This window comes from Anopheles cruzii, chromosome 3 (genome assembly GCF_943734635.1).
Source record: "Anopheles cruzii chromosome 3, idAnoCruzAS_RS32_06, whole genome shotgun sequence".
NCBI lineage: Eukaryota > Metazoa > Arthropoda > Insecta > Diptera > Culicidae > Anopheles > Anopheles cruzii.
This window is the reverse complement of record NC_069145.1, coordinates 70957920-71028833: the sequence shown is the minus strand read 5'-3', so window position 1 is coordinate 71028833 and position 70914 is coordinate 70957920. Positions and strand designations below refer to the sequence as shown.

Here is a 70914-nt window from a genome sequence, read left to right as displayed (position 1 = left end):
CACCGCGGATGATTTACTCTGGGCCCATTCATCACGCACCGGTCGGTTAGTGGGGAAAATAGTTTGCGGTTTTACGGCACTTTGTGGCCGCCGGACCGTGGCTTGGTCGTTCGCCGGCTGCCACTTAATTTTATTTTCCCGTGCATAATCATTTCATCAGATCCGCAGCTCCATAAATTAAATGTAACTTATGGGCGTGACATGACCCGGCGGGCTACTAATCGCCTGTCCGCTGTCGGCAATACGGTGCTCGATGTTCATCCATACTGACAGAGAGGTTAACCGACGAAACTGTCCCCGGCCGTGGCTGTGGTGCGACGCGGGTACCATTCGCGAAAACATAGATCAATCCGGTCCGGCCCGTCCCTAGCAATTGAATTTTACGATTTTTATGATTTTATGCAATATTTCGCTATCTATTGCGCCCTGCGTCTCTCTGTCTGTCACTCTCGTTTTTATGCACAAACCCACAGTGAATCAGTGTCAGGCTCCGGTGGCCGGTGGTGGCCACTTAAAACTCCATTCAAAATTTATGTGCGATGACGGGACGGCAGAAACGCAGGATCCGACCGTCCGATCGAAGTACGCAAAAAGCGGAAACTGGCGTGCCGGTACGTCAAAGCAATTTTCGGTGCGATGTAATCCGGATTATCGGTTTGTTTGTCATCCGGTGTGTGCAACAGTCGCGTGAAGAATCGGTTTTTTACACTTCAGCACCACTTAAAATCCGTTCGCCTCAACTGTTTTCAATCAATTCCTCAAATCGTACCGTGCGGTTCGGTGGCTCGCCGGCGAGTTACGGATAACAATGTTGCCCCGTTGGGTGCCCGCGGTGGGTTGTTTAACTGACGGAAACGGTACCGCGGGCCGAATACCTCCGCTTCACGTGGGCGATGAATTTAAAGCCTCCATCAATCATGGCGGGCTTTAAGAGTGGCTTTCGAGGTAAGTTTACGGCAGTAGGCAGTTTAATACGGCCCACTACCTATAGGTGATCCGCTTAGTACACGATCGTTCCCGTTCACTTCTGCCGATAGTTGCATATCGAGCCATTGTCGCGTCGTTTTAATTGCATCGTAAGCATATCAAATATTTAAGCTCGGCAACCAGGCGCCTCCACTGCAAGGCTTCGGGCAATTGCGCGGCCACAACAAATATTTGTGCATTGACCAATTAAAAATCATTTGTCTTTGCGATTGCTTTACAAAACAATGCAACGGAATGGTTTGCGTACGATTCGTAATTACCACGAAAACGGACCTTGTTCGGTTTGGATTCGGCCTGTGGACTGTGCTGACGTTGCTGCCAGCAGTAGCAGAAACGGAAACCACAAACACCACGCCGCAGTTAATGAATTGTTAATCAATCTGTGAAAGCCATTATTTTTCATTTAGTAAAACCACCCTTCAAAGCACGGCCGTGGTGGAAGGCTTTTCCGGGATGTGAAAATGAATATTTGTTGGAACGATGGTTCACTGCCTCACCGCTGGTGTGAGTGGGCTTTGTGAGAAGGGATTGGGCCCGGGCATTTGCCCGCTTTAATGGTAGTCTTGTGTGGTGACGGGCATTTCACCAACGATTTACCGGCGGCCTCACTTTGAACAAAGTCAATTAAACAATAAATTGCACCGTGACCACGGCCGTCGCCTTCGAAACGCTCGTTGCCAACCGCAACCGGGTTGGTATTTCTCTGATCACTGATCAAATACGGGGAAGATTAAGTGCGGCCATTTTAATACTCTGCTTTGGAGGGCAATTAAGCAAGTATTAATATTTTGTGCACTCACGGGCTGGATTTTGAACTCAAATACTAGGTGTGTGCGTTGAGAAGTGAAATATTTTAACACACAAAAAATGTTTCTAAAATTTTTATGCAAATTTCTTTTTTATTCGAAGTATGTGCCATCGTTAGCTATACATTTCTCCTATCTCTCTGCTTAATCATGGATTCCCAGACGAAAGAATGTTTCGACTTTTTAAGTAAACTAATTAGTCATCCAATTTCGACTTCCTCGTAGAAAAACGAAGGGCTGCTCAGCCAATACGTGTCCCATCGATGAAAATGAATGATATTCGGAAAGAACCAAGTCTAGTGAATAACGCGGGGAGGGATAGCAGCTCCATCCAAGTGATTTGATAGTATCCTGAAACAGTTTTGTTTTTTGGGGACATGGAAGCCTCAGGCCACGGGCGACCAGGCGCCTCCATTTCAGAAAACAGGAACGGCTTTTTGGTCGTTTTCGATCAATGCATGGTTCAAATTGATCATTTGTTATCAGTAGCGATCGGAATTAACGTTTTCATCAGGTTTTAGGAACTTGTGAAACACCACACCTTTCTGTCCCATCAGAAAGTCCGTTTTTTGGAGTCCTTCGACGCTTTTTTTTGTTAAGTCAAAATCGCCATTTTGAAGTTTTTTAAACCACTCAAAGCACAGCGATCTTCCAAAACCAAGTCCCGACAAGCATTTGGTGCAATTCCGAAGCAGTTTTCTTCAACAGGGGCAGAAAAATTATAATCCCCGCAAAACGTCATTTTCAGGCACAAAAGTTGGCATGGTCTAACCCTTTCAACGGTCGTTTGATAACTGATTAATTTCTTTTGCGACCTGGACTGATTTACCTGATGTCAAAATGAGGTAATGATGAATGAACCGCAAAACTGGGAAGTCCCAATCGGCAGGTACAGCCATCATTCTAAAATTTCACTTCTCAACGCACACACCTAGTACGCATACCGAAGTTTGAATGGAATTATTTATTAATTTACCTTTATTTACATTCAGCTGCACTATCAGAAGTCAGACATTGAACTACACAGAAGACAGAACAGTAACGTTTCGGTCGATAGGCGTGATCGGAATTTAATTCGAAAAGTCACAGCCCACCAATGGCGAGCCTTGCTTGCTCCCCGCGCGAGCGTCCCGGTCGTTGCGTGCGCTGCTTGGATGAACATTTTTCAAATTACAAATAAATTATATCCGGCACGTGGTTCCTTCGCGCCGAACGTTGCCGAAGGAACGCAACGATTCGATGTCAGTGTTTGTCGGGCCTGTCCGATGCAATCCATAGCGAATGGTAATGTTCGAAAGCTTGAAAGGCGTGAAATTCGTTTGCCCCGATCGGCACGATGGCCAGGCCGGCCTGTGAGGTTCGCAGAGTGAGAGAGAGAGAGAGAAGGCACAGAAAGTTTGCAAATTAACATTATGATAAGGAAAGTTTTCCTGACCGATGCAGTGACGCTGTTTGTAAAAGCCTCGCTAGGGCCCTTCCACCAGGGCATTGTCGGACGTTTGTTGATACTCGTCCGGTCCGGTGCGTTTCCCGGTCCAGATGGTGAGCGTATTGCCATTGCCCAGGTGCACACATTCTACGGACCACTAATATCGGTCATAGGTCCGATAACATATCGATATTAATTCCTGCCGTCGGCATGCTGACTTCGGAGGACTCGACGCCGGTCACCAGCTCCCAGGTGGCGAACTTATTGCAAACTCGTCCCGTTTGTATGCAAACACCGAGCGGCCCAGTTGGGGGCTCTCGAGCAAGTGGCCAACCATCCAGCGATCGGTCTCGATCTACGGCAGTGGGTTTTGCGCTGCTGCCGCATGCATGCTGCAGCATAAATTAGCTGCCATTTCCGCCATAGTGGTCCGGTCCGTCCGGGTTCGGGCGCTTGTTCAAATAAAATGTCACACACACACACGCACGCAGTGAACGAAAATAAAAGAACGGTTGGCATTCGTGACAGACGGGCAGATGAGTTGACTTCAAATACTAAACTCACCGGTGAACGAGTCGGTGGACGCCACCGTTAACGGTGCTCACCTAGTTCAGCAATCGGCTCGACATCGGAATACCCCGCAGGGAACGGATCGACGTTGCTCCGGGCCGGATTTAGTCGCACCGTTTGTGAAGTAACACGGACACCGTCGGTGCAATTATGTGCAGTTGCACCTTCACGGCTATTGATGGGATCGGGTCGACTGCGAGTCCTCCTACCGAGTTTTCCACGAACGGCAGTGGCATTAGTGAAATGTGCTTATTAGCATTTTGATGTGCCGGCACTGGCCAGCCAGCGGCGTGGCTTGGCAGCTTGCTGATTGTGCAGCAGCCAGCCGAGCCGGACCATTGTTGCTCACCGTCACCAGCTTCGGCACATTATCATTATGTTTGCCAGCAGGCGATGGGTGCCAGCCGGCGATGATAGTGGCCACCGATTGGGGCCCCCCACCTAATGAGGGATTAGCGGGTGGAAAATGTTTGTGTGAGTGGGCAAAGTGAATTTCCACATTCAATTACGCGATCGTGCGGTGATTCATAATAAAGGACGGTCGGTTGAATTGTTTTGCGTTTTTTTGTGTTGTTGTTGGTCCTTTACGGCCAGCGCAGTCGATGAGGGGCACTGTTTTGGAGTTATGCTTTCGCGCGATAGGAAGCACACATAAATGGGAGCCGGAAAACGTGTGGCCTAATTACTCGAGCTCCGCAAAATGTGGGAAAATAATTCCGCGTGAGCGCTACAAACTAATTATTGTAATAGCAAAATGGAAGGATTTTGAGGAATATACCATAGCGATGTGTTTGATATAATCGCGAACGGCTATACACAGAACCATCGATCGATGTTGCTTAGCAAGGCACGCTTTTATGTTTTTCATATAATAATTCCCGTTTCAACGTACCCTTTTTATGTTCGCACTGTGCGATGGCCCCATCAATGGTGGCCCATTCAATCCCAAGTCAAAGAGAAGCGTGATGATCAATCATGCCGCTGCCGGCGTAATCCGCACCATTATACGCACAAAATATGGAAGAATATAATCCATAACCGAGCACCTGCACCTGAGTGCATAAAGCGGTCTCACTGGGCGCCCGTTAATGCACTTGCCGTTGCCGGGCAGCGTTCGCATAATTAATCCGAGGCACGAGTTCGTTACGCAAAATTTCATTAATTAGGTGCCCGGATGCCTTTTTGGGTGGCAATCGCCATGAGTTGTGCGTCCCGACTCGTCAGTCTCAGTCGGTCAGATTGACAAAATAGAACCGAAAAGTGCGAGGAGATCCGAAAAAACAAATGGAAACTGTTTCGTCACTGCACTGCGTTGCACTTAAGGCCGGAAGGTTGCGTGCAGCTTCTCCGTTCTACTTTGCACCTTCAATCATCCAATCACTCGCTGGGGAACAGCGATGAAGATGTTGTGTGGTGGAAAGGAGCAAAAAAGAATGATGAATAAATAGCAAACGTAACATAAAAAAAATAAAAAAAAGCGTAAATAGTGTTGTAAAACAAAGGCGGAACCCAATCGAAGCGAAAGTACTTTAGTAAATTAAAAGAAAGGGAACCCAAAAACAGTGGAGCCAACCAATACGGAAATACGAACTGAACGCAGCGTAAAAGCACTCTCTCTCCCTCTATCTCTCTCACTCTCTCGCTTCGCCGCTGTGTATTTGCATTAATTTATTCTCGAAAGCCTGTGTTAATTATTGAAAATAATTCCGAAAGGACCGACCGACCGGCCCACGGGCGGTGACCTGGTGGGCCGAAGTTTCACTCCAAAGTCTGTGCTTCGGCGCGAGCACGGGCGTCTCGCGTGAATTGGCCGCTTCCGGTCCGGTGGCGCTGCCGGTGGTCGGTGGTGCAGTGGTTTTGCATCCATTTCGACAACATGGCACTGGGTGGACCGCGCGATTCCTGTTGCGCCAGCGGCACCAAAGAAGGAAGGCAGCTGTGAAATGTGGCGGCAGGACACGCTGGGTGGCATAATTAATGTTGGGAAAGTTATACCCACCAGCGCCAGCGGGGGTCACAACTTGCCATGCACTGTGGCCGCGTGTGGCGCACCAAAGGAAGGAGTGCGTGGAACGCACATAATGTTGTCATGTGCAGGTCCGCTCGCTGCGTGCGCCCGCTGAGAGGCCAGAACCACTTCATCGACGAGTGACGAAATGGGAAAAACAACGAAAATATCATCGAAAGAGCCGAGCAGCAAAAAAAAAGGGAACACCAAAAGTGTCCCCCAACAGATAGAGAAAGGGCGAGCACATCACAGCAGGCGCGCCAACGCCGACGTTCGTTAATGCTGGCCGTGTGGCTCGGCACGGCCTGGCGTGTGCTTTATTGCATTTAATTAATGAAACGAGCAATCTGTCAGGTTCGGTGGAGATTATCGTTATTTTTCATCATAATTCTGCATTATTAATTGCTTCATTTTCGTGTAAACACGGCAGACGCGCCTTTATGCGGTGCCACCAGCAAGTCAGCTCGATCGGAACGCACGCCACGCCCGAACAGCTGGCTGGCGTGATCGGAAAAGCGTTTTGGCGGACGAAGTGCTCACACGCAGAGGTGAAAAAAAACGAAAACCGAGTTTACAGAGTGCAGTGCAGGACGAAAGTACCCCCCACACGGAAAAAAACGGAAAACGATAAAGTAAATGAAACATAAGCAAACAAACAACATTATTATCGGACACCTATCGGTAGCCATGCACTGCCGACACGCACGCACGCACGCACGCACGGTTTAAAACAACTAACGAGCTTGAAAATGATCGAAAATGACTTGACGTTGGCGCGTTAATTATGCAGCGGAGGGCTTTTGGGTGGAAAATCGAATCCGGCGTCCGTGGCCCAGGCCCGAGGGTGCTGAAATTGAGTGACACTGGCCCCCTGGGAAGGTTTACGATGCGATTGGTTAAAAGCGATGCCAGCCCACGGTGGGTCTGTGTAATGTTGCTGCGTGGCTGCGTGGAAAAATCTCATCTTCATTTACGCTGATGGCCCGCGAGGTTTTGCGCCGGTATTCAGAGTGACGTGCCTCGGAGGAGGTATTGATGAATATTAATCGCTTATTTTAGCACTCGACGGGAAGGTGAGTTTCTCCGAAGCCCACAGGGTGGCCTCGGTGTGTGGGGCCACTACTACTTCCAGTTTGTTGCTATTAATAAACATTATTGTTGCTGTGCTCGTTTCCATCGCTTGCATTTTGTATTCATTTGCTGCGTCGATTAGTTATGTTACTGGGAATTTGAAAACGAACGTTTGGTGATATTCCGGATAGTGCTGATTCGGCTAGTGGAACTAACATTTCACCCTATGCTGGGTGCGGTTGACTCCGGAGAACATGATGACGCTGTGATACGGTGTGTAAAATTGTGCACATTAACATTCATCGTCCATCGGCTTAACGTTCATCGGCACTGGCAGCCGAGATTAGAGCGAACACGTACGGAAGGATTAAATTGGAGCGCATTAGTGCTGCTCACGGCCACGCAGCCGTTAATGAATCGGGGGCAAGGGACATCTTTGATCTCGTCAAATCGCCAAAACAGCGCCACCCTTAAAGCGCCTGCCCGTGATGTGGTTCATTATCGTGCCCTTTGTTCGCGCGTATGGCAAGTTTTTAAAATTATTTTAAATTCCTTCCAGCCCAGCGCGAGCGCATTGCGTGCATTTGCATAAGCGCCATTGTGGCTGGAAAACTTGATTTTAAAATTAGAACTCATAAATATTTCATGAAACGAGCCCCCGGCCCCCGAAACCGAGCCACTGTTTGCGTCGCCGACAGCCGTGATCGTCACATTTGAGACGTTCGACGGGGCATTTTCGGTTTCCGGTTCCATTCACTTCCGGCCATTCGGTGGAACGGTGCGACTGGTGCGGCTCCGGTGACCGCACCGCCGTGCGATGTCGAGTTTAAAAATCTATGCAAAGAATGATAACTAGCCCCAGGCATCGGGCCGTCCAGCTGACACCACGTAAGGACACCGGACCGGAGTGCGCTGTGTTCCCATTCCGTGCCATCCGTGCCTGTGACGACGGAAAGCGTTAGCGCGGTATGGTCCACACGGTCCACACGGGGCTGCACCGAAAGTGAACTCATCGCCATCGCCATAATTGGCCCCGGTCGGTCGGTCGGGGGGTGTGTGTTCGGTTTTTAGATTTTTATGTTTCCATTCGTGATTTTTTTGCCCATCCGGCTGCCATGTCAATCTCATCAATTCCGTTTTTCTGGCAATTTGCTACCCGCTTCTAAATCCGCCTCAACCGCCACGATGCAGCGAGCGACGGGACGATTCTCCTGCTCCATTCCACCCCAGCCCAGTTTTCCGGCACCGGGTTGATTTAAAAAATAAAAATTCCCATTCCGTTTGCCCGCCCCGGCCGACCGACGGTGCCGACTTTATTACGGTGCATTGTGATTCTGATTGTGTGCCGCTCCTTGAGACCTTGCGGCTTCCGGTTTCCGGCTTGTGCACTTCCAGCCTGAGGGCGTTCGTGTGACCAACCAGTAGACCCCACTCCGGCTCCGGGTGTGTGTGTGGTTGATTTTTCGTTTTCCCACATTGGTTCACACATTTTTGCATTCCAACTTTTGGGCTGCACCGGTTCGGTTCCGGAATCACTTCCGGTTTCGAGCGATGAGCACGTTCCCCGGATCGGTTGCGGTTTTTTCGGTAAACGTGACGACAGTGGGCACGATTGAAGGCGAGCACCTGCGCGGTTGAGTTTAGCAACTATTCCAACACAACGGAACAGTATGAACGGTGAAAAGAATGTAAAGGAACAATCTGTGGATTGTACGATGCTAAAGTGTTTGCGCAAATAATGACAGTAAAAAGTTTGAACTTTTAAGGGTAACGTTTTGGGGATTTTTAGTACCATAATTTCGTTGCATTTTTTTGTTACAAAATAAACATCCATGTTTATGTAGATTCGTACAGCGAGAGAACCGCGTCCTGGGCCTGAGGTTATCTTAGTGAAACACCAGCTTCCTGGCCACCTGAACGAAAACTTGTTTTACGATACGCCATCGCCATTGGCGTGACATTTCATCACCTCATGGGCAAGTGTTTCGCGAGATAGGAGACAACCTTTAGCCCCTGACTTCCATTAAGTGATTGGTACAGATGGTGAATCCATTGCGGTGTCAACTGCGGTGGCAGCAAAGTCGTGTTTCTGCCATCGATTTAGTAGATCGACACTTAACGAACGGTTTTAAGGTTATGGCATAATTTTTCCCTCTCTCTATACGCGACTTGGTCTTGGAACAATGGACAGAAGAACGAGTCAGCGAGGCCGATGTTCATCGATTGTAATGCAACCCCTGCATGAAATATTTTTTCAAATATTGATCAGAACTCGCGTGCGAAGTTCGCTACACACCGTGACTATAACAGATCGAACTTTTATCTAGAAAAGTAAGTGAATTTCTCAAATTTATTTTTTAAAGTGTTTGAACTATGTAAAGTCTATCTTCGAAGCATAGTCATATTCTTTCAAGACGCGACTAAATTGATAGATATTTTCAGTTAAGAATCTATTTTATTTGTACTGCCATTGGAACACGTTAATTATCTGCTTGACATGTGTTTATTTAGTTAAAATTTATACTGTTAGAATTGTCTTACGTTTACTTTATAAGGTTTTTATAGCACCGTCTTTTTTATGGAGATTTATTTGACATTGTTTCATTGTTTGCGATTTGAAACTGTTGATGGAAAAAAATACTGAAATACTTCCAAAAAGTACTCTAGTGATGCTCGCATCAAATAATTTCCGCCGATATCCGGCCATAGTGTGTAAAAAACAATACGCTGGCACGGACACCGAGAACAACTTTAATGAACAATTTTGGTCTTTACGAGCGCTATTCGATCAACGGACCACAGCATGGAAGCCACGATGCTTCTTCTCGTTGCCGATCGTTTGTGCGCAATTTATCAACATCAGCCCATCGGTGGTCAGCATGGGTTGGCCGCTTTTGTCGCGTAGCCATGCAGAAATGCAGCAAGAGTTGCAGCCACCCGTTATTGAATTTACTCTGGCCCCGTAACAAGCGTACTTCCGGCTACGAGGGACCAAAGTAGTGAGACCAGACCAAAAAGGTATAGCGAAGTTAGGCTAAAGTCACGTAACCAGAGTGTAACAGGTACTGGCACTGGTGAGTCCACCGTAGTCGGTGCGTAGTTGCGTGCCTACCAGCTTCCGGTGGCGCAAATTGTTTTCCAATGAGCGAAACTATCAATCACAACGGAAGTTGTGAACGGTCGTGCACCGCCGAACAACCCAGCTTGCCGGCGTGTGCAGTCGCTTCAGCGTGATTATCTATTGTTTCGTTGATTGAGCTCGTTCAGGAAGTGCAGTCGAGGGACCGATTTCTGGCCAAAGTGCCCTAGCGTTTTGCGCCAAGGACGCGCGGCCAACGTCATACGTTGGACGGGCCGGGCGAGTAATTTGCGTTAAGCGCCATTTTCGACGCGACGGAACACTGTGACCGTTGCAGGGCTGCGAGATGAGCATGTCACGAACCGGAGGCTGAGTAAACTGGATCCCGATGACAGCCTACTATTCTTCGAAACGCAGTTTAATAACAACATTATCTCAAGTATTTGAACGCCTAAAGGGGTACTGTAAAATTATTTAATGCGAACCAGTAAATTATTTGTTGGAAGTTAAGCCATACCAATTAGAAGGTAAAATACGATTAGAATACTAGAAAAAGTTCTTGTATTTGAAAGTTCAACAATACAAGCGGAAGATGAAACAATATTACACTCCCATGAAAATCTTTGCATCGATTCACAATCATCATTTATCCGAACGGAGCCTTGTTCAACAAGAGATACTTAGATAGTTTAGTCCGATGTTATCTGAAGCACCGCCCGATGGCCATTACCGTTACTGATCCGTATCAGCTGGCTGACAACAGCCACAATAAACGGAAACCAGGCAATGAAAAAAGCGTGTAGAACAACCACCGAAAGCGCAGAGAGTGCCGTGCCCATCACTTATCCCCCGGCAATGGTGTTCACCTAATGCACTTTTAATATGTTTCGATAGACGTCCAGAGAGCCGTTTTAAAAGCCAGTCCGAAGTTCTTCGCCAGGGTCCGCCCGGATCGCACGATAATTTATCTTCGTGTAGAATTCATTGTTCGTTTATCTGACTCTGGTCACCAGGGGTTATGCTGGCGTCACTCAGCATTCCCGGGCGGTTTGCTGCCACAGTTGCCACCGTGAGTATCCGACCACCGGCACGACCTACGTCATGTGCTCCGTTTACAAACCGTTTCCTCTGGCTCGCAGTCGCCACCACCGGACTACCGCGCCAAAGATTGATGTGCTCGTAATTTGTACGGATAACTTATGCGTTTTAGACGGGTGAAAAATTATTCACCACCCAAAAAAGCGGACTCCCGGACCCGATGACATTGGTTGCGATGCGAGCGTGACGACGGTTTTCGGGGCTAACCGAAAATTATCCTCCGTTCCCCGGACAGGCCCCTCGCTGGTCTGTGACATTGTTGCTTCGCACTGCAGTGACCCACGGAAAGTGATGGGAGGTTTTATTACAACCGTGAGAAAATTTATGCACATTTCCGGAACCGACCTGAACGCGAGGTGGTTGCTTTGGAGGATGCTTTGTGCGTAAAGTGGTCGTTGGAAATGTGATTCCTGATTACGTTAAATTGATCGACTTTCGAGGACGATTCCGACAGGATGAAATGAATATGAGGACTTTGCCGCATTTTTACTGTAACTTTGACTTTTTGTTAACATTTCGTACACAATAAGTCTGGTCTGGTCTGGTGGAGCATTTGCCGATACTGCAAAGAAATTTTATTGAAGCTTCCAACGGGGAAAACTTTTGATGGGGACAAATACCGTGCATGGAGTTCCGCTATTACCAGGGGCCACGTTGGTCTTGGGCTACGAAAAATATTTGCAACCATTTTTCAATAAATTCGTATCATTTCCTTTGCCGAGCGGTGAAATAAATTCAATGGCACCAAATAGCACCGCCACCGTGCGACCCCCGTGTAAAGCGGTGAAAAGTACAGTGGATGGTGAAATTAACCTTAGCTCATGAACATTTAAATAATATGTGAAAATATGAGTACATCTTCTATTTAAATGCCGCTTTTGAGACGTTGAATATTAGATTGAGGTTCTAAGACTAAAATGAGGGCGATAAAATTACATTTAGATGTAATCTAGTAGACTGGTGCGGCCATTTGTGGTCATAGGTCAATTTGAGCACGGCGAAATTAACCTTAGTTTAATTTGGAAGCTTGAAGTTTTTATTTTTCACGCCAATTTCCTTCGTTTTGCTCGGTAATAAAGCAACTAGTTTACATTTTTTTAATTTATGAGCAATAATAACATGATATTTTACATGTTTTAATATGCAAAATGCAGAATTAAAGCTGAGAAACGCATGGTGAAGAATTCACAAGACACTATGCTGTTTCTCAGCTTAAAATATGGTAGAACCCTCTAAATATCCCAAGATTACCAATTATTAACGTAAATTAGTTATTATTTTGAGTATTAGTGGTAAAACTGATAGGGATATTGCACGTATTTTCGACAAAAGCGAGCAAGCAATCGGCAGCAATAATCAAGCTGTATGAAAATGAAGGTCGTATTCATCATATTAAAGTTTGTGGCCGCAAGAAATCAACACCAAAACGAGTTAATAAACGTATACTGAATATCTCCTACACAAACCATTTGCAATCCGCCTAAAATATTGGCCAAAAACGAAAATCAGAATGTATACAACTCGATTCCGTGCATATCATTCGACGTAGCCTATAACATGTAGACAAATCTGGCCTTGTTTTCAACAAAATTCCGCACCTAACCATGGCTAATACGAAAAAAAGCACAGTATTTTACTATCTGCATGCTCTGAAACCTCGCTTATTGTGAGAAAAGCTGTTTTGGAGTGATGAATCTTTGGTATGATTCACCTCTCACTATAAGGAGTTGAAATTTTCTGCTACAGGGACCTGAATCATCAATTAAGAAACAAATTACAACGGCATTATGTTCCAGGGAGGCATTATTTACATGAATCCTACAAGTTGGTGACCTTTCCTGGTCATGCTGACTCGAAAGCTGGTCAAAAATCTACGAAGGAAAAATCATTCAATAAGGAACAAGTCTTATAGGTGAAGATTTCCCCGCACCACAGGATGGTGCGGCAATCCACAAGCCAGAAGCAGTCATGCAGTATCTCGTGGATGATAATATCAAAGTTTTAGGGTATTAACATCTTTGTCCAGACCATCCAACCAATGAAAACATGTGGTTATTCATAAACCTTGGAGTATGTGTAAAGATCCCACTCAATTTAATAGAATTAGCCAAATTAATCGGACCTATCTATACCAAAACAATACATGAGGACTGTAGAAAAGGCCACATAACAAAAACCATGGTGTTTGGCTACACTGCCTGGGCGGAATGGTATGTATTGCGGATACTAAGGTTATTTTCGCCGAAGAGAAATTTGGCTTGTTCCAAATATGTTTGACCAAAATTTTTCTCTTGTATCAATCATCCCTAAATACATCTAAACTAACATTTACACATCTTATTTAATGTTTTTGATTGATTTTTTAATTACTAAAGCAAATTTTTCATCCTCGTATTTCCAAAAATCTTTTGTGTTCTTGAACTAAGGTTAATTTCGCCATCCACTGTATGTACCGCCGTACTCTTTCCGGTATCACCCCTTGCCATGACCATGGTGCCATGTGGGGTGTTGCAATTTTCGGTAGCAACAACATCCGCCGCAACAAAGACCGGCAGCGGCAGCAGCTGCTGGTGTTCCGTTCGACCGGGCAGGGCCCGTACTACCTTCCAGCAGGGCTGTCGCAGCGTGGTGGCCTCATCCGGACCCACATCCGGTGCCCCGTCATCGTCGTCCCGGGTACTGCTGGTGGCGGGCGCAGCAATTTTGCGGTATGTCGCGATAGTGTCCGCACGTAAACGCGCCCACTACGCTTATTTGTGTGGTGTAAATTTCCGATATTAATCAAGCGCGAAGTAGATGGATGGTTACAGGCACGGAAATTGCATTCGTTCCGCATGCCGGCACATTGATGCGACGGAAGCTGCGTTTTTCGGTGGCCGCCGGTGCTGTGCGGCGGTTAACAGGACACAGGCTCCGAGCGGAATATGCACTAGCGTGCGTTGCGTTTTTTTGCCGTCCACTGCGACTCCTCTTTGATCCTCGCCTGCGCTTGCAGTTGCATGATGATTGATGATGGCGAAAAATGAATGCTAGATTTTTTGGCAATTATGCCGCGGTTTCTCGGTTCTTTTTTATCGGGTCAATCACGGGGAGAGTGGTACGGAGTGCAATTTGTTGGAATGGAACCGTTTGATTTCAATCAAATGATGGCAATTTTGTGTTAATATATGATTGCTCTTGCTGCAGTTAATAAATGCTGCTAACTTTTGCGCAATGAAACAAATAGAACGTGACCAATGTGGGCCACAGTTTGCAACGCAGTACCGCAAGGTTGGTATGGTGATGCTCCACGATGCGTTATTTGCGATCGTTTAATGTTCATTCCATATTATACAAAATTCAACCAACCATGGAATCAATGAGCTTAGAGTTGGATCATGAACAAAAAAGAGGGGTTTTGAATTTTTATTTCATTTTTCATTATTATTTCATTATTTTTTGTTATCTGAAAACCAGACTGAATTTTTTCAATTATCAAAGTACAGTAGATGATCACGCTTTTTGTCACTAGGTGTCATTGTTCGCCATACTTCAGTCAATAAAAGGCGATGTAATTTTGCACATACAGTAAAGCGGATAGATCACAGTACAGGTCAATATGTTGAACCACAGCTCATGAACTAAAGCCCAAAAAGGTCTGTCAAATTGCCCGCCGAAAGGGTGACAAATTATGAACTGCCAATTGAACCTCGATGAAAGTTGTTTCATTACATTAAAACAGAGCAAGGAATTTGTTTATGTTTGGCTGCTACGGCATACTAGGAACGTTCTCTAGGACTAAGAGAAGTTTCCTGCAACAATAATGATTCTTCACAATAACCGTTACAAAATAGGGCGCCAAAAGATGCGCCTCGCTGTATCCGATCGGCAGCTGGCGTTGGTTCCCATGCATCATTAACTCGCCTTTCCGGTATGGCGGACCGGACGAGTGCCGATCCGATCGGGAACCGCAGGATAGCAGATTCTTTTGCAGCATCCCCGCATGCATCGTTAGCTAATCGGTACGCCCATGCGACGACCACAAGGCGTCGTTATATTGGAGATCTTTGTTGGGCCACTTTCCAATCCACTGGGCCATCGCAACATCGCCAGGCTGGCCGGCCAGGCCGTGTGTGCTTTCGGAAGCGGAACTTTCAGCAACTATCCAAGCGGCACTGACGAAATTTACATGAACCGATCCCCATCTCCCGGGTACTCCACCCGGGGAACCACCGACCCTGCTGCTGCTGACGTTGGCTGGTTTGGGAAATTTTCGTCCTCGCCCGCCGGGAAGTCGAAAGACTGTCCGCATGAGAAAAAGTGGTCCCCAGTCCCTAAGTCGCCCACATATTCGACGTCCGAAAGTTGCCGCCACCGGAGCGCGGTGCGCGGTGGATGTGCGAGGAACCACAAGAAAGGAAACCATAATTTCCTCAGGGAAAACGTAGGATTAAATTTAAATTTAATTAGAGAACTACTTACAGCGCCCGGGTACGTGGCGCCGTGTGCGCCTTTTTGGGAGTGGAAAGTCGCTCAACTCATGGCACGCGGGCCAGGCCCCGGGCTGGGGTGGGCCAGGGCAATATGTTCTTCGCAGCTTGGCATCGGCAGAGCGTCGGGCTGCAAGACCGACCGTCGGATCAGAGCACAGACCACAATCCGGACCGCAAACGATCCTTTCGACCACGCTCCTGGGCCTGGGCCTGGGCCCGCCGAAGAATCTCGTCTTGCGCGACTCGACGATTCATCTCTCGGCCTCGCCATCGGAACGCAGACTTCGTTAGAGCTCGGTCAAGCTGAAGCACAACACACACACACTCCCGTTCACACAGTGCCCTAGGTCCCTGGGTCCTCGATGCTCGGTGCATGGCCATCGGGCCACTGCCACTCGTGCCTGTTCAGCTTTTATGCTTCAACAGTTTCGTTTTCCGTTCCAGCTGGACGGTTCCGAAATTCTTCATCGCTCCAGGTCCGGTGGTGCTATCACCTTGTTGGTCGGTGTTGTTCATTGCACCTCACGCTTCCTTCCCGCTTTGGCCTGCCGTCGTCGTTTGCAGCCAATCTTCTCCTGTTGCACTCCAGCGATGCATTACGATGCGAGCGAGTTTCTTTGGCCTTTTTCAAGCTCCGTTCGCTCCTCGCCGCCCGTCGCCCGTTTGCTTATATTGTTGTGCTCGTTTATGGTTTTGGGTGTCCCGGGCCACCGGTAAGCAATGGCCGTAAAACATAACTGTGATGTTGATCGTGATAGGGATTATGATGGCCAACGGGTAACCGGAGAGCGGCCGGGCCAATCCTGGCGCAGTAAATACAATTTAAATTTTGAAGATTATTCGAACGAGCAAAAGCTAATGCTTTTCAGCATTTCCATGATTAGAGTCGTGGGCACTTCCGAAGAGTTTCCAGTGCCGCACGTTTTGCGGTGTGTAGGCAAAACGAATTTAGCCATTAAATCAGAATATAATTCGCAGAAAGGGATTACATTTCTCCTTAGACAAGAAGCCACATTCGATGATACGAGTGTATTGTACGTACGATTTTGTGACCGTAAATAAATAACACAACAAACACAATTGGTACATATTTTAAAAATTGAACCATTTTATGCCCCTTTTCAGTGGATAAATTTTTGATCAATTCACCCACCCGGGGGCCAAGCTAATCAAACGAAATTGATTAATCCTTTAAAATTGATTTTGGTACCGCACCGAATGGCGCACTAGCTCAAGTAGAAACACCCGACCGGCTGCCAATAATCCGTTCGGTTTAATTAGTCCGAAAGATCCGCAGCACTATCGTTGGCGCGATCCTTCCGCCCCGAAGCGCCCGGTTGCCTCGTTTCATTATCATAATTAAAAAATGGCAACTTAATTGAACTGTTCGAGCGATGGGGCATAAATTAGAATCTACCTTCCAGCGGCCGTACCTTCCGGGGGTCGTACCTCTTTTTTCTCCATCTAATCCATTCCCCGAAGCAACGCCGCCACCTCGGGCGCCTCGAAATGATATTTTAAGTGGGCTTAACGGGTAAGCTTATGAATAAAAGATTGGAATCGTTTAATTAGCTGCACGGCGTCACGGTCCAGGCACAACTAAGTTCCGCGAATTCGGGTTTAGTTGGGGTGGGAATTTTCATGATACACGCCTCGCCAGCACACGGTGTGTAATAAACTGCCTGCGCCAACGGCCTCACGGTCACGGCCACAGCTTGCTTGCGTGATTTTCACGCCGGGATAATGTGGACGCCATTGGATAGCGTCGAGTGGCCGGCGGACTTATGCTGACAGCCGCCACGAGCCACGTCATGAATATTTGACGAATAACGTTCAGCCCGTGATTAGGGCAGACAATTTCGGTGTGGCATAAGAGAACCTTCGTCAAGGAATATTCATTTTTAGCCACGGGTACGAACGGGCACAGAGTAATGCGAGTTTTAGGAAGAGCGAAATTACGGGGCAAGCTAGCTTTTGGAGAAATTGTTACATTCGACGTAAGTAAAATCATTAAGTTAATAAATAGTTGGAGGGCCTTCGGATTGTTTGCAAGAAGAATAACGTCGCCAGTGTACATTTGTATGTTTATTTGTCTGTTTTTTTTTGGTTTGTTTACTCTGCATTGAACAACAAATTGATACATCTTTCTTCTTACAGCTAAGTTAAGCCGAACCGAGCACTGAAGTGGTGGAGCGCCACCAACCGAACGCAAGAAAGCATACATTTATATCGGTACCGTTTAGAGATGGCTCCACGTGATGGAGCTTTGGCGCTCGGGATTTTGGGTGTTATCTTTATTCGTTTAAGTTTCGCTTCATTCGTCTCCTCGTCCACAGCTGGGGTATGTACACAATGATTCAAGAACCTTTCTTGTTTTATTTTCGATACGACCATTAGCTACCTGCCACCCATCCGAGTGACCTTCCTTCGGCCCCGCCTGCTAGCGGGTATTTAAAATTTTACTAACAATCACTTACACTTGCACCGATGCGCCGGGCGCTTTAAAATGCACTTCTGCAGCGACTCGCGAGACTAAGGGGCAAAAGGGATGGGAAGTAGTGGAACGACAGGTGGCCCGAGGATTGAGGTTTTTATACGAGCGATCTCGGCGAGCATTTTTATTTACAGTTCGATAAAATTAGCTATTTACACGTGCGGGGGTAAGTTTGCAGAATGTGGAGCCCGCCAAGAGCCACCCTATTAATATGTCTCGACATTATTGCCACTTTGTCCCCGTGTCAGCACGCGTCCATCTCTCTGCGTGTGCCCTATCCCTCTCCTTCTACTTCTTTCCCGCTCGAGCATGGAGGCGCCTGGTTGCTCATGCGAAGAGGTTTTTACGAGTTTGGAACAGAATCAACCGAAACATCACGCTAATGTTTAGTAGTATCGTGCCCAGCCCCTGCGACGATACAATTACGGTGACAGCAACACGTAGTTTAATGTCTCCATTCCGTCACCGCGCTTCCATCCGCGCTTCGATCCGCGTTTATGCTTGCTTCTGTGGCTTGTTGCTCGCGGTTCGCGCGAACGGTTGCGGTGGGACCGTCAGCCAGGAGCCGGCGAGCAGTTGGAGGCTGCGCTTGAGCAGGGTGGTGCATCACCTCGGAATGAACAGCACGCAGCTGTCGACGTTGACGAGGGCCGCCGCCGACGAGATGGTGGCGGCCGGTGGCGGAGGCACCGGGCCGTAGGCGGTGCCGGTTGGCGTCACTTCCAGCTCCACCGTCGTGCCCTCGGCCACGGATACGTTGGCCGACGTTCCGGGCCCGCTGCCGCCGGTCTTGGCGTCCCGCTGGGGTCAGGTGACCATCAGGTAGCGTATCGAGTACACCATCACCGTGCAGATGATACAGATGTAGAACGTGATCCAGCACACCTTGACGTACGAGTCGATCTGAAGGGTGCCGGACGACGACGACAGGGGCGACGAGTTATCCGCTGTGGTGTGTTGAGGGTGGAAAGAAAACGACGAATTGTTTTAGTGCTTTGAAGAGCGTTAAGACCCCACCGAAAATGATAAACATTTGATTGGAATTAGTATTATACTTTTAAATTAAGAAGATGTAGGAAAAGAGCGACCATTGAACGGATAAAAGAATCCATCTTATTGGGCTCTAGAATGTGCTGATCGCTCCACGGTTTTTTTTTCTCCGTCTGTCGGTTTAATAACGTTACATATATTACTTATAAGTGTAGCTTATTATTTTTTTACTTATTTAAGTTCCAAGTTCCAATATTCATAGGTTCCAATATTGCGTAGTACGCAAGCTAACCGGCAACCAATTCATGGATTGATAGCATGGAGCGTCCTTAAACAGTTGCCGAATGCATTTCTTGGCTAGGGATATAGTGAAAGGCGTGCACTGCTTCGAAGATACCGATTTGTAGTTAAATGTAGTTCATAGGGTTGCGTTGGTTTCAAAGAGGGCGTAACATAGGCGTCGCTGGGACAAATCGAGGTCTTCTAAGGTTAGAGGGTTGCAATTGAATATTGATATCTTGACTTTTGTTTCACTAAAACAGTTCACCAGCAAAGCAATTTATAATAATCCCGAAGCTCGGAAGCTGCAACTTCTAACCGACGATCGATCGAAATAAGATGCGTCTGTTTAAAGATTAAATTCAAAGTTATTAAAAATAACATCAGAAATGGACACAAAACAACTCCTCAAGACTCGAACGGATTAAAGCTCCGTTCTGCGTTCATCGATCCCATGTGCCGCACGGGACGTCCAGCAGCAGTTCGGCTTCCCAGTCCCCAGTGAGGAGCGAGCCACAGAAAACACATGCGCCAACACTCCTGCGAGCACCCACAGATCACAGTAGCCGCTGTTTCCCCGAGCAACCGAAGGGCTGCGTCGTGGCCTACGCCCAGCCCAGCCAGGACCGGCTACACATCAAAGCAGCCCGCACAGGAAGTTGCTATAATGTATTATGGCAGAGGAAAAATCCTCGCTCCTTCGGGGACTGAGTGAAGCGACCAAGCGGTCAAGATGTGGGAGCTTGGGGAAATTTGCTAGAACCGGACCGACCGACTGGGACCGCCTTGGCGGGGCCCTTAGGTACCGGCCAGTGCCAGTGACCGGTGGCCGCGTGCACTCTCCGGTTCACATCCGACGACGGCATATGATTGGTAGCGATGTAAAGTGCTACCGACAGCAGCTCTATTCGAGGCCCTGCGGGGACACTTCATTGCCGTGCTTCGGCACCGACTGCGTTCCTGGTGGAGTCCTGGTGTGACTTTTTGCTACATCCTGAGACAAAAACGCACACACACGACACACTATTTGCAGTTGCTCCAGCTTCGTGCGTTATTGGAGCAGAACAGACTCTCGGGTGGTGGGCGATACTGGAAGTGCTGTTTGCTGGTTGTCCCCTTCATAAAACATTCCTGTCATCTTCAACTCGTCTGGCACTTTTGACTGGACCCTCCGGGCCGAAACCAGGGCCGGAGCCGGAGCCCGGGCGAAACAAGAAAAAAGCAAATATATAGAAAGGCACCAACGGACGGGGAATACCCGGGATCGGATTCCGGAGGCCTGGTGGTTTGAGAAATATGATAAAAGTGCCCACTCACACACACACACACAGGCCACCGGATCTCCGGTTACTGGTCCTGCGGGGGCAGCAGCACACAATTTATGAGCTCGTGAGACTCCCCACTGGCCCGGTGTTTGTTTGTGGACCGCTCGAGTCGTCTGGAGATCTGTAAATTGACTAAGGTTTCGAAGCGTGCTGCATGCTACAATGTTTTTACACGCCGGCTGGACCACCCACCCTCCCCCCGCTGGCCCGGCGAACTACCGTGCATTCATCCTTTGCATTCTTAGCCATACCGAACGGACACCGCCCGGAAGCCAGAGGAACATACAATCCCAAAAACGGCGATAGAAAAATGGCGTCTTTCTCGGTCCTCGGAGCATGCTGGGTGCATGAAACAATGCACGAAACATTGTAACTCGCTCTCCTGCATCCGACCCCCCCGGCACCCCGCCATCGGTGTGCCCGATTCCTGCACGAACGCCGGGCGTTGGGCTAACTTTCGTCGCGTATTGGAAGTTACCGGATTCGGGCGCGCACAAATTCCACGGGCTGGGAAGGGGTTGCTGGAATTCCTTGGGACAAATTTATATTTGCATCGTGGCCACCGTGCGTGGGTGTGTTCTGGGCCCGGGGAGGGTTGTTGTGGAGGATGTGGTGGGAAGATATGAATTATCGTGGCCATTTCTCACACGTCCGCACCATCGCACAATAACCTCAATCTCACGCCTTCAGTTTTTGGGCGAACCACTTCCTCGCCGTAGCCGTAACGGCTTTGGCAGCGGTTTTGTTCGGTGAAGGACGAAATGAAGAACTGTGGTTGGTGGGTGTTCCGGGGGAACTGAAGCATTCTGCATGTGTTGCGCTACCCGAGGCTCGTCCGCGGTGGGGAGTTTGTTAAATGTTTCGAAACACCATCGGAAGGGTAGCCCCACAAAAACATGCAACCAGCGCCACGAGCACACACAGACATACACAAACGTGGGTGAAAGCGAATCCATTTTGCGCAATGATTTATACGCGCACGAGGCGGGCCCTTTTAGCTAGCTCCCCCGCATTTCGCAAAGCTCTCAGGTTTGTGGCGTGTAATATGGTGGCCGACCCGTGGGAGAAAATGACAATCTTCCACCAATATCACGCTCCCACTCGCGGCAGGAGGGGGTCACCATAATTCCTTGCCTTTGTCATGAGCCGGAGCCGGAAGTCGTGGTGCGTATGAGCGCAATTACTTACGAACTTGTCGCTGCTTGTCGCCCAGGCCCAGAAGTGAGTGGCTGACGAGCGAGGTCTTGAAATGTAATTTTCCTCACCAGCAGCTTCCGTTGGTCCGCTGGTGCCACCGGAAGCTAACCATGATTGAAAAGTAATCGTATGTGCAACGCAGTGCACACTGTCAACCGGGGAGCCAATAATCCTCCCGGGGGACCGTACTGTCTCAGATGGCTCTAATAAATAGCTCGCGCAAGTGCACACACCATTCTGTGCGCCCTCCATGCTGCTGCTCCGTCCTGCCAGGTTGGTGATATTCCAATCAAATTTAATCGCTCGTAGGGCGCCCAATATTACTTCCGTTTTGTGGTGACAAGGTTCCGTTTCGATATCGCTTGGTCCGTTTCAAACGTAATTTATTTCCAGCAAAACTACTGAATCATCAGCCAATTGTTAATTTTCTGCTGGGCTTTTACCGTTTGAAATTGTGTTTCGATTGTGACGGGGCGACGTCAGCACCGTTAGATTGCTTTCGATCCAGGACCGGAGCGTGGTAAATCACCCCCATTAATACGACCGAAAACGATCATTTCAACATCTTTGATTTGATTATTATTTGATTTGGAGTGTTTAACCAATAGAACCCATGAAAAGCTATCGTTTATTGGTCCGGCGGGCGGGCAGATACTTAATTGAAGAATATTAATTGCATTAAGTAGTAGTACTCCAATCGTAGCTAATGAACTTCGGGTAGTTTTTAACACACCCAGCATACTGGTATTGCAATTATTTAAAACGTTTATTTATTCCGATGAAGTAACTTTATGTTAATTTGTGCTTAAACACAATAGTATAAAGTTTAGTGGGTCAAATAGCTTCCCAGTCTACTTTTCAATCAAACGGTTCCAACTTGACTCGCCCGTTCAGTGAACTTTCTCTTGAATCTTCTCTTGTCGAGAAAAGCAACCCAACCATCGCCTTCCCCCCGTGACATACTCACCTTTGTAACCGTGCATCGTCAGATAGGCGTCGCTCTGATCCGTCAGCTCGTTCTCATGGACCGTCCCGTGGTCGAGGTTGATGCTGTGGCCACTGGCCGACACCCCGGTCGCCAGTATCCGGGGCCGGTCCTCCGGTATCTGCTGCTCGACGCTCTCGTGGTAGATCTGGTGTATCGACGCCGCACACCGCAGCTGAGTGAGTGGCGTCGGAAGTCGCCAAGTAAAGAGACCAAAATTAATGTCATTAATTATCTTCCGCCCGGCAGCCACCGCCCCCCGGTTGGGTTCCACCGTGGTCGACCGTGTTCTTCCTTCTTGTTCGATTTATTCTTTCCTTTCTGACGAACACCGCCAGCCAGGACCGCCGAATTATGTTGTTGGTTTACTTTTTTCTCCGAACAGCTCATTCAACCCAACGAAATCCCATCTTCATTACATTTATGAAGACATCACACACACACACACACAGAGCGACACTGATAAGGAAATTTACATAAAATAATCAAAATCCGTGCTCTCTTACACTTCCAAAGAGAGAAAAACCGTCAACCAGTCTCACAACGTAAGACAGAATGGTCGACGAAAAGATTGGTGTCAAAACTATTGTACCGCCGACGATCAATTAAACTTTTAATTAACGTCACGTCGTGTTTTCATCAGCATAAAACACAGCTCCACGGAGCGTTTCGGGGATGATTTTGCGGACTTTGCTCTTCTTGTAATACCCACACAGCAGATAATCGAGTTTGTGGTTCGGGTTTGTGTGCGGTTTGTGTGGTAAAATATTCACCAAACCGTTATTGTTCCGCCGGGCAAGGACTTCCGGCGGAGGGTTCCGATTTCGGCGTTTTTCTGTCGACCCAGCTTCCGGTCGGCAAAGAAACAATCGAATAAAATCTATATTCTAATGAGCCCCTCTGGGGCTACTGTCTTCGCCTTCGCTGGTTGCTTCCCGTAATCCTGTCCTGGGACTCTTTCTCGTGTCTGTGTGTGTTCGTATTTGCATGTTGCTCCGTGCTCGAGGAGTTGGGCCATCGGTAACGGAATCGGAAATTTATAATTATTTAATTAAACTTTTCCTCTCGACGGAGGCGACCGACGGGTGTATTGTCACAGGAGTAAACAAAAACATTGCCTTGCCGTGGTCGCGGGAATGGGGAAAATGTCCGGGAAATCCGCTGCCTCGCAGCGAATGGATGGCGAATATCCGTAATCAGTTTGCAGCCCGTTTTGACATGTCCAGTATGTTTTCCATAAATCTGGCGAAAGGTCCCGGATGTTGTACCATGTTTTGGGTCGTATCTCTTTCTCTCTTTTTTTTCTCTCTCTGCCACGGCAGCGGAGCTAATCCTTTCACACAACGCATTACGCGTTGGCGTAGTTGGCGCTGCATTCGTTCTCTTTCTGCCGTGCGCAGATTTTCCAAATGTTCGCGGCCCCACCGGAACTAGCGGAAACCCATCAATCTATTTGTTCCGGGGTAATGGGTGGACGGGAAATTATTTTGCATCGAGATGAGAAAAGTTTCACCTTGCAGCGTGACGAAAAACCGTCCGACCTGACTGACGTTCACAACAATTCCGATTCCACCAAAGTTTTCACTTCGTGTGGAATAAATTCCACCATTTGCGCTCCGGTCCGGTGTTGCTGGAGGCCAATTGCAATGCCAGCTCTGTGTCGCTGTGTGTGTGTGTGTGCGCTTTACGGTGCATACTGTCCATCCTTCGAAATCTCCTTCGAATTCCGGTGACTGTGAGATTGGCATTGGTAGCAGAAGTCGTGAGTTGCCTTCTGGCACCCTTCGAGGCTAGCGGACGTACAGGAGCTACGGTCTCTCGCTCTCTCCCTGTCTCTCTGTGTCTGTGGATGAATAATTACCTTCAGTTTGCCCTTCAGGAAGTGGTCGTGCGACACCATAATGTACAGACCGAGCATCGACGACTCCAGGCCGCTGAAGCTGTCCTTCACCGGCCGGTACAGCTTGGCGTACTGTGGTGGGATCTGTGGGAGGGAAAAGACGAAAAAATGTTTTTAATAAATTGTGTCCCCCAAACCCCAAGCCGCGTGGGGAAACTTTCCCTACTGCTGTCTCCTGCGCGACCCTTCCACCTGTGCGGACAATGGGCGAAAAACTGTTCGGAAACAAATCCTCGACGCGACGAGAATAATGGCCACCGGCCATCGTTCCCGGCGAAAACAATCCAACCATAAAAGGGGTCCGATCCGTGGGCGCCCCCGATTTGTGGACGGAGGTGGCTCAAAAGTTTGCCGAAAGAGATAAGACTGGGTGGTGCCGAACAATGGGAGCATAATTTCGAATGTTTCACAATAACACCGGCCGGGCTTGCGATGATAAGAGTTTCTATTATGACAACAATTCCCTTGCTTACTCCGCCAGCCCCAGTTGCCGCGCCGCAATACAGAAAGGAGTGCCACGGCGAGGGTGGAGAGGTTGTTGGGTTTTCTGGAGCCCGCAAGCGACGTAAACTTCGGTTTCGCGCCGCGCTCGTTGGCACCTTCAAATCAACCTTCAATCAAGTTGAAGATTTAATTTGCCGCATTCACTGCCCTGCTTTGATCTCGGATCGGTGCTGCGGGACACGTCCTTCCCCGCGGACACGACAGCGGAAGCCTGGGACATCCTAGGGCCGCCGCCACTCGGGCGTGAAATTATCCTCGCGATTGAGAAGTGTAAATTCAATTATGGTTTAAATAGGTTTTTAAATCCCGTACCGCGCGGCTTTGCTTGTTTGCTGCCCCGAGACCGTCCGGCCAGGAAGAAGCCACCGAACCGAGAGACTCGACTCTGGCCACCGGAACCCAGCGAAACCACACACCGCCACGCCGACCGGAGCCGGAGCGTTGATGGGATTTCCTTCGCACAAACTTCGCTCCGCAAGACACCCTGTGTACGTGTGTGTGTGCGGGGTATTTTGAATTCCGTTTTTCCCACTTCCGGTTTTGTGTGTGACAAATCCGGAAATCTAATTCATTCGGGTGGTTTGTTTAGGACCGACCGTTGGCAATGCAACGGTGATGGTGGTGACGCAAATGGCACCGCGGTGCCAATGATCTCCGATGGCTTCTGGGAGGTTGTTTTTTTGTCCATTTTCCTTCTCGTTTCTTGTAAAAGAATTACGGTTTCCTCCGATTCCCCGTCGGTATGCGTTCCATCATCCGTCGTCGACACAGGACGGATCGAACTGTCTCGCGTTCGGCGTGCTTCACCGAAAATAAATTCATTTTGGCCTATCAGCCACGCTGTTTGGATTTGAAAAATACACGCAAAAAAGCTGGAAAGAATGCGTAATGCGACAGGAACCGGTGGACGTGTCCCCCCCCGGGGGGTGGTGGGATTTAAAGTAAAATCGAGCTTATTCTTTGTCCTTACGGCCCAGCCCCTTGGTTGAGGCGATAAATCTTACCGGTGCATCATTAATCGTCCACGTCAAATTTGCCGCCGGCTTGGAGTTATGCGAGGTGCAGTTGGCCCGCAGGATGTCGCCCGGCCGGTACCGTGCCTGAAGCCCCGTCACCGAGGGCTGCTCCCGGGGTGGCTCTGGGGGGAGGGCGGGCGTGCGTTGTTTGTTGTTGACCGTACCGATTGATCCAAATCCGTGCCGATCCGTGATGATGGTGCGCGACATGAAAGAGTGTGGAAGAGGGAAAAACGAGGTTAAACATGAAAGTGAGAGCGAGAAAGAGAGAGAGACGATGTGTGCTGGACAGGTGAGCATAACCGTGTTTGAACCGTCCGAACGATCCACACCGGAAGCTGCTTTTCTCGCAGCTTCACCAGCTGTGGACCCTTTCCGGAGACACGCTTGGTACCGAAGTGCATAAAACATTAGCCCTGCTTTGCATCTCGGCCCCCGCGGCACTACGGGTCCTGCTCGGTTTTGACACGAAACTCGATCATTATTGCCGACATCATGGCGAAATTCCATTTGTAAGGCCCCTTGCCGGCTGCTTCGGTTGTGTGCTGGGTCCGAGAGGCGATGATTGAATACTTATTATGCTGCTGCTGCTGCTGCTGCTGCTGACGACTAACGACGGTCACCGGTTCTCTGGGGGGCTCTCTCTCTCTCCCTGTGGCCACCGTAAGCTGCCGATCGGGTCGGCAGTCGTGTGGCGTGAATGTGCAGTGAAAAATTATTTCCCACCAAGATTACGGGCGAACGGAGCAGGGTGTGGCCCCGTTTCCGGGCTCGTAATGGTCGTTCCTGGCCTGGTCCGTTCCTCTGGGACACGCCATTATTGCATCGACACCTCGATGCGACACTCGCCGGGACTTTGGGACACACAGTCCGGCGACCGGCGGGCCACCCGACCGAGTTCATTAGATTTATTGATGCGCTCTTGATGTGCCTCGTTGGCATCGTCGTCGTCGTTGCCGTGATTTATCGTGAAATTGCAGACCCCGGTCGCCCTGTTGATGGCATTCGTGCATTTCGAAATTCGGTTCGGTGCCACCAGGCACCAGGCGCCTCCATCGGAGGCGCACCGGTCGGAGATCATTAATTCGAGTCGCTCACTCTCTCCGTCTCTCTCTCTCTCTCTCTCTTTCTGTATCTGGCTCGGTGCCCGGGAGACGAAGCACTTGCGGTGATCGTGTATCGTGATGATTAGTAAGATTTTACAACTAATGCATAATGCAGCACGCCGCAGCCGGGTTGGTGTGCCGAATGGTGAGAAAATGGACCAGCCTCTGTCGGTCGGTGCTTCTTCGGTGCTGCTGGCCCCGATGCCCGATGTTGAAAGCTGCACGCCAGCTGACACGGAGCAATGGGCCCCCCGGACTGACTGATGTAATTAATATGTAATTAAATAAGGCTTTTCACCGATTGCAAGCGTAAGCGCTTCGTAAACCAGTTCGTGCGTTCGAAGCCCGGTTACCATTTGCTGCCATTTGTATCTTGCTCTCCCTCTCTGCTTAATACACTCCGGATCCAGCACTTCGAGTGCTGGATCGTTGTGGACGATAATACATTTTAGATGCAAAAGCACAAACATTTAATGCAGCTCCCCGACCGACGCGACGGAATCGCATTCGGGCACATTTGCTGCATCTGATTACTGTGCAATCAGTGCACCGCTAAGCAGTACCCAAGCACATACCCAAGTTGGGAGGACGATTGGGGTCCAACTGCGTGCCGGGGGCGGTGTGTAATCCTATTACCCGACCGTTAATGGGATGCGAAATGATACGGGGGATTTGTAATGGAATATGTGATTTGTTTTCATTTAGCGGCCAACTCGGTGATCACTCGGTGTGCGGCCAGTGCACTTGCTCGGTCATAAATTGTTTTATTAAACCTTCGTCCGCAATCGGAAGCGGTTCTAATTAAACAGGGATGTTGGCGAAAGAAAGCCGAGCCACTGGTTATTTCGATGGTCGATGATTGGAAGTAGATGATTGCTTACTGATGCGAATCCAGGCGGCGTTTATTTAAATGCTCACTAGTTAAGCTTTCTCATTGCAACATTCTTTTCGGCGTTTCAATCGTTGGACTCGTTGGGAAACTTCAAATCATTGCAAATAGCTGTGATCACCCTACTTGGCACCGTGACAATGGTCCTGCTGGCAGCGTAACACAGCGGCCACCGCCATCGATGCGCCTGACTATGCCGATATTTATGCGGTCACCGATGGCCCCGTTCCGCTCCGTTGGGTATCGGGCACGGTCGCGTTTCATAACGAGAAGCTCAAAAATCAGTACCGGACACGAACCGTACTGCTCCGGCGAGATTAGAGCCGTGCGCGCTGAAGGGCACCGCAGAGGGGGCAAACAATCGGCCCCAGGAAGCGGCCGTGGTCTCCCTTCCTCTCTGTCCCTCGGTACAATTTTTATCGCCTTCAGCTGCCAGCGGTAATATTCAATAAAAAATCATCGAACCATCGATGGCACTGCGAAGCGACGCGAACAGTGGCCGTGCGTTGCCGTGGCAAGGATCACGTTGGCTACGGGCTAGAAGGAGAAGGGCCTCGTTTGTCCCCCACCGATGGGGACAACATTCTTTCAGCCAGAACCAGGGAGACCGCGCCCGGAAGCGGGCGAAAAGTAGCAGCAAACGTAAGCATCAATAGGGCGAGCGAGAGATCAAAATCTAATATTTTTTTATTGACAACATTAAATTGTACGCTGCGAAGCCCTCGGCCCCTTCTTAAGCCGCCACATTTCTTATGCTGCATGCCGCGCTGTTACTGTTGAATGGCACCAGCTACCCTCGCTCTCTCTCTCTCTTCGTCTCGGGGGCCGTGGATGGAAATTATTGTTCCGCTTCGCTTACGTTCCGTTCGTTAGTGGCCCGAGCACGGTGCGAGCACCGCGACACCGAGCTTGCCAATCATATTTTCGAAACGCACTCGAAAAGTTTCATCATAATACGATGCCAGGATTTGGTGTTTTTATTTTTTATTCCCATCGCTCTCGTCGCTTCACCCAACCGCCGCGACCGTTGGCTTTAAAATGTCGTCGAAAGAAAGCGAATAAACGCGATGGCTCGTGACGTGGCCGCAGGGTAATAAATAACGCTAGATAAAATTACAATTCACGTGGATCGCTGTACGGTGGAAGATGGAGAAATGTTTTCTTTGTCACGACCACGACCACCGGTCCGGATGCTCGGTCCATGTTTAGGGACCAATTCGTTCAAAGTAATCCCGCAAGGCGCTTTATTTTCAACAATCATTGCGTGATGGACGAGCGATCCGGTTGGATTGGCTGCTACTTTGTTGATAGTTCTCGATTCTTGGGCACTCGATCGGCGATATTGAAATTTGGAAATTGTTCCTTGAGCGATAGACGTTCTGAGGATCATTAAGATTGTCATATATGAACCTTGGTCGTTCGAATCGGTTGGTCGGGTTTCGTAATATGTTTGCTGATCTGTCAATGAAGCTCCCACAGCCAACAAAGTGCTCATCTGCTTAATGCTCACTAAGGACACTCTAATACAGCTTCAACCAAGAGCCAGGATCCAAGAAAACCCAGGATCTTTAGCAAAACTCCTAGAGCTATTTCCGTCCCCAGAAACATTTTATCATTTCAACATTTCATAATAACAAATGTGTTTTTTATCGCCTGCTCTGGTTGTACACTTATTAAACAAGTTTTTAATATCCTCGAAACAACGGGGAGCAACGTACATCGTACTCAATAAATACAAAGTTACAACAAAGTTCTTGAGCCTATCTATCGCCCAGCGGATGCTTATTCATTTTGAAGGTAATCTAGACAGACATTGGCACATGGTTTGAAGATTTTCCATAGAACCGAGGTTCATTTGGAGAGTACTTGACGGAGCACTGGTTGTTCCTGCCTTGGCGCAAAATGGCTACATCAGACATCGGGTGTAGAACACGCGCGCGTCAGCCCCATTGGGCCGACCGAGGGCCGCGATTTCCGCTCGCCCGATTGCCCCCGATGTTCACGTATAATTACCCCGAACACACCCTCGCCGCCATCGTTGCAGCCCTTCCCCCGATACGTACCTACGACTTCCATGTCCCCGGAGACGATGATCGTGTGGAACGAGGGCGCATCGGCCGATACTTCGCAGCTGTACTTGCCCGAGTTGTTCGTCTCGACCGCCTTCAGGACGACGTGGCTCTCGTTCGACAGGGACCGCTGAAAGGAAGAAAATGAGATGAGCAAACGAAATCGGTGAAAAACTCTGCCGCGGCCGAGGGAATAAGTAACAAGCACACACGCACGCACGCACGCACAGGACATTAGTACATCCATCTCGGGCAGCGGCTCCTTGAAGGCTGACTGGACGCAAAAAGCCAACGTCGGACCGAAAGAAATTGGCTTCGGCTTGGCGTCAATAAGCTCGGCTCGGTTTGCGAAAACTGAAACTGAGTTCGTGACAACCCCACCCACAAGTTCTAACCCACCCGCTAGGGACACAGGGAGTTCGGAAAAAAATTCTGCTGTCCGTTCATTTCACGGCGGCCTCACTCCCCAAGGCCTGGACGAGAGCTCCGGCGCGCACAGCTGTTGATTAGCTGTCAGGACGGTGCCGTGCCGAGCCCGAGAAGCCCGAGAAAAAGCAAATCCCCGACTATCAATCACCTAACGCACCGTTCGCTTAGGCGTTCGTTTAGCCACGTGTTATTCCGTTTATTACTTTCTTTTTTCGTCCGTGGTTTTCCGTGCCTCCTGCTCGGTCAGTTTTCCATACGCAGCATAAAGAATGGAAAGAAAAACTCGGGTGTCGAAACCAAAAACCATTTTGGACGAGTTTGCAGAAACAATATCGGTATCGGTAATTTGACGCGCGCGGGAAAGAAAAATGGCTGCTGACTCGTCAAACGACGGCGACTGCCGTCATCATAGCCGGCCGGGAGAATGATGCAATAATCTATCCACCAAGCCACCGCCGGATGTGACATTTATCATCCTGGCAGCCCTAGCTTCTGGCTCAGCCCGGTACCTTTGGCGTGTCGACAATGAGCGCAATCGGTTTAATGTGCCATTTCCGGGGCGGTTCCTTCCAAAGCCGATACTTGCCAAATGAGGATAGAATGGATAGACAGCGTGCGTCAATGATGTCGATGAAACGAATCTACACCATCGTGCCGGGCCGAAAGGAATGGACGAAAATCAATGGCACACGCCCGGGCGATGATTAACTACCAATTACGGCGGAAGGCGCAATTTATTTGCCACCCATAAATTCGACCCACCGCCGGCAAATGATGATTTTCAACTTCGAAACCCCGAAAAACAAATACGGAGCAAGGATAAATCTTCGCGCGCTTGTTTCGGGGATTATGAGGAGGCATAATTTATGGTTCGCTTGCGCTCGCGCCACGCGAATGCAGCTCGATGCCGATTGGCCACACCGATGTCCTGTTTAGTGGCCGGCTTAACACGCGCTGATCCCTTCACAGCGCGCCCGGTCCCGGGGACAAATTTCGAGTGCGATGGTATCGTAATAGGCAGCTAACGACACACACACACCAACCGGCCGGTAGCTTAGCGGCTAACTATCCGCTCCTTTCCCGCCGGTTGCCGCGTGGATCTCACGCATTAACCTGCGTTCCTTTCGGGGCGGCCATATTGCGGCCGGGCGGACTCTACTAATCGCTTCCCGGGGGCAGATTTATGAAAGCGGCCCCGATTTTCATCGCCCCAAAGGGGGGGCCATCGGAGTGGCCAACCACCAGCACGGCCACGGGCGGTCGATTGGGTCATATTTTCCACCCCGTCCAACCCTAACTACCGTGCGCCGCAGTGCTCCGTACCACTAAATCTTCATTCGTTCGAGCGGGGACCGAGTTTTTCCGGTGTCGAAACGGTTCCGTTTCGCTTCCTCCCTCGGTGGCTTTCCCGGCCACCGGTGGCCGTAAAAAAATGACCCAAACTTCGGTCTCCCCCCATTTCCCGTTCCCGGTCCCGGGTCCCAACGTGAGAAGTCGGGCTTCTCACGACGACGATCGGTGGCCAGAGCGCAGCGCGTTCCTATGAAAACATTCCAATTTGGTGCTCGGATCCTGGGCGGCCGTTATCGACGTTGTTTATCGACCGGAAAGCCTGGAACGAAGCGGGGGGTGGTGTGTGGGAGTGGGGCACCACACTCTGCGCACACGGTGTGTGGAGGAACGAAAATACTGGCAGTTTATTTCTTATCTACTTTGCGGCTCTCTGTTTGTCTCCGAGAGCGGTCCGATTTTCGGCCGCGAAGATCCGCCACCGTTCGCCGAGTCGCCCGCCGGTCACACATCCGGCCCTCCCTCCGATCTGGTAGATAGGGTCCCCGGATTTTTTCGGTCTTCGTAATTCCCCGTTCTCCGAAGCAGCGCGCGGTAGATGCGGTGAACCAATCGAAGAGGGCAAGGAGCGACAAAATCGCTCATCCGACTCCGAGCACCGGGATGGTGGCCACCGTGCCCAGTGATCTAGTTAGTCCCGTGATGGCCACGCGGGACCCAAGCGGGACGTTCCGAGCCGCGATTGGCGAGGGCCCCACGGCAAAAAACCGAACACAGGACCGCCGGGCGGCGACGTCGTCGAAGTTGATCTATGTGGCGTTACGCTCACGCAATGCGGCCTGGAATCGTTTGTGTGTTGTTTTTTCGCTTCTTTCCCAGGACCCCAGATCATCGGCACCGCGAGGACACATTCAGTCATTTTTTGGCGCCCTCTCGATGGCCCTCTCGGTCGGCTGGCGCTGGCTTTATGGGAGACAGCGCCAAATGTTTCACGCAACCGTAAACAGAGCGTAACGGAGCGCCCTCTGGTGGTGGGTCGCTATCGCCTAGCGTCACGTCATCGTCACCGTCAATTGCTCCCCGCAGCAACCAACTCACCCAGAGTGTGTTCCTCGCTCCTTGAATCCATGTCCGTCGTTCGGCCAAAAGTGAGCTGCAAAAACAAGGCACCCCACAATAAAAGTCCTGGTTCCAGTCCGTCGTGCAAAGTGGTCCCGTGTCACGGTAGAGGCGGCTCCGGCTCGTCATCTCTTCGACCAAACCAATTGGTGATTTCTTGATTTCAGGACGTCGCTGGCGTGCGATAAGCAAAGCGCTTCCATCGCTACTGGCAACTGCGCAGCACAGTCCTCACGCACGGACTAGCGCGAGTGACGGAGAGTAACACGCCGCCAACAGGGATGTGGTAAAAACTAGCTTCCCCCGTGAAGACGAGCGGCAAAACACAAAAAAAAAACGGGATAGCCAAACAATCGTAAACAATCTCAATTCCGTTCGCCACTTCGGCCATGTTTTGCGGGCGGACAGGCTGTTTTGCTTCCATTTTGTCGCAGACGTGCGGGGAGACGCGCACGAGGAGAACTAGTTCCGGTGGCGGAGGCACCGGAGCATCCATAAAACCAAACAGTGACGCAAGGAAGACCACCGAAAGTGCCCGCCCGGGGGGGTCTGTGTGTGAATTTGATTGGTAGTCCGACATCCGTCGGCTGTGGTTGGCTCTCTCTCTCACTCCACGTGTGTGTGTGTGTGTGCCTCGTCACCCTGGGCTCCGGGCCGGCGATAGGTGATTTGAATTTTCATTAGCTTCCAGCACCGCGGCCCGCTGACCGCGGTTTTCGCGCCGTCGGAAGTAGTGGACCCGGTGACGTGACAGGATGCGGTGAGCGGCTGAAATGCAGTCCAGTGTCGCCGCAATCCCCGGGCCCACGAAGCGCCGAAGATTGATTTGTGGCCGGGGCCGAGATTTATGGGTTTTGCGGTGAGTGCGCGAGAGCCGCCGGCACCCGCATGCACTGCGGGCGGCCGAACGAAATGACATTCCCGAATTGGGATTAGTGGAACTGGGTCACCGGGGGGTGGGGCGAGGTGGGGTGGCGGTGGTCGGTTGCAAAATTTCGGTATCTGCGAGCCCCAGCTCTAGCCGACCGCCATTTTGATTGGGACAGTTCGATTGGCGAGCGATTGGGTGGAATTAGTTTTTGTTGAACCAGGGCCTCGCGGGAATCGCGTCGCTTAGAAGGCTGCCCAGAGCCCAGAGACCTGACGGTGTCCGCGTTCACCTCACGTGCTAATGTGTTACCTCTAGATTGTTTGTTGAACATTTTGAACGAAATAATCCCACACTTTGAAGTTTACACTAAATGAACATTTTTTTCCTTTTTACAGAACATCAGGACTTCTAAGCTCCGCCAGCACTGTTCTAAAAGGCTATCGTTGCACTATATCAGGCAACTTTCATCGGCATTTTTTCAAATAGGTTTACCATGTTTTAAACACAATTTGTTTCCATTTTTTCGGTACTGAAAATTCACTTGCGACTTATACAAGGGCAGTTAGTAATTCTTAGATTAAAAGAAGCAAAGTCTTAGCGAAACTGTCAATAGTAAAAGGATTGTTTTCGACAAGTTCGAATTGTTGTCGATGCAAAATGTGCTCAGAAATGCATGCAACGCGACTTCGAGCATGTTAGAGCTATCTCAGGAGGCCTCACATCGAAATTACAACCACTGGATGTCAGCATCAGCAAGCAAGCCGTGCATGCAGACTGAAATCAAGAAGTTTGTAGTAAGTAAGATCCCAACTGCAAGTGAACGTTTGACACCAACAGGAAGAATCAGAACTGCAGGTATCATGCAAGTCTGTGAGTGGATCGCGTGCAACAGTGTCTTGGAACAGAATTGTAAAATCTCCAAAAAAAGACGAAAATTCGAATAGCCTGAATGGGACTGAGGCAATGTTGCTGAGACCTTTGACAACGCACTGGCTATCGGTACTCCGAGGAACTGTGCAAAAGACTGTCAAGGCTACTATGATGAATGAAAAAGTTATCGGATAAGTTCAGAACATGTGAAACGCTCGAGAATTCCGTAGCATCGCTGTAATGTTTCGGTAAAAAATGTAAAAATAATCGACATGGTGCTACGGCAACATAAATCGGAGGTCCGCGCTGTTCAACATAAACACCCCGGCGCAATTTGTGACTCTCTACTGTCCAATATGCGCATTCGCCTTTCGGTTTAAATTTAATATGGCTGTTGCTCCATAGATATTGAGTTCAGCCTTCCTCTGCGTTCGTCGGCTTGAGTCGATCCCCATGTTTCAAACTTAGTTTATTTGCGTTTTGAAGAATAATTATCTTCAAAACTCTTGTTGTATCCTTGATGAAGTAAATTAAAGTACGACTTATGCAAGATAAATATCGATACTTTTACTCCGTTAACTTGGAGAGAATTATTCATCATATCATACACATAAATCTTTTGCGTTCTTGCCACTTACTATTGGCACGTAAGTAGCTTATTAAGGGCGTTCGAATGATTTCAGCACGAGTATCCGTAACATAACGAAGGGTTCGGGCTTTAATTGCACACTTGTCATACACCGACACTTGCGTGTCACGAGGACTGAAAGAGGCTGTTTCTTTTCTGTTTGCTCTCGCCTAGCCGAATGTACAGACTCCTGACGCGCTTCTAATCCTTCAAGTGTCTACTTATGTCATTTCATCTGCAAACCGCACTCATGCGTATCCGCGTGCCGGCGCGGACACACCCGGAGTGGAAGCTGCTGCTGTGCGCAAATGAATCTCATCCCGAACGGTTGCGGGGCCACGCTTGCGTTATTGTGACTCCGGAGGTTAGTATTTTTATTTTACTTTTTCTGGTGCCGCTCTGGTCCACGGCCATTCTTATCCGAGGACGGCGGCAAACGGTGCCTCTCCGAACGGTCGGACGGTGGCCAGTGTCCCGTTGAAGGACATGATGATGATACTGCTGCCAGCATTCCGTTCCCGAGGCCGATTTTCATACGTTTTTCCGCTCGCCCTTTTCCGGCTGTTGTTGTGTGTTGGATGCCATTTTCCTCCACGCCACGGGCCGTGTCTTTGGGCTCGCGTATCATTAATCAAATTTGTTTCGCTTCGTTCACTGGAAGGAAGCGGCCTTTTTTGCGCCCATTTCTCTCGCTGTCGTTGTTTCGCTTCTTGCGATCTGCTGTTTCCTGTGTTTTTTTTTTCATGGCTTCGCTTCACATTCTCTCTCGCTCGCTCGCTCGCTTACCGAAAGCGGCCAACTAATGGTGCTGCGCCGGGAACCAGTAACGCAACGGATCGCACGCCAGCGGACGACGTGAACCAAAAAAAAAACAAAGATAAAACGAGAAAACAGAGGAACAAGAATATTTAATTGCTCCCTTAAGCTTTTTCACGGCGACACATACACTCGTGTTTCTTTTTTCCTCTTCCTTCCTAGCTCGGGCCGTGAGAAAGAAAAAGGCACCGGGGGGGCCTCTACGCCTGGGCCGGGCCCACGGCACGACGGGGAAAAAAAAACAATTTCCTTCGCCCGTGGTGGGACTTTTCCTTTTTCGGTGTGACTTTTCTTTTCGTCCCTCCGGCCCGGCCACCACCCGAGCCCGGCAGTGTGGCAGTTTTTCTCCACTTGTCATCGTGCCGCCGGCCTGCGGAGGGTCCTTTCGGGGAGTCTTTACTTTTTACGGACGCCTTCCGTGGCCTTTCATTTTTTTTAGCTTTCGATCCCTTGGCTCGAGGCTGCCAGAAAGGAACTCGAATTTATTTATTTATTTTTTGTGTTTGTGTCGCAAACCGAGCGATCGAGTGAGTGGAAAACAGAGTTTCCCATCACCATCACCCGGGGACGTCACCCACCGGATGTCGGACTTGGTCCGCGTGGCGCGCATTTCATCAGCGCAACGATTCCGTTGAATAATGGAGTAATTCAATATCGTCGGCGTGAAACGGACAAACAATTTATTGGCCCCTACGGTGGGCGGTGCTATTTGTTGTTACAACGACCTCGAGCATAACTTTGCCGGCCACGATTTTGTCTGGCGAGTTGGCCAAAGTTACAAATCACAACCGACCTCAAAGTTGTTCGCTAATTTCACCAGCTCATCCGGCGTCGGGAAGTTGCGAGCAGCAAAAGTGCCTAACAACACCACCCGGTACCGCCCGCTGGCCCACCACCCGGGCACCGCCCGGATTTATGGTGTGGCATCATTTGGTAGATTGTACCAAAACAAAACAAACGGATTAATAAATTGCCCCCAAACCGTACAAATCACTGGAGCATAGTATTCATTCGATCGTCGAAGTAGTGTTGGTCGCTCGGATAGTGGAAAAAATAAGTAAAACAACTTTCAGCAGGGGCCAACCGAGCCCCGCTGCACTCCCTCCCCCCCCGGCAACAACTTTTTGCGCTATCTCTCGATGCCCGGCGCCCGTAAAATGGCGTGTAAAACGATGTAATTCCATTCCGGCAGCGCGCGCGGGTGGTGCAACATGTTTTCGGATGGTGGTCGGTGGCCGGCACCGACCGGCACAAAATCCCACCATACACAGGCTTACCAGATTTATGAGTGTAAAGTTCAAAAGTTCTGCAAGCGCCCCAGCGACGCGCATGCATGGCCAGCTTCGGGTTGTGCGGGTTGCAAGTAATAGCCCCCGTTCGGAATCCCGAGCCGGACGGACGGGCGTGAAAAAGTGCTTCTACTGTGCGGGGACAAAAAAAACACAGATCGCAGCACGGGAGCTCTGGCCGGATTCGATGGCCAGAAGAAGTTATCATGCCATTACTGGCCGACCGTGCCCGAAAAGGAACCGCCCGAGACCGGTGGAAAATAATATTCTTTAAAAGGTTATGTCAAGCACACCGATCGCTGAACTATTATATGCATAAATTTTATTTCTCAATCCCGCTTTTTGCTCGGCCCGGGTGAGGTACAGGATTTGACTGTTGGGGTTGCACAAAAAATCCGTTCCCAAGAATCTCTTCCCGGAATCCGGGCCGGGAGCTGCCGGCAGCAAAGGAGCAGCGAAAAGGACTAGATAATTTGAATGAACTCCTGGGAAATCTGCCCGTAAAGCGATCACTCGTCGGGTCTTTTATTTTGCCGTCCGCGAAGAACGTACCGAATTCGAATGGCGGGCGCGCGGACCATCGGGGGAAAAAGTTTCCGGGAAGTTGGTGTTTTTGGTGAAAGCAGCCTTTGGCGATGTGTGCGAATGGTGAAGGCTTAAAGAGTGACCTTACCTCTACGTCGATGCCGCTGGCGGTGCTAAACACCTGTACCGCTGGGTGCACCTGCGGAGTGTACCGGTAGAACTCCCGTTTGCCTTTGTACCACTTGATGGAGTAGAGCCGCTCGTTGTCCTCGAGCTCGTACTCGCAGTACAGATGCACCGGGTCACCCTTCCGGACGGAGGTGGGCACCGTGACCCGGACGTTTCGCAGTCCCACTGTGAGCTCTGAAAGATAGAATGCAAAGAGAATTCTTAGTTTTAACTCTGGGATTTCAAACGCTGTATCAATATGTTTGATGTAATTATTGGTGACTGATAATTTAAGTAGCTATTGTGGCCATTTGTGGTCGTAAGAAGCGTCACCAGGTTTGAGTAGCTCATAGTTGAGCAATCCCTTCGCATCTCACCAAACACAGAGCATTGTTTTATAGTATGTCCATGATGATTTGGTCGTACAGCTGATAACTCATGGACGGCTTCGGGACATATCCTACATTTTTCACGATTAGGATTCTTAAAATGAATCCACTTTCCCTTTTAGGCTTGGCGAACAGTACTTCACGTACCGGTTTTCTTGCTGACCCACGTGGAATCCGTTTTGCGATCTTCTGGATTTTTCCCAGAGCCTTCAAACGAAGGGAGATCGCTTCTTGAGCCACATCCTTCTGATCCGCGATTTGTTACTGTGTTTGGGTGTCATCATCGTCCAAAAGTGTTTGCAGTACAGTGAGCTGGAACGTTTTTGGAGGTCTTCCACGCTCATTGTTTGCGACGCCAAATTCGCACTTCTAAAGTTTTCGGAACTACTCTGGCATATTTAACCATCGGTCTACATAAAATGATCGCTGTCGACATTTTTGGCCCCCCATAATAGGATAGGGAACCAAAAAGAGAGGAACAGATCGATAAAATTGTCATAATTCATACAAATGAACCGCAAGCCCCTCCGCAAGTGCCATCATGTAACGGAACATCCATCGTTAGGCGACGATAAATGTCATCGGCCCACTATTAAGATGCTCCACTGGCAGCCCGGGGTCGTTCTTGGTTCATTTACGTCATATTAAACGGGAGTGCAGGAAGATTTTTGACAGAGTGCAAAATTTAGTGTCACCAACCACCACCACCGCCGCCGCCGCCGCCACAAGTCCTTCGTGATCTCTATGGCCAGACCGAGAGGAACACGGATGCACGGCACGGATGCTGCAATTTGCAAAGATTAATTGCACCACGGAGGATAACTTTCGCGCTCGAGGAAGAATAAATGGACTTTCGGACCACGGCCACGCCATTTGGCCGTACAGCATAAAGCATCGCTTCGGTGTGCAATTAGCGTTTTTTGCGTCACCTTTATGCCTTTGTATGTGTTGAGGAAAACTGGAACAGGGGACGATTGGTATGCTGAACTGGCTCAAAGTTATTTTATTGCTTCAATCAATGCTGCGAAAACATGTCTTTCGGGATCTTCAAAGTTTACGCTTAAAACATACTTTTCAATCTATTTTATGCACCGTTCCAGTCACTGCTGCAGCCATTAGTGATGGCACTGCGCTCAGAGCTTAAATTGCAGGAGCTCTGCCATGCGCAACTAATCCGGGAGCTTCCCTATTAGCCGTGCATTAGACAAATGTTCCCCGGGCCACCGCCACTCGCTCGTACCCGGAGTGCCCGCGGTCGGCGGTTGGCAACAAATTGTACAAAATAAACTAGATTTGCACAGAACTGCACTCAGCCGGTGGCCGGTGCCGGTGACGGCGCCGCGCCGTGTACGACCGGAAACCAACGCACAATCCCGGCCCGGGCCCGACAGTCCGTCGTTCGGGGCCTGAGCCCGGAAGCAAACGTCGCTGTCGCGCGGTAGGATTGTGTACTTATCCGTCGCCGTGCCGTGTAGTGACATTCGTCAACAAAACGTAGCAAATAGTGATGTCGTTCGCGCCGGACGACGATGTTTTGCGTCCGGTCCCTGTGCGGTCACCGGGTGCGTGGTGATAGCGGGCGGCTCGTGGCCACGGCATCGTTTCGTCACAGGCTGACCCCTGGCTGACCGGGGGCACCCGCGGGGCAGCGGGCGGAGTGGTCGTGCTGTTTGGCGTTGCGGAAAATGGAATCGTTTCCATTTCTGTTAATCCGTCCCCATTTCCGAAACTGTCGTCCGGTCGGAACCGGACGTTCCCCATCCGGTTCCGAGTCCGGTGCGCTGAGCTTTGTGGCTGGATGGGCGCTTTCGCTTGGCAACACTGATTTGCAGCGCAAAGTTTGGGCTAGGCCCTCCCAAGTGCGACTGTTTTCGCGCGGCGAATGCTTTTTACGATCGCGTTCCACTTTTCGCGCTCCTGATGGAGGCGCCTCACGCCGATGATGGAGGCGCCTGGTGGCCCACGTATTCCGTGCGGTTGTGCGGTCGGAAAACGGAACGGGCTAAAAGGCGGTCACACACACACAGTCACTGAGGAAACCAATGCCAACGGAGCCGTTGTCAACATCATAAACCGGTGCCGGAATGCTTGCGGAATGCGTACTCCACTCTCGTAATGCTACTTTAGTGATGAAGTTGCACCCGCGTTGGGTAACACTTTCTACGTCGGTTGCTTCCTTTGGGTTTGAGCAAATTAATATTGCTTCACTTTGCACCGCCGGCTATTACGGTGAGTGGCCGCCATCGCTATCATCGATGCAGTTGCACTAGACGAGCGTCAACTAATGCAAGCGATTCACGCAATCGACCTCGGCCCCGTGGTGGAGCGGAGCGTACTATTTTTATCTCCAATACCCCTGTTGCCCCTGTTTGTTAGCGTTGGCGGCTCCGTTTGTTTTGCTTTCCGTTCCGATCGCTCACGGAAACGGGAACATATTTTTGTGCACCATGCGGGAAAAAAGGAGCAAAATAAAAACGACGCCTACCGATGTCGGAGGGAGGTAATTCTACACACGGGTGTCCCGGTTTACCCCCGGGTGGGGAGTGTTTCCCGATGTTTAGCAAGAAAAGCAAAATAAGTCAGCCTGGCCCGGGCCGTGGTACACCATCTGGTTTTATTGTTATTTGTTTTTGCTCGCGATCTGTCTATTTTATGTTATTTTTATTGCCAGCTTTTTCATCCTCCCGCCCCGGGCCGGTTTCTTTCGGCTGGCAACGCCCATCGGTGCCGATCGGTGGCCCTCGGTATCTTTGACGAAAGTGGCTTCATCTTTTTCATCGGCCGCCACGGCCGGCTCGTGGGCAACATTTATGTTCGCCGCGCGGGCAAGATGGCCACATGCTAAAAATAAACGGCCGGCAAAGAGCGATTTCGGGCGCCGATGCAATTCAACGGCGGTGACCGCGAACGCCGAGTGCCGCCGAGCCGATTATGCTCGGTCGCGCGAAGGATAATGGTTTGTAAGGACGCACGGTAATGACACGGCATTTTGACGCCGATAAACGGCTGCCGTTGGAGTGGCAGCAGCAGCAGCAGCCGCCGCTGATGACGCCGCTAACCGGCGGGGATGGACCGGATTGAAGCTCTTCCGGGACGACACTGGATTAGTGGCATTTTCGTGGCGAGATTATTACTTAATTTGCTGTTTTCTTGTTCCACCAACGGGGCCAACGCGGACGATAAGACCGAAAATGGGCATCCGTGTCACGAGGCATATGTGCTGAACGTCCTTTCGGGGGCGCTTCGAGACGAGAATCTCTCTCAGTAAGGTCAACAGTTTTTCACAAACCTTTACCTTCGAGTGACGGAACCGTTTCTGTCACTCCGACAGGGCCTGGCCTGGCAAAGTGTATTACTAAAATTGATTTGTTGAAGAAGCGACTATTTGGCCACGCACGCTTTCCGAGAAGTAGAAAACTTTTTGTTTACCATTCCCGTCCCGGAAGTCGCCCGCAGCCGGCGTGCATGGTGCGAAACCCTTCGAGCATTCCGTGCTCACCGTAGCATCGGCCGGCGAACCGTATAAAGCATTTTCTGCTCGCTTGTTTGCTAAATTTATATAATTCAATTTAATTTTGCGCCCCTCCCTGGGTGCACTTTGGACACGGTGGCGTAGCGCTCTGCTCTTTTTTTTGTACGTTGCTTCGTCCTTTCGAGGATGAAAGAAGCTTTCACCAACATAACCAAAGGGGCGCCCCAAGAAACGAGCTCCCGTTCCGGTCCCTTCCCACCGCCGGTTAGTTGATCTTTTGTGGGTGGTTTTGTGGCATCATTTACCGGAACCCAACAGCAGCCAAGCAGCTTCGTGCAGCAGCGCACCGGCTGGCGTTTGGAGAATGTGTGCCCTGCGGCGGGGGCCGCTGGCGCCTCTCCTCTGCCTGGTTCTGCGGTTTTCAAGTCACCGGACACCGGACCAGGTGCAGCCAGGGTGTGGTTTTTGCGGAGGATTCCCTGGTGCTCTTGTTTTCTTCTTTCTTCCGACCCGGTCGGTCGGTCGGAAATCTGCCCGGCCAGGGCGAGTTTGGCGAGTTAATTCAGCGCCTTTTGATGGTCCCCTCAAATGCGCCCGTCGATACACCGTGAAAGGTCCGGGGCGGCAGCGAAAACAGCAATGGCTAACAACCTGCACAGATTGTTAATTACACGGGGCGTATCAGAGAAATTAAAACTAACGGTTCTCTCGGATGGTGCTCGGTGCTGCACCGATAGTGTCCGCCGGGTTCGGGTTTCTTTGGCCCATCCTTCGTCCCTCCCAGGGGACGCCGATGCTGGTGCTTGGAACTAATGGTCCCATTTCGGTAAGGTTGATGAGGTTGATTAAATTCTTTAATCTAACGATTCGGGTCTCGAGTGGCCGGTCCGACGGCTGCGGTGCTGTGTCTTAAAGGCACTGCGTCCTTCCGCAGCGTGCAGCGTAGTGCATAATGTGTTATCGTTTTCGCTCGAGTGAACACGGTAAGACACGCTCCGGGAGATCCAGTTGAACAGCGTGCTCCGTGACGCGAGGCAGTAAGTTTACGGCAATGTAATCGTCCTGAATCTGGTTTGCTGGTGCATCCTCGCCCAGCAATCAAGGCCACAGAAAGGGGTTGGAAGAGAGGAGGAGAGTGGGTGTTCGGTGAAGATGCAACCGAAAGGTCAGCCGTGCCGTGTCTCGATACAATCTCGAAGCAATTAGGGAGCGATGTTCTCACACCTGACGTGTGCAATTGCAATTGTTGCACTCGCGTGGCCACCGTACCGTACCGTAATGCAGCAAACCGGTCCCGGCCACCGGAAGGAGCTCCTTGGAGGGCTCGGTGCTACTGCGGAACGATCGTTAGGGCTCGATTTGGGCGATAACGCAACCACGGACGGTGGAATTAAGTCGTTTTACACCGAACCAGGAACTTAGTTCGTTTTCTTTGCACGATTCCCAGGACGCGTCTTTCAGGCTCATCGTCGTAAAGTGTATCATTAGCAGTTCGCCCCAGTTTTGTTGTGATCAGGAACGGAGTCGGCGATGAGCGGAATCCGATGCTCGAACCTTCGGCTTAATACCTGTTCAAACTTTCAAACATAACTTCCAGCGGCACCGCGTGGCTGCACTCATAACTTTCTTTGTCCTTTGTTGCTTTTCCTAGCGTCGGGCGGAACCCTGGACTGCGTTGCTTCTCGAAAGCTCCCAGCGCCGATTGTGCAACATTGTTAATATGGCAGCTCGGAGCGGGAATGAAATTTCCATTTGTGTTTCGTGGGGCGGGAAAATCAAGGAAAAACCGAACCCTGAACTGGATTTGAAGGGAACCCAAGCATCAAGCACGTACCTGCTGCCAGCAGCAACCACAAGATGGGAAGCCGTAAATCCATTACGCTCGGAAGTGGGCCCATCGGTCCGGTTGGAAGGAAGGCCGGTGGCCCCCTGGTGGCCGGCAGCCGCAGCAACTTTCTGCACACCACGCACACACACACACTCAGACACTCAGACACACACAGACGAACCCGGGTGGGGCTCGGGCGTTTAATTTCTTTTCTCACTCATTAGTCACGATGCACTGGCCACGATGGGTGCAGCAGCACGCTTCCTTTCGGCAAACCGCCTATCGCCGGGAGAATCCTGCTTTGACGAGCCACACGGAAGAGAGGATTCGTTAAAGTGGTGCCAGTGTGGAGAAGAAAAAAAAAAACGCCGGACGGCCGGAAACTGAGGAAAACTACCGGAAATCTGTGAAACGGAACACCACTTGGCACCGACAGTGGTGGGAAAAACGGTCCCAACGTGCGAGACCGCCCGAAAACCCCAACAGCTAGAGTCCAACGGTTCGGGGCACTGGATAGGCTGAAGGGCTCGCTTGAAGTTTTATGTTTCGCTCATCGTGAAAGAAAAGCGAGAAAAAGGTAGAAAGAAAATAGAGACCACAAAAGGAAGGAAACTACACACACACAGGTCCGTCAGGTCCGTAAGGTCCTGACCGGCTGTCGGGCGGTCGGCTTTACCGAAGCCCGACGCTAGAGCGACCGATTAGGAGCACCACCAGGAGCCGCACCAGCAGGATGCTTGTTGCGTTGCGCCTTTGCGCATCATGAAGTTGTTGTTCCGCTTCGCTTCGCACTTGCCACAACACTCCGACTTCCCGGCCATCACCTGCGAAAGTGGTGTCCTGGGCACGCTGGAACCACTTCACAGATCACACACACGCACACGGGTTTGATCCTTTGTGGCCGACTGGCCCGGGGCGTGCTGACATCGCTGTCGGCCTCGCCCTGTTGGTCGAGCTTTGTGAACCAGATGCCACGCCGTAGGCTTTCTGCACGTCCTGGGTCTCGGTTTTGGGGACCCCTTTTCGGGGAGTGGGGAGGGCTTCAGGTGAAACACATAATCAGCGACGCGAACACTTTAAGGGTGAAAACAAAAACAGAGCGAACATAATGGAAATAAAAAGGTTGTGTTTTTTGTGCTCGCCGTTTGTTTGTTTTCGGTCGGAGTGGTCGGATAACACACATAAATTAAAACCACCGACTGCTGGTGAGGCGCCCCTCTTCCGGCAAGGAAGGAAGGACCTGTTCCGGAGTGCGTGTGGTCCAAAATGGTGTGTTTTATTGTTTGCGATGCGAGTGAAGGCGATTTGTGGGCCGCTGCGGGTGCTTCGGCTCCGGGTGGTTCAAAGGACCTGGAAATAAATCGCAAAAGAAGGAGAGATTAGCCCAACGAGCTGACGAGCAGTTCTACCGCATCTAACAAACATTTCGGCCGACGAGGGCCTCGAGGGCGAGGGTTCGAAAGTATGCAAATGTGAACTCGAAAATAATTTGTCGCCCGCCCCTGAAGGTGAACAACGTCTGTTCCTCGCAGTGCTCCTGTGGGGCCTGCGTTCCCAAACGAAAAATTCAACCCCAAAAATTTACATCCTCACATCGTCGGCCCCGCTTCATATCGTGGCACCGGGTGGCTTTTTCCCGGAAGCAACACATTACGCTGATGAATTTAAATGCTGCTCATGTCCCGCCGAAACCTACGTAAAAATTACATTGCCTCCGAGACTGTGCCACGAAAGGACTGCTCAATTAGATTTCGCGACGTTCCTTCCCAGTCGGAGCGGCCCGGAAGATGAAAGATGAAAACAGAAGATTCCTGCGGTGAAGCTGGGCGCAGATTTTGGGCCATCGGTTGAGAGGCGTAACTACGATTGAAAGAAAAATTTGGCCTCCCTCCCTGTTGGCAACGGAATGCCCAGACCGATTATGTGTCACCGCCTCCTGGCCTATCCTTCGGCGGTTGGTTTCTCAGCCCGCGGAGGCCTGATGATGGGCGGGAGCATTTTATTCTAATCTCTGGCGCAAACCGAAACCAGCAACAATTTAATGAATGTCGAGCAGACGACGACGACGAGCCGTCGCTGGCAGTGACGTGCTTGGAAATAAAAGTCAAGAACGGGCCACCGCGCCCCCCCCGGTTTTCTTGCGTTCCAGTATTCGGTTCCCAGCGAAGAGGAACGCGCACGAGCCTTGGGGGAGCCGCACCGAGCCCAATCAACATGAAGCAACAGCAGCATGGGGTTGGGTGGTGCCCTGTAACGGAATGCCGAGCCCCGGATTAAGCTCAACCCACCGACGGGCCGCGAGTTCCACGCGGCGGCGGGATATGTGAAAAGTTTTCTCGAACTCCACTCGAAACTCGGAGCTGGAGTTTCGGAAAAGGCATTTTATTTTACTCCACCGTAGTGAGATCGTAGTGGTTCCGGTAGCGTTTTACAACCCCCGCGTCCATCCGGGTTTGTTTTTCTTCCTTTTGTCGAGCGACGCCCATTCTCGCTGATTCGCACTCCGGCCCGGCGCCACGGGCCCGGAAAATCGGCGACAAAAACTTCACTTTCCACAAACTCAATCAAAACATGGAAGAATAATTTGGCGCCGTTTGGTGAGCAGAAATCATGTTTGACATTATGGGCGAAGCGGGCGACGCGCGACCTCGGCGGCGGTGCTCACCGGGCGCACCGGATTCCGGTGGCGAAAGTTTCTCGGAAGTGGAAAGAGCTTCGTGAATATGCATTAGCACGACCCGGCCACCAGGCGCCCGGGTTTGAGTTTCGCAAGGGGGCGAAATTATAATTGAATGTTTGTTCAACTGTCACATGTCGCACGGGAGACGGGGCGCGCCGGTGATGTCTGTGACGCCGCGGTAACAGCGGGTTGTGTTTTAAAGTTTAAAGGCGGTTAAAAGGCTCGTTTGCGAGCGACGGCAGGAGTACGCTGGAATGTCGGTGACATGGCGAACGCGTGTGTGATTTCGGGAAATCACTTTCAATCATGCGCAAGTACACTGAGAGACTGTACTCGCATCATTGAAACATTACCTATTTAGAGGGTCTTCGGTCTGAAGTGCTGTAAGTGAACGGCTCCAACATTCTGGGCACAAGTCTGATTTGAACACCTGAACCCTGGGGGACAAAATTAATGTGAGAGACAGCAGCAGCAACATGAAGATGCCTAGTAAATGAAACCTTATGAATTTGGTTGTCAATCTGCTAACAGTTACTCACCAAAACTCTAAGCAGTTAGGATGCGCAGTTTTGTGAAAATGGCCAAAATCGAGTATCACAGATAAGTTGAGCTCCGTGTGTGGGGACTCTTTGCCATGATTTACCACTGTAAAATTTTGGGCAGCTGAATTTAAACGTAACAGCTTGGGAGACGATGACCATTCAGGACGTTCAAATACTGCATCTACCGGCGAAAACATCGACAAAGTTCATCACATGATGATAACAATTCCGGGAATTACGGTTTGAACTTCTTGACCATCCATCTTACTCCCAACATCTAGCCCCAAGTGACTTCGTTTGGTGTCATGAAAGACCCTTCAGAGGACTCGAATGACAATTAGTTTGAAAAGAAACAGTACTACTTTTCCGAGTACTATTTGAACGGGTTACAGAAATGGGAGCATCGCCGGGAAAAGTGTGTAGAGTCACATGGTAACTATGCTATGTATGTATGCTTAGTATGCTGAGGTTTACCGCTAGCTACCTATTAGCATGATTACTGCTACTTGTTTTGCAGTGTGTTTGCAATTAGAATTCAGTAGAAGTATTGGAAATCAGTGAATTTCCTAGGGGGCTTTAAAGTGTCGTTATTATTGCAAAGAACTGACGAAAATGTTACTCATTGCATATTTGTTTTAGAGATTAAAGTTTCTGGCCAAAACCGTCTACTAAAATAACCAAATCGCCTTATTCACTTGCATTGCACAAGAGGAACACCACCATCATCATAATCTAATTGAATATTTCAGAAAAAAATTCGCATGGAAATCTTGCGAATTTTGGCGAAGCTCTATCGAGAAAGTTAAACACACGTCCGAGGTCCGTTTAAGCTTTCCGGTGGAGTCCACCGAGGCCCGGGTGATGAATCAGTAAACCGGGCATGGTCTTAACTTCCATCTCGGCTGATGTCAGCGCCACGAAGCGCCACGATGGTCGCCCTTATTTGTCCTCCGCACAGTGAAGTGAGTCGAAGAAAATCGAAGGCTTTCGAAGGCCGTTACAATGCACAAACCGGGGCCCTGACAGGACCCTCGAAAGGGCATTAGCGCTCGAACGCCGTGCCCATCAAAGGACCACCGCCAGCGCGTTATCCGTTCCGTGCCGCTCTCTCGCGACGTTTATCTGGCCGAAGGATACACCGAAAACCGGTGCGTCATGTCTTATCTTGTGCTGGTTGGAAAACGCGACCCATTATTCGCACCGGCCCACCCGCTGGCCTCCGATTGGCCCGGCTGGCTGGCTGGCTGGGAAAATAGAAAATCAAGTGCCGCAAGTGGCGAAGGTCGCTGTTGATACTGGCACACCCAGGGCTGATGGGCTGCTGCATAACGACACAGGCAAATAATAAAAGAAGGCGAGAGAAAAAAAGGACATCAAACCCATTGACGTTCAATTGGCGTTTCGAGCTGCGCGCTAGGGAATGCCCGGGTTTTCTATTTTCCTCTCACCCGGGCCCGAGCGGGGAGTGATGTGTGAACTTTTACACGACATCCTGGCAACCGGGCCCTCGCCTCTCAAGGTATCCATTGCGTCATCATCAGCCCGGTAACCTTTTTATCGTGTTTCTTTTTTTTTCGCCTGCCATTTTCGGTACCTTTGCTCCACGGCCCCCGGAATGATCATTATTCACGTACAAGTGGATGTTCCGGAAGCCGGGCCCCCTCGGTTCGTTCAGTTGGCATGGTGAAAGTTTCCGGCTGGAAAATTCGGTCACCCCCCCACCCGCCGCCGCTGACGCGCTGATTGACTTTCCTTTGTTCGCTCGCACACGCCGCCGCCGACGCCGCCGCCACCGCTCGTTTGCGCTCGGTGGGTAAAAAGGGGTCATAAGTTTCGCTTGTTCGCGTTCGTCCTTCCGAGTAGCGCGCCATGGCTTCCGCGCGCGCCTGTGTAACGAACTTTGTCAATGCGAGGGTATTCGCGAGCCCCTCCGACACGGTTCATATGGCGCACATAATTAAGATGAATATCCGTGAAATAAAATTGATGAGGCAACCGGGGCAACCGTCACAATACCGTCACGCAGCACCACGCAACTGCTTGACAGGGGACTGATCGCTGTCATCGTCTTGCAGCCCTTCCAAGAGTGCCGCGGATTGAGATCCAATTTAGATCCGATTTCGGCCCGAAAGATGCTACGCCGGAAGTAGCACAAACTACAGATAAATCTCGGCCCCCGGGGAAACTTTTCCCCTTCACTGTGTCACCCTTTTTCGCGATTAAACTGAAAGTCGGCCCCCCTTTCAGATTGAGATTAGAGCCAAACCGCCGCGAAGATTGCAAAGTTTGCCAATTTCTGCCCAAGCCAAACCCGGTTGGAACAGTTAAGCGTCCTGCCAATCACGCCCGGTACCCGGGAAGATCGGTTTAATCAGCGATCCTTAGAAGCTCCGTCGGTTGCAGCCAGCAACTTTGCAGCGCTGCAGCCGACAACTTTCGAGAGAGAGAGCGTTCCCGGTGCCGGGCCCGGGGCGGCCACTTTTGCCAATGATCGGAGGTGCCGTGCTAAATTGGAATGGATTAGTTGCTATTCAAACTTGGGCACGGGCGAAAGTTTTCGAGCCAAAAAGTGCGACAGAAGAGCACCAAGACCAGGCGAACGCTCCATAAATTATGCGCCACCGTCAAGCCACCGGAGTGAGGTGCCACCGGAGCGAGCGAAGGACGCGAAGCCGAGGCCACACCGTCGGCCGGGTGGCATCCTGTTGATTGAAAGCGTGTTTCTCGTGTTGCGTTTCGACTTACGGGACGACCGAACACGGGATGCATAAATCATATCAAAGTTTGCTCATGAGGTTAAAATATTTGCTCTCGCTCCCGGCCTCGGAGAGCGAACGAGAGAGAGATAGGGAAGGATTCATTGCGAATGTCTTCCACTGAGCGGTGGCCGGGATTGAAACGTTTCGCTTCAACTGGAGCAGCAAAGTTCGGTCTCGAGGAGTGCACCGCACAACAATGCCGACTATCGGACCGGGTGCAGTCCGTGGAAGCTGTTCGTGTCGTGTCGTGCAGCGTGACGGCCACGTGCACGGTGCAGCAGCGAGATTACGTCGTCGTCGTCAGGCGAGCAAGAGGACGACGACGACGGTGGCGACGGCGAGACTGATCCACCAAGCGCTCGGGATGTTCCGGTTGCTTTTTCTCCAAACAACGAATTATAACTTCCGGGAAACGTTCGTCGTCGTCGGCACGGGCGCCCGTTTGTCGCTCTGTTTGTGGAGAAAATAAACGGTTCGCGTACGGGTCCGGGAAAACCTGCTTAACGGTAATGAGAAAACGATCCCTTCACATGATGTGTTACTTCGGGCGCGGTGGGTTTATGGGGCGCATACTCCTTGTATTATCCGCCCCTCTCGCTCTCTCTCTCTCTCCCTCTCGCTCTCTCTCTCTCTCTCTCCGGCGCGCACGCTCACTCGTTTGTCGTTTGTGGGCTGGCGGTTTCTTCTTAATACTCGTCTTTCCCGTAACCTTTTAAAATTATCTTCACGAACTGTGTCACGTGTGCCATTCCTTCATCTACCGTTGCCATCACGCCGGCGTAGGGTTCGTTTCTCGGTTCTCCGCTTGGCGCCGGGGCCTCAGGATTCGGGCAACACCGGATGAAGACGAACCGTACGTGACCAATTTCGGCAATGGCCGGAATGCGTCGACGATAAGCTGAGGCAATTATTAGCCCCCCCCAACATGCTGGTGGGGAGCTAGCGACCCAAACCATCCGTTGCCTAATCGTGCCATCACCGGGCACCGGCACAAGTGAGGGATAAAATTGCGACCGGAAGGAACCATTAGTAGGTTTTTTTATGGCGGTTCTACTGATGGAGGATTTCTTTCTCGGAAGCCACACAGAGTGAGAGAGAGAGAGCAAGCTAAAGTTAAATTGAAACATGTTTTCGAGCAATTAATATCACATTCACGAGCCGTCTTTGGGGTTCAATTTGGAAGTTGAGTGAAGCGAAAGACTTGGCAGGCGCTCTAGTTTGTGCGTCCTCAGCGCTATGTTTACAGTGCAAATTTACCCGAAGAAATGGCAAACCGTAAGGTGAAGCAGTTGATCTGATTAAAATACGAAAATATACAAACATAAAAATAACAGACCTCGCCACGGACCGCCCTGAAGGCTGAAGATGATACAAAAATGAGTGACTACATTCCCTGCTTAAAAGTACACTAAATTTTACCACCACCATGACGATGGCAAACGTGCAAAGTCCTGTGCCGTGGATGGCAACAAAGCCGTGAAGCAAAATCACTGGATACACCGGAACAATAAATGCCCGGGTGCCGGATTGCTCATCGGTCGAGATTTTTCTTCGCTCGTCGGCCCAGTCGGAACTGGGTCGGAAAACGGACCGAAAACTACCCGTAATGTACCATTAATATCGGGGCTCGGTTCGCGTGTAACGAATGTCGAATCGCTGTTCCTTCTCATTATCCTGACGCGAATAAATGATGCTGCAGTTTGGCTCCGGCTGTACGAGTCCTTGGTTCGGGCAGCTCTGCCATTAGACGACACCGCAAGCGGAGCAACAGGATCACACTCTCGGCCCGACCCGGATGCTGCTCACTAGCTGCTCCTAGTTGAGGTGATGAGAAGGAAAAGTCAGTGCCTATTCACGGGCGGCTGGAAAGCGGCAAAGAATGACAATAATCTCCGCCGCTCGCGTGGCAGTACGTGCCAGGCATCAATTATTTGCGACCGGGATCGAGTTTCCTTGTCCTTTTTTGGGGGGCCAACCGGTTCAGCGGGACGTAGGCCGGGTACGGATGGTCAGTGAACGGGGTGGCCGGTTGATGGGAATGATTTGGCGCTACCACCGGCCTGGCGGGCTGACGAACTCGGTTCTCGTCTGCCAGGTTTCCGGAAGGCCTCCTGTTTCGTGTCCCTTTTCTTCTTCGTACCGGTTGCCCAACTATCGAATGCCTAATGTGCCACAAGCCGGACGGAACGGGCCGACGGGCTGGGTCCCGCTGTCCGCTCCAGTGTGGAAACTATTGTGGAAGATGATTTATGGCACGGATTCTGCATACCATCCACCGACGCCCGGTGATTTGTCCCTGTTTCGGGCGCTCCCTTCCCGAAAGGATACAATCCTTCTCGCTAGGCGAGCCACACATACACACACATTCGCGCGGCCCGGCCCGTTTCGGGGCAAATTTCCTCGAACGGTATTATCTTTTGAGCCGAAAGCAAAAGAAAAAAAGGGAAACACTTCCCGGAAAGCGCCGGTTTTTGGCATTTGATTTGCGAAGCACCGACGATCCTTGAAACTTTCGCCAAGGGCCCCAAAGGGTCGGGGTCCCCTTCTTTCGGTGCATCTCCCGCGGCTCCAGGTTTTGGGTCCTCAATTCGCCAGAAAATTATGATTAGACCCGCGCGAGGCCAAAGTGGTACGGCTTAATCAATCATCGGTCCACGGCGTAGCATATTTTTTGGCCCAGCTTAGGCATCGACCCTTTCCGAAGAGGGATGCTCTTGACGGCCTGCCTGGCCTACGAGGGCCCTCTTTAAGAGCGCACCCAATCAATCGCCCATTTACGGCGCCGATTTGCGGCCGATAGGCCAAGACGTTTCGCCGGATCGGCAAACGAACGAGCGAACGGAATCCAATATGTATCGGATCAAAGTGCTACCGATTGTTCTTGGTGGCCTGAGTAGAACTTTCGCCAGCGCCAGCAGAACGGATCGATCAGGACGTTCCCGGGTGGGGCGCCGGGAAAGAGCCAACTTGATTATGGGAAACGAATAACAAACAAATTGCGATGTAATAGAGGGAGCGCTCGGTTCGGTTGGTCGGGGCTCCCCATCCTGGCACAGTGGCACTGCCTCGAACAGAGGGCAGTGCCCGCCGGGGAACAAAATGTAATGCGAAAACTTTACCAACCAGCCTGCGATCCCACTTTCCCGAATGAGGAGCGATGAACTTATGATGATTGAATTAGACAGCGTAGTCACGTAGGGCCGATGCGATATTTATGTGGCCACACCGTGATCACCACCAAAATGGTGGGCTCATCTACGGCCACATATTTAAAATGGCATCCCACCGGGCATCCCGTAATGGGCGTTGAAACGCTCCGCACGGTTCGGGTTGAAGGAGACATAAAAAGCTGGACCCCAATAATGCCATCCGGTCCCCCTCGTTGAAGGTCGGGCATCAAATGTAGCAAACATCTGCTTTTAAAATCCCATAAGTAATGTGTGCCGTGCCGTGGCGATCCCGGGCTCCGCCCTAAATCGTTGATTAATGGCGACCGAAAACCGTCCACCGAGCCGACCGACCGAATCGATCGATAGGCATCTTGCCCCGGGCCAAGAACGCCAAACACCCGGAAAAAAACCGAAAGACTTGAGAGCCACGTCCACGGCGTTCCCGGCGGGGTCAAGCAGATCGACATAAAGCCGGCCGTTTTATTGGCAGTAAATCAGTACTCCTGCTCCTGACGCGACCATGGTCCGATTTTGAGCCATTTTGTAAAATGTCCCCCGAAACCGAACCTCCCCCAGGGAGGGACGCTGGCCATTTTGTGTGGCATGCGTGTGAAATAAAAACGACAAACGACAAAGTACGTGTGCGTGTGTTTGTGGGGGGCCCATCTGCATCCTCCCGGGACGGCCTCGGGCCGGGCCTCACATCCGACGATCGGATGACTCCATCGAGTTCTTTACCATCGTTTCGTCGCAAGTTTATGGGCCTTTAAGCCGGTGTGAACATTTCAGATCAGTGTTTGATGCTTTAAACACCGTCGTGCGGATCATGGTTTATGCTGTTATGTAACGGTCGGCGTATGTTGAGGCCCAAAAATATGATAATCTACATTCGGTTGGTAACGGATCGTTTTGAAATGAAACACACAGACAAGCTCACGCGCAATTCGAAGAAATAGAAGCTAAATTAAAATTTCAGTAGAACAAACTCACCATTCCCGGGTCGCTGGCTGCGGATGATGTATGGGCTGGTTTTGTTCCGACCCGGCCCAAAAAACCCTTAAGCCCGTGGGTTAATTGAAATCCACTTCAAAAGTCCGTTTTCGTTTCTAGTCCACCGGCACCCTGAGCTGGACTGGAACGCATTCTCATCGCTTGAACAACCGTCGCCGTCCGCAGTCTCCCACTTTTAGAGCCATCTGTCACCGGGTGACACACGCAAAGGACCCCGGCGGACCAGTTGGTCCTTCTTGATTTTTCCGCTGACGCTACTAGCCGACGACGACGACGGCCACCGCCGGGAACGACGACGCGATGACGTTGTCTTCATTTAATCTTCGCGAACCAACGGACTGTGGCCGAACGTGGCGGCCGGCCGATGTTTTATTCATTCCCGGACTCTCCGGGCCGGACTCTGTGGAGCTGGAGCGCCATTTCCGTGAAGCCAGCAAAATTACCACTCAGAGCAAAACAGAAAAAAGTGGGAAAAAGGATTCGCACGCTATGCGGTTGATCCTCGGGTTGGCCACAGCCCTAGAAAGCGCTACGCCGCGTTTGAAGTTGGTCTTTTAGCTAGTATTCCATACACGCACACACATACACACCCAGACACACACATACACAGAGACACACGCCGAAGGGAAGGCAGAAACTCAACTGGTTCAAGTTGGCAGCTGGGTTCATTCGCTTCACCAATCCTTCTCCTTCCAACGGATCACGCACGAGGACGAATTCCGATAAAGCACCCAACTGCTGCTCCGTTCTTTTTGGAGGAAACACGCCACAGAGACGGGTAAGGGGGCAAACACAGGACACGAAAGCCGAAACAACGGCGAGCAAAACATCTATCACATCCACCGAAACCGCGCTCCCGGAGGACCTGCAGGACCTCTCTCACCCTCCCGGGGAGGAGCAAAACTGGCTCGCTGCGGCCCCGGACAAGATCTCAATCGGGCGCGTACTGTTGTTCCTACGTCTGCGTCCTTTTAAGCTCCTTTCTGCAAGACACCGATTCCGGTTTTTGCTTCTCGACCGTCCGTCCGTCTGTCTTTGTATGCCTTTGGTGTTTGTTTAAGTATTTTATTACAGTCTGGACAAAGATGGCCACGCCAGACAACGGAATCCCGCCACGATGACGGGTCGATGTTGCACTTTGTCACGCACCCAGCAACAAGGACCATCATGGGCCATGGAAACCCGCAAAAAGGCCGAACACTATTTTGGGCGGTTTCTTCGAGTCGCTCTTTCGAAGGCTCACAACAATGACGCGGATCGGGTTGCATCGGCCACATCCTTTTAAGGAACGAACACACACACACACACACACACACACACACACACGTACCGCGGTCACCCATGAATGGTAGCAGCAGCTTCTTGGAAGGCCTGTGCCTATAGTTTTTGGTTTTGTCGCTGTCAAAAGAACGCACGGCCGATGGGTGCGAGACGGCCGGACACTTACGACCGGAGGACCGGAAGCGCGAATCCTGGCGCGAACAACATCCGCGAGTGACTGACTCTGGCGTGGCACGGTGAGGTTTTCCTTCGCGCACGACGTGGCACGAACAACGAACCGTCTCTCTCTCTCTCTCTCTTCGTCACGGTCGGTGTTCTCGGTTTTCTCACTGTTGCTTTGTTGCTCGTGAGTGACTTCACCCAGCCAGGGAGTTACTTGTTTTGGAAAACACACGGTTTTCCTGCGAGACGCAGTTTTCCCAGTGATCAATGACGGTTTTTCGCACACCAACCCCTGTCGGAGTATGTGTGTGTGTGTGGGTAAGTGTAATCCCGAGAATGCCAGGGGAAATCCATGAGATGCCGAAATTCACCACACTTTCACTTTACTCACCGAAGGTGATGAGATGAATTTGAAAGTGAACTGCTCGGGCTCACGATGGGAATTTTGGGCTGGAATGGCTCCGTTCGCGTTGAACTAATGTTAAATAATGAAAATTAAAGAGAGGGCGTGATTCTTGGAAAATTTTCGTGATGTGCCAGATGTGTGTATAAAGTTTTCCTAAAATCGAATAAAGACTGTAATCCATAGACTATTCTCTTACCTTCGTTCATTGTTTTAAGGCAACCTGAAACAACCAACTCACGCTTTTTGTCTCACATTCTCTCTACGAAATTCCTAGTTGTTTTTCCCAACATGTTCGTTAAAACGGTGCTTCCTTCGCTAAATGTGGCATGTGGTTTTAGCAAAATATTTATTGAGTTTGATGAAAACGCGGACGGTAGGTATAAAATGAATTTTCTTACATTACACGCCTCCAAACACGTCGTCCACGCAGTTCATGCATGTCGCACGGTCGCAACTCGTGGTGGTGAAAATTTGCCTAAACCATTAGACCGACTGACTGACAGCAAACATTAATTAATTTCCCAGCCGTCCAGCCCGCTCCCGGAATGGCGCGTTTTAATGCTCGCGAGCACCGCCGATCTGCGGATTGATCTGCGTGAAGTGCAGTTGAGAGCGACGACGTTGTCAGCAAGTGCGTCGTGCGCACTAAATAAATATAAACTTTTACGATTATTCTTCGGGATCCAATTTCCAGACTCGCGAACGCTTAGCACCTTTTTTTTTGCTGATTGGTGGTCTGTACTCAATCTATTTGTCGTCATCGAGCGAAGCCTAACTCAAGAGCACCTGAATCGTATCCTAAGGACCATCCACTGTAAGGTGTTTATTTTTTACCTATCGTTCTCATATATGGGTACCTCCGTTTCATCTTACAAACGCTCAATCGTTTTCGGATGGCCGGCGAATATTCTCTGCCTCGTGGCATGCTTTCGGTATGGAACAAATATGTTTGAACTAAAAATTCACCTCCGAACACGCGAACACGAGTGGCCCATCGCTACACAGGAATGCGTTCCGGTAACATCATCATCATCAGCATCATCAACATTCATTAGCAAAAGATTCCTTCACCGGCGGATCGTGCCGATTCCTTGGGCGCGGTTCCTGTCAATTTTTTCCAACTTTCAGCCTCCGAGCGAATCTCTCTCCGTGTCGGATTCCTAGTGGTTCCTCCGCCCGATATCCGGCTAATGTTTGCTGTCAGAGGTGGCCCACCCGCTGGGTACGGTTCGCCCGGTGGAGGTTGATTGAATTTACTGTTTGCCTTACGTACCCGTCGATAACCGGCGGCCATCCGCACTGGGGGCGCTTCCGTGCGTTCCGGATGCGGCGGCGGTGGCCATTACGGCGCGGGGCGACCAACATTGTTACGGAATCTCCCAGTAACCTCCGGCTCCGGCAACAAGTTCTGGCCGCGCACCGGGGATACTTACCTTTTGGGGCGCTATTGTGTGCTGCGGCCGTGTCCGTACTATCGGGATGGGGCGCTGAGTAAATGCCAAACTGGATGGGTATCATTTCCAATCTAATTTCGTGCGAGACGAAAGAGTTACACCGGATCCTGGGGCCCGTAGCACCGTAGTTATCGCCGTAAGATGCCGGCGACGTAAGGATGGCCCAGGATATATTTATGGCATTAGCAGATAAAGGGATCCCGTGCGCCACCGATCGGTAAGCGATATCTTCATTCTCCCGGACCGCCGGCGCACGCCGGTCTCAGACGCCGGAGCACGGTGGGAGGGCGCGCACCTCCTGGTTCCGGTTGGCTGGCCTGAGTTGGGTCAATGGGGTCAGCCAACCTCGAACGCCGGGCAACCTGAGCTCGGTGCGACGGTGGATGTCTTCATTTTTGCCAAGACCTTGCCTTCCCACACCATGAACCCGTCGCCGAGCCCGCCTGGCTCGAACCGTTCGATACGCCACTCGCTCCGCGGCCACACTCGGATTGAGAGCTGGAATTTAGCAACATTTTGGAGTTGGCTTCATTTGCATGAACAAGCTAGAATTGAGTTTGATTTCAATGCGGGACCCCTCCGTGTGATTACAGCAAAGGATTATTAGCCCCAAATCCCTTCATTCCTGAGGGGATGTGACATTTCAATCGCTGCACCGTCGGGCGCTCCGTCCGGGGCCAAAAATAGAAGAAACCGACGGTGGAAACAATCTACTTGACATAATCTTTGGGTCGCTTTGGTTCGCCGTTTTGCCGCTGAGGTGATGCTTTTGGTCCAGTATTAAGTGAGCGGCCGTGTTATGGACTTACAAAGAATTGGCTGCAACATGAGGCAAAGTAGAGTAAAGTGCTTCAAGGGTTATTTTCTTCTTTTCTTTGCCACATATTCGCTGCTTATTCGCTGTCACTACGTAACGTAACAAATTTTAATACAAAATTGCAAAAATAATTATATCTCAAGCAGAACACACTAATTTCATGTTTCCCAACGCGTTTTCGCCTTCGCCTTCTGACAAGTCGCTTCCGCCGACCGGGCTGCTCCAATTTACGGCGCAAATTGGGTGTCTTCCGGAAAGGTCACACCGACCTGCTTCCGGATTTCGTCCTCGATGCGCGCAATCAGTGCACTGTCCGCGTGCGACACCGTCTCCGACTGCAGCTTGCCGGCCCGGATGCAGCGGGCCACTTCGTCCGCCTCGTACCGCAGACCGCAGCTGTTGTGGAAGTTGAACGGGTGGCGCGCGGTGGGCAGCGTGTCCTCGCGCACCTTGCCATCCAGATCCGTGAGCGTGAGGGGGCACCAAAATGTGTGCAGCTGTTGTCCAAGGGTACAGAAAACACCTTTAATTAGTAGCGTCCGCCCATTAAGAGGCCGTTCCCTTTATCAGGCGCTCTCGAGCTTTACTGCTGTATTAGAACGGCGCCTTAGATTTTGTGTGGCCATCTAACCATTGATCGCAACCTGATTTAAGGAACTTTCGTCTCCCAAATAAGTAATTTTTGGGAAAGTTCTTAGCTCTGCTAAAAGCACTTGACACTAAAAGGATTCACCGGAATCAGTTCCGTTAAGTTACCGTCATGCTGCCCTTGGTGCCGGTGATGGTGGCCGTGTTTTTCAGCTCCTTCAGCGCGCTGGTCTTCATCCGCCCGATGCCACCGCCCGGGAAGTGCAGTTCCGCGGTGACTTCCATGTCGACGCCCTCCTCGTTCGTGATGCCCGATGCGACGATCTTCGTCGGTGCTACGCCACCGAAGGCCCACAGGCACACCTGGATGGTGTACACGCCGAGGTCCAGCGTAGTGCCACCGCCCAGGCTCTTCAACCGCAGCCGATCGACGTCCGTCAGCTGGAAGCCAAAGTGCACCTCGACCTCGCGCACCTCGCCCAGCTCACCGCGCCCGATGCGCTCGCGTACCGCGCGGTAGTGCGGGAAAAAGCGCGACCAAATCGCCTCCATCAGAAACAGCTTCCGGTCGGCGGCGCGCTGCAGCAACCGGCTGGCCTGGGCCTCGTTCATGCAGAGCGGCTTCTCGCACAGCAGGTGCTTGCCGTGGTCCAGCATCAACAGTCCGATCTCGTAGTGCGCATTGTTGACCGAGCCAATGTACACGACGTCTAGCGAAGGGTCGAAACGGTTACACCCCGTTACAGTGGCACGCCGAGATCCACTCCGTCATCACTTACCGACGTTCGGGTCCTTCGCCAAGGCTTCGTAGCCCGCGTACGCCGTGCCGATGGCGTGCTGTTGGGCAAACTTTTGAGCATCCTCCAGCTTCCGGGCGGCCACGGCCACCAGCTGGTGATCGGTGGCCGGCAGCGTGTTGACAGCGTTCGCAAAGTCGTGCGAAATCTTGCCCGCACTCGCAATGCCCCAGCGCAGGGGACCCATTTTCCTCGGCGGACTCGGCGTGTGAATGAGAAACAGGCGACACGGATGTGAGCTGTGTGCGGCGGCCACCACGTGCACTACTGAGCGCAGTTGTTGACGAACTAGTTGCCGCTGACAGTCCACGCGGAACTAGTCGATCAAAATAGCAACTTCGCGAAGGCGTTACAGTGCTGATCGAAAATGTGATTGTGTCCAATAAAGCGAGGAATTATCAATTCCGTCAAGTTGCTGACGGGTGTTTCGATTGTGCGCGCCGGTGCCGAATGGCAAGATTATTCAGCAAAGTTACTCTAGCCAATGCCCACAGGGAAACAATTTACAAACCGCTTTTATCGGTTTTCTAAAGGGGTGTTCGACCGATTCGGATGATAGTGTCCACACTCTCGAACGCTATCACTGTCGAGCTAGTTGGCGAGTAAACTCGAGCGCGGTCACCTTCACCAGGACTTAAACGTCGCACTATGGGGAATTTGTATGGGCAAGGCGGACATTAATGTTTTTTTAAAGAATATAGAAATTTTGTTACTTCTTTTTGTTTTCCATTTTTCGATATTTTAAGGCATTTTTGCTCCCGAAGAAAAAGTCGAATCCCAGCCCAGTCAAAGAAATTCTTCGTCTTTTGAAGCAAACCAATTAGTCATCCAATTTTCGACTTCCTCGCAGGAATCGAAGTTCTGCTCAGCCAATGCGTGTCCCATCGATGAAAATGAATGATAATCCGAAGGGCCCTAAGCCAAGTGATTTTATTGTATCTTGAACCAATTTTGCTTTATGTCGAGCCGCATTGTCATGCAGGCAAGTTATTGCAGCTTGTCTTTTGGTACATTGTGATCGTTTTTCGATCAGTGCATGGTTCACATTGATCATTTGTCATCAGTAGTAGTTAGAATAAACGGTTTCAGCAGGTTTTAGAAATTTGTGGTACACCACATCCTCACACCTCACACCACATGTGGCCCCATCAGAAAGTCATTTTTTGGAGTCCTCCGACGCTCTTTGCTTGTTAAGTCAAAATCGCCATTTATAATTTTTTTAAACCGCTTAAAGCACTGCAATTATTCAAGAACAAGCTATGACAAGAATTTGATGCGTTTCTGTAGCAGTTTTCCTCAGCAGATTGCGGAAAAGCAATGATATCTGCAAAACATCATTTTCAGGCACAAAAGTCGGCATGGTCTATCGTCTTCAGAGATAAGTTGCAAATTGAATAAATTTTTTTTCGACATGACATCATTTGCCCGATGTTAAAAAAAGATAAAAAGAAGGTCAAAAAAGCATAATGAGGAGGACCAAATGGACAGCTAGAGCCATCTGTTTACAAGTCTCCTCCCATAGTTTTAGACCTGCTATAAAAACCTTTTTTGGGACATTATAATGAACAGTCATCTGCAAATATCGAATTTCTGATCAAAATCTTATCACTTATTGGAGAACAAACACAAAACAATAGTAACTAGTTTAATTTGTCAAACCTTTTGTCCGCCTTTCATACCTAATGTCCGTCCTTTCCAGTAGTGCATCGCGGCCGTAAGCATCGCTTCCGGAAACGATGTTTACTTTTTATTCACCGCCACTCCCCAGCACCGGCAGTGGGTGTGGAGTGTTGACAGTCAGATGAGTCACCATGCTACATTGCTCCATGGTGTTGTATGTGTGTGTTGTATGTTTTCTCGCCTGCCACGATCTGAAATAGGTCATTTTACACGTCATTTAACAAAATACATAAATTCTCGCGTAACGCAACTGACCAGAGAAAGTGGAGGGTGAAGTATTGCTTTAAATTATTTTATTCGAAATTTTCGTTAATTAGTGTTTCATTGACCCTTACAAAAGGGCGACCAATGCCAAGGGCAACGTTGCCCGAACGTCTCGTTGTGCGATTGTCCTTATTTGTCGTAACATTGATAGCAGCTTATCAGGTTGGCACTCGAGAAGCGAAACAAAATTGCACTTTCATCCTTGAATTTCAGAACGGGGGCCAGAATGTAAAGCAAACATTTTGCACCTCCTCCACCGACGTTATCGAATGCTGGCCGTTTGTGGCTTTCCTTGTGGCGTTGCTATCAAGTGACACCGGTGGCCAACGTGTTGTACCTCACGCCATAATTGCGAGTGCAGCGGAATGATTGGATGAAATTCATGAGGTGATAATGGCCATTCTGGTGCGCTGCATCGGAGCACACACACAATGGCTCCATCGCAAACAGCTCCTTGAACGTGGTCCTGGTGATAATCAACCTTGTGTTTTTGTTCTCGCCAACCGGCGACGGCGTTCCACACGCAACGCGATCAATGCCATTCCGGTATATCGACTGTGATGAATCCTCAACCGGTTACGGTTAATGGTGCGCCGAGTGGGATGCTATTAGCTAGAGTCGTTTGCACTGAATGACAAATACCTACGGCCATTCCTTCGGTCAGATTGTGCAATGGCCACTGTTGACGATGATGCAGCAGATTCTATCGTCCACTTGAGTGTTTAATGTTTGTGTTTAATGCTCCACTGCCCACTGCTGCCGATCAGCTGCGAGATGACCTTGGCCCTCAAGTGGTTACATTCGAAGTAAACGTTCGCGTGGCTCATGATGTTTTATATTTGTTTTACATTATCATTATGTCCAACGCCTGTGATACCCGAACTGGGTTTTCGATGCAACTTAAACAGTTTCCATGCCACGTTCGTTGGTGTTGGTATTTTCTAATCTTCTGCATGCGAAATTAGGAACCGTCTCGAACTAAGGGGGTTCAGACGTGGCTTCACGCATACAGATCCGGGGCGATACCCCGGCCGGCAACTGCACCGGCACTGAGATAATTCCGTGGCCATTTTCGGCGCATTCCGTTGACCTTGCATGCGGTCGCGGAACGCTGGCACGCACACGAGCAGCCGAGCGCAAAGGTATAAAGCGTGGCTGGATGGCCTACGCCGGGCCGTGTGTCTGTTCAGCCAGTCTTTGCGCAAGCAGTGATCGTACTGGTTCTACCGCTCTCCGGATTCGACCTTGAGCTGTGTGTCGTAGTGTGTCTTTCGTGACTTCTGTCTTCTGTAACCGCTCCATTAAACGTCGCAAAATGGCCAACCCAAGCCAGGAGATTAAATACAAGCAGGTTTGTCGGCAGCCTGTGCCGTGGCCGTTCCTTAGATCTCACCACCGTACTATATGCTTCTGCCGTAGATTTTCATCAACAACCAGTTCGTGAATGCGGTCAGCGGTAAGACCTTCCCAACGGTGAACCCATCGACGGGCAAGAAGTTGGCTGATATCGCCGAAGGCGACAAGGCGGACATCGATCTGGCGGTGAAGGCTGCCAAGAAGGCGTTCGAGCGCACGTCCGCATGGCGCCAGATGGATGCGTCGGCCCGCGGTCTGCTGATCTGGAAGCTGTCCGAGCTGATGGAGCGGGACGCGAACACTCTGGCCAACTTGGAATCGCTGGACAACGGCAAACCGTTCCCGAACGCGATGTACGATGTGCAGGGTTCGGTCAAGACGCTTCGCTACTGCGCCGGGCTCGCCGATAAGGTCGGCGGCGATACGGTGCCCTCGGATGGGCCCCACTTTTCGTACACCCGCCGCGAACCGGTCGGTGTGGTGGGCCAGATCATCCCGTGGAACTACCCGCTGGCGATGCTGGTGTGGAAGTGGGGACCGGCGCTGGCCGCTGGCTGTACGATCGTGATGAAGCCCGCCGAACAGACACCCCTGACGGCGCTGTACATGGCGGCCCTCTCGAAGGAGGCTGGCTTCCCGGACGGTGTGATCAACATGGTGCCGGGCTACGGGCCGACGGCCGGTGCCGCCATCAGCTCGCACCCGGAGATTCGCAAGGTCGCGTTCACCGGGTCGGTGGAGGTCGGCAAGATCATCATGGCGGCCGCGGCCACCAGCAACCTGAAGAAGGTGTCGCTCGAGCTGGGCGGCAAGAGCCCGCTCGTTATCTGCGAGGACGCAAACGGTAGGTTTCAATCGACGGCATGTGTCACCCGTGTGTAACCGATATAATGGATGTGTGTTTTTTTAGTGGAGGAAGCGGCCAAGATTGCGTACATGGCGGTGTTCGAGAACCAGGGCCAGTGCTGTATTGCGGCGACACGCACGTTCGTGCACGAAAGCATCTACGACAAGTTCGTGGCGAAGGCGGCGGAACTGGCCAAGGCACGCAAGGTCGGTAACCCGTTCACCGCCGGCACCGTGCACGGACCGCAGATTGACGACACGCAGTACAAGAAGATCCTCGGCTACATCGAGAAGGGCCAGAAGGAGGGCGCCAAGCTGGTGACCGGCGGTAAGCCGGTCGGTACCGAGGGCTACTTCATCGAGCCGACCATCTTCGCCAACGTCACGGACGAGATGACGATCGCGAAGGAGGAAATCTTTGGCCCGGTCCAGAGCATCATCAAGTTCCGGACGCTGGAGGAAGCGATCGAGCGGGCAAACAACACGTCGTTCGGACTGGCGGCCGGTATCATCACGAACGACCTCACCAAGGCGATCACCTTTAGCCACGCGGTCGAGGCCGGCTCGGTCTGGGTGAACACGTACCTGGCCGTCGTGAACCAGGCACCGTTCGGTGGCTACAAGCAGTCCGGCATTGGCCGGGAGCTCGGCAAGAACGCGCTGGAGGGTTACCTGGAAACGAAGGCCGTCACCATCCGGCTGCCGGCAAAGTACTAGGCACCCAGATTCCCGCCTATCTTGATGTACGGTTGTTTTTCGCGTCTCGCGTTCGCTCCGCTAAATCCGGTTTCTTTTTGTTTGTGTGTTGCCCAGGGCAAATACATCTTCATCTTTATGTAACCCCCGCGTGTTTCCTTTCTCGGGCGCGCCGTCCGTCACCTCTGCAGCTCACCTTTTATCGGCCCCGGAGCATCTTTTCTGACGGGAGTTCTGGCGGACCGGACGGTGGTCAAAACAAGCGGTCAATCGCTTAGCATACCCGCACGGCACAGCCCGAAGCGGGGAAGCGATAAATCTCTCATTGCAGCAGCAAAAAGGAAAACATTGGCTCCGCCGTCTGCTCCACGGGCAACGCGCTGGGCAGCGATAAGACCGTCGTCGCTTATCGTCCACCGGTCCCGCCCCAATCGCTGCCCAAAGTTGGCGTAAGGCACGGTCTTAGAGCTGGCTCCGACGAAGGCGCTTCGCCGATATCTTCTTCGCCACTTAAAAAGGGCACCGCAAGTTGCGTTCGTTCGATTGCTTCGTTTTGAACCGATTTTCGAGCGTTTGTTTTTCCTACGGCACGGACGTTGGGGCAATGTTTTGCTTTTCCAACAGCCCGCAGACTTCCCACGGGCCCAGCCACGTAGCCCAGATGTAGCAAAGGCCACGGATGGGTTGACTACGATACGGGGCCACGGAGAGATGTTAATCAGCGCTGGCTGGCGAATGAATAATGGAGTTTCGGGAAGAGCCGGTACTTGGGCAACGCTCAATCACCGTTCAATGTAGCTGCCTATTCGCGGTACCTTTCATTTCAGAACCAGCTGAGTTTGATACGAAAAATTAAGTGTTACGAAAAGGATTAGAGAGCGGTTGCAACTGCACGGGCAAAGCGCGCCTTTTCATCAAATTTATAATACTTTCTTTGCCAAAGGACCACACACACAACCCGGCCAACGAGTGTGTGTGGCTTCGTGCCACATCGGTTATTTTGATAGCAAACCCACTCACCGGAATATGCACACGAGATGCGATTTTCCAGTGCATTTAACAATTAGCGCCACCAGTCCGGGCCCAGGCCCTCGAACTTTTCACCGCTCAACTAAACCTTCTGTCGCTGTTCGGAGTTCGGAGTTCAGACCAAATCAGACCCGCAACGCCGACACATCGAAGCGTTGCCATCGCACGGAAGCTGTTGTTCCGGCTCCATCCGGAGCACGCTGGAGCAAGGAGGGCGCGGCTAAGAAAGTTCATCAAACGCGATCCGTGCCGGAAACAGCCGCACACGGAGGCGTGCTCAGTGAAAAGTTAATACGTTGCAATTATTCACCCACAAGACGCTCTGATCGTTGCCGCCCAAGGATTCCGGCGAAAGCCAGCCGAGCCAGTGGGGCGTGAAAATTAGAGCAAACGACAGCACCGAGCGCGATGGGGCGTGTAATGCTTGGTAGCACCTTTTTGCATAAGTTTGAATAATGGATTGTTATGTTTAGCTTCCGCCCGGTTCGGGCGGTCGAAGTTTCGCTTCACCGGAACTGATTGCTGATTTAATTATCCCAAAAGCTACCGAAGGCGGCGCGGCCACCCTTTCAGACCACCAGCAACGCGCGCTACACCGCTGGGGTAGTAATGTTCGAGTTCTCGTAAAAAGAAGAAATCGAAAAACATGACAAAGGAATGCGTTTGGAAAACTAAAACTACTGTCAATTGCCTGTCGTCCACAGAGTGCTCGGAGCACATGCTTTCGGTGCGCTTTGTTGTGCTGATCCAATAAAGCAGTGCCCAATTGTGCAACAATATGATACAAATGCATCGATATGCAGCGTCAGCTCCCCTGCTGAGCCTTTCGGTACATCCTTCCCGAGCGCTCACCGTTTGCCGGCATTTCGCGAGTCTAGCGTATGGCGTTACATTCCTGCCCCGTTTCCGAGCGCAGCATCGTCGGGGGACCATCTTGTGCGCCATCGTTTGAACTTAACTTCAAAGCGTACTTCTTTTTACACAAAACGATGCTCGGAACAGAGAACCGGGCACGGCACGTGGTTCAACGACGACGACGACGACGACGGCGTACCATCGCCGTGAATATACCATCGCCGTGAACCAGTGAATATATTGTTAAGGTTAGTTACATACGGAACAAGCCTTCGAGAGCGTCAAACTATTTGCATCAGCAATGGCCCGTTGAATTCTAATTCTAAGGCCGTTTTTAAAGAAACTCAGACGAACACCGGTTTTTGTTGTTTTTTTCTTCAACTTGACCCATTTCGTCACCCGTTCGCTGACTCACTTTCGGACGTCTTGTTTTTTTTTTTGGTTTCACTCTTTTCCTTTGGCTTCAAACTCTTCTTCGCTTTGCTAAACACCGAGACGTGGCGAGCAGCGGCTTGTATTAGCATAATTCCGTAATACAACCCAAGCAAATCTGATAATTTTAAAATTATTCCACCAGACACAAAAAGTCTTAGCCACGTGAGTTCTCCGCTTTGGTCCGTATGCTCTCTCTCTCTCTCTGTCTGTCTCACTCTCTGGATCCTCTTTCGCGGCCGGAACGGTCGAATGGAGCTTGTGAAAGGATCACTCTCAGACCGTCGTCGTTGTCTGATGGAAAAAGTTTAACCGTTTTGGACACGGTTGGCCACTTGTCGGAAAAATGTCGGCACTGGAAACTGCGGTCGTCAAACGGGATTAGGAGCTGGTTCCCTACGCGCTGGTTCCCTAGTCGAGTAGTAGTGCTTCAGGTGGTGAGCCCCAGTGTAAATTACATCGCCGTGCGGGACCATTTATCCGACGCCATTTTCTGTTCCGTTTTGTTTTTCTGTGAGCGTAAAAAGTAGCTTTTTCGGCCACTGCGCAGCATATTTCAGTGCCGCCGCCGCCGCCGCTTGACAGTGGATAAATCAAGTGGACCCGAGTCGACCCGCGACCCGCGTGGGTATAATAAACTTATGATCAATGTTTTATCAACAAGTTGACAATTACAAATAGTGCTCGGTCCTGGATCCAGTGGAAAATCTCAACCCGAAAACCACCCCCATTTCCGGGACACCAGATTACCGGGGGAGTGGACAGACCGCGACAACCGGACGGTACATTAAGCAGGGGCAAACATTAATCATATTCGCGAGTCACCAATCACCGGCTGTGTGTGTGTGTGTGTGTTCGTGTCCATTTCCATAATGCTATCGGAGCATTCACCGACCCAATGCCCAGGGCCACCAGCCGCCGGGTGGTGGATTGTGGTTAGCTCGATTACTCCAGATGCCATCGATCGGTGTTAGTTGGCGGGGTGGCGGAAGATATCTTGAGAGCCACGGGCGGCCTGCGGGCTTAAGGAGCTAGCGTGTAGTATTTCAAATCTCACGCCCAACGCCTGGGCCCCGCGGACGCCCCTGAGAGCATCATTTGCATTCCGATGCAACCGTGGGAACTTGGCGCTTGTCCGTTATGTTGATGCAAATTTAACGCCTCCCAGGGCTACTGTAAGCTGGGCTGGGAGCCAGGACACCACCAGTGCCGTCGCAGCGGGAGCATAAATCATGTTTCCTCGTGTATGCTCCGGTTCTTCCTTCCCGGTAGGGACGCAATCGAAACCGACACTTTGTGGACGCTCTTTGCTTTATTTAGTAAGTAAGCTAGTTACTGTACAGTTGACCGATTTATTTTCCATATAGAGAAACCATTTTCGAAGACAAACATTCAATCCAATCAATGCCTTAGTTGGAACTCCTATAGATTCCACTTTCTGGCTTGCCATCTTTAGCTTGATTCAGCGTCTTTCCTTTTAGAAAAGTATCCGGGTCACAGGTCATGCCGTCGTATGCGTTAGCTTGCACCAGGTTCTGCGGTGACTACCGTGAACAGAATTAATCTCCCGAAACCCGAAGGGGGGCTGACAATGACAACGGCAACAGTAACGGCTCAGCTGGCGACACTAATTGGGAACACCGAGGCGTTAATGTTGACTTTATGGAGCCGTTTGTCGAAAGCGCGTATGTCGGAACAATTAAATAAAAGACTCCTGGGAGCCTGGGGCCGCCGGTATCTGGTATCCCAAGATGTTGCCACTTGAGCGGGCAGCGTCTTTTTATCTCCCAACCGACAATCCGCGTTTTCCGCGTTTCCCATTGTTTGCTGGCGATATTGTAATGCCCTTTTAATGGGACACCTTGGTGATATGTCGCCCTCGACCGGGATGCGCAAAAATGTTGGCCGCACCACGCCCGGCTGTGATAAAATGGCGAGAAAGCCCATGGGAAACTGGGCGGTTCCGGTTTGTCGGGAAAACCGGCTCGAGAAGGAAGAAGGACCCGAAGCGAATGAAACCCGCGCGGAACAATTATAATCATAAGTCAATTGGCCGTAAATTTGAGTGTTTGTCGCTCGTAAAAAGCACCCAATCGTAACGTTTAAGGGCGATGAATGAAGTGCTACATGCGAGGTGTAAGGTGGCGTGTAACATAAGGTACGACGATGGTGATGTCTCTTTCGCTTAAGTATCGCCGATTACAAAAAAGGAAACCGTTTCGGAGCAGACGGAGCCGTTTCTTCGAACTCACAAGCAAGCATTCGGAAGGGCTTCCGGGACCGTTTCCCGGCGAAGGTCTTCAGGTGTATAATTATTACCCGCCCACCGAAGGGATGCAAGGAATGTTTCACTTCAATTGCGTCAATTTTTGGGGCCCCTCGATAACGGTGAACCACGGGGGCCATGCTCTGGCGCATTCCTGAGAAAGGTCCAAACATTCCCGGTCGAGACGGCTTTTCGACGCACGTACCCGTGAAGCAAACTTGTCACGGAGCTGCCACGGGGTCTGTCTGTTTGCTTTTCTGCTAGCACCCCGAACCATCCTGTCCGGCCCGGGACAGTTGACAAAGTACCGCTCGAGCGCGTCTAGAAGAGTCATCCACGTCCGACGGTAGAACCCGGTCGGTCGGGGGTGACACATTTTCCGTTGCTTGGAAGCTCCGTCCACACCGTCCACCAGTAGGATTGAGAGCAAAAAAAAACCAGTACTCCAAGCACTCGCACGTCCCGGCCGGCGGACTGTCCTCGGCACGACACCGGTTCACGTCATCGGTTAAAACGTGCGAATGGAATTTTCAATCTTAAAACGTGTCAATAACGCCACATTCCGGGAGGACCGAAGCCAAAAGCCGAAGAATGTAAGCCACCCGGGGTTGAGATGGTGGGATGCTCTTACGCCTTTCCCGTCGTGCCACCGGTCGGTCTCAAAGGGTTCCGTCCGTTTTGCAACTGACGGCCCGCTCCGGTCCGTCAGTCTGTGTACTCTGGGGTCTAGTTAGGAGCATTCCGAAGTTTAACGGAGCACGGCCGACTGGCTGTTCGCACAGTCCGGGCGCAGCTCAGGAATTCAAAAGTCGAGAAAAACGCGTGTAGCCCATAATTGAACGGGTGAGCCAAGGCCCTCCCGGCCACTTGCCCACCAAGTAGCGGGTAGCTGAGCCACCGAGATAAGCGCATTCCGGGTGCTCCGGCATCGGTTCGCCCCCGAGCCGTGGATATCGATGGGCTTTGATTGAAGCTTCCGGTCGGAAGGTGAAGCTTCCGGTGTGCGGTCGGGCGAGGTGAGCAGCATGGCAGATGCCAAACACATCACTCGATCCTGTCCATTTGGACGACGTTCCTTTTGGCGCACGGAGACATTCCCGGAGATGGGTCGGGAGCATTCCGATGCGTGTCTTTCGTCAGATGGCAACCGTGGATGGTTCGGCTGTCAGCAAAATATTTCAGAGGATTACAGAACGGTGGGATGCACCATTTTGAGGAGCATTATCCTTCGTAAGTAGAAGGGTGAATTGGACAAATTCAATTAGGTAATTGTGAGATCGAAGATTCGAAGCGAAGAATTATTTGTCAACACCTTCAAAGCGTTTGGTTTAAAATATTTGAGATGTGGAAGCATAAAGCTTGAACTCCTCAATTATAGCAACTGCAAAACTTTATTCCAAACCAGGACCTATCCGCCTGGCACATAATGTTAGCGACGGAAATTTCCACCTCAAAAACGCATAAGCTATCAGTAGTTATTGTGCAACGACTTAACAGCCTGTACAGCTTACGAGTTGTAATGATAATGTACTGTTTGGTCCCACGATCTGCTCAAGAGCCTGTGGTATCTGAGCGCAGTAGCATCTGGAATTATGTGCAGTCGAAAGGGTGAGTGAAAAGTTTGTCCGGACTCAGGCAATATCTGGGAGCAGCTGGTCCCACGACGAGACTTCCACTGGTCTAAACCATCAACGCAGAAGGGCTTACAACCGTTGCTCCCAGATGCAGATCAAAATCACAGCCCTGCCCTGAGAAGTTGTGGGGCTGTTCAATTAAAGTTCCTCGCACCGGACTCACCCCGGCCGTGCTGATTCCGTGGTTTTGCCAAAGCCATTCGACACGTGTGTGGAGCAAT

At 50.8% G+C, this 70914-nt stretch overlaps 3 protein-coding genes across 3 annotated transcripts; 1 reads left to right on the top strand and 2 right to left on the bottom strand.

Moving 5' to 3' along the window:
* Positions 1-18719: 18719 nt before the first annotated feature.
* On the bottom strand, positions 18720-44038 carry LOC128273467 (uncharacterized). The gene is made up of 7 exons (XM_053011435.1): positions 43975-44038; positions 38260-38474; positions 30269-30404; positions 26199-26332; positions 24652-24774; positions 22773-22965; positions 18720-18961 (listed from the first exon to the last, which is right to left on the bottom strand). The coding sequence occupies exons 1-7, from the start codon at positions 44036-44038 to the stop codon at positions 18822-18824; spliced, it is 1005 nt and encodes a 334-aa protein (XP_052867395.1). The 3' UTR covers positions 18720-18821.
* A 14313-nt stretch (positions 44039-58351) lies between these two features.
* Positions 58352-60026, bottom strand: LOC128274077 (trans-1,2-dihydrobenzene-1,2-diol dehydrogenase-like). The gene is made up of 3 exons (XM_053012164.1): positions 59618-60026; positions 59007-59548; positions 58352-58747 (listed from the first exon to the last, which is right to left on the bottom strand). The coding sequence occupies exons 1-3, from the start codon at positions 59820-59822 to the stop codon at positions 58478-58480; spliced, it is 1017 nt and encodes a 338-aa protein (XP_052868124.1). The 5' UTR covers positions 59823-60026; the 3' UTR covers positions 58352-58477.
* A 2739-nt stretch (positions 60027-62765) lies between these two features.
* Positions 62766-64621, top strand: LOC128274076 (aldehyde dehydrogenase 1A1-like). The gene is made up of 3 exons (XM_053012162.1): positions 62766-62930; positions 62999-63779; positions 63846-64621. Exons 1-3 carry the CDS (start codon positions 62895-62897, stop codon positions 64496-64498), a joined length of 1470 nt encoding a protein of 489 aa, XP_052868122.1. The 5' UTR covers positions 62766-62894; the 3' UTR covers positions 64499-64621.
* The last annotated feature ends 6293 nt before the right edge of the window (positions 64622-70914 follow it).

Excerpts from the sequence above, each read along its gene's own strand:
- LOC128274076 (XM_053012162.1), top strand. The coding sequence starts at position 62,895 with ATGGCCAACCCAAGCCAGGAGATTAAATACAAGCAG. Across the intron at positions 62,931-62,998 it reads AGGAGATTAAATACAAGCAG|ATTTTCATCAACAACCAGTT; the intron begins GTTTGTCGGCAG and ends CTTCTGCCGTAG. Across the intron at positions 63,780-63,845 it reads TATCTGCGAGGACGCAAACG|TGGAGGAAGCGGCCAAGATT; the intron begins GTAGGTTTCAAT and ends GTGTTTTTTTAG.
- LOC128273467 (XM_053011435.1), bottom strand. The coding sequence starts at position 44,038 with ATGGGCCCACTTCCGAGCGTAATGGATTTACGGCTTCCCATCTTGTGG. Across the intron at positions 26,333-30,268 it reads CGGGGACATGGAAGTCGTAG|AGCCACCCCGGGAGCAGCCC; the intron begins GTACGTATCGGG and ends CCCTCCCCCCAG. Across the intron at positions 18,962-22,772 it reads GACGATGCACGGTTACAAAG|CGGATAACTCGTCGCCCCTG; the intron begins GTGAGTATGTCA and ends AACACACCACAG.
- LOC128274077 (XM_053012164.1), bottom strand. The coding sequence starts at position 59,822 with ATGGGTCCCCTGCGCTGGGGCATTGCGAGTGCGGGCAAGATTTCGCAC. Across the intron at positions 59,549-59,617 it reads GGCGAAGGACCCGAACGTCG|ACGTCGTGTACATTGGCTCG; the intron begins GTAAGTGATGAC and ends ACCCTTCGCTAG. Across the intron at positions 58,748-59,006 it reads GCACCAAGGGCAGCATGACG|CTGCACACATTTTGGTGCCC; the intron begins GTAACTTAACGG and ends CTTGGACAACAG.